At 43.1% G+C, this 72,089-nt stretch overlaps 2 protein-coding genes across 3 annotated transcripts; both read right to left on the bottom strand.

Moving 5' to 3' along the window:
• Nucleotides 1-36,872: 36,872 nt before the first annotated feature.
• On the bottom strand, nt 36,873-42,466 carry LOC124032456 (nicolin-1-like). Its single transcript, XM_046344859.1, has 6 exons — nt 42,461-42,466; nt 40,869-41,042; nt 39,914-40,027; nt 39,645-39,713; nt 37,389-37,493; nt 36,873-37,150 (listed from the first exon to the last, which is right to left on the bottom strand). The coding sequence occupies exons 1-6, from the start codon at nt 42,464-42,466 to the stop codon at nt 37,109-37,111; spliced, it is 510 nt and encodes a 169-aa protein (XP_046200815.1). The 3' UTR covers nt 36,873-37,108.
• Nucleotides 42,467-45,830: 3,364 nt separating this feature from the next.
• LOC124025526 (nicolin-1-like) lies at nt 45,831-64,467 on the bottom strand. 2 transcript variants are annotated; one of them, XM_046338915.1, is made up of 8 exons: nt 64,224-64,467; nt 63,962-64,047; nt 54,790-54,935; nt 52,970-53,143; nt 52,022-52,135; nt 51,753-51,821; nt 47,163-47,267; nt 45,831-46,924 (listed from the first exon to the last, which is right to left on the bottom strand). In XM_046338915.1, the coding sequence occupies exons 3-8, from the start codon at nt 54,919-54,921 to the stop codon at nt 46,883-46,885; spliced, it is 636 nt and encodes a 211-aa protein (XP_046194871.1). In that variant the 5' UTR covers nt 54,922-54,935; nt 63,962-64,047; nt 64,224-64,467; the 3' UTR covers nt 45,831-46,882. The 2 variants fall into 2 exon arrangements, with proteins under 2 accessions (XP_046194871.1, XP_046194875.1); XM_046338919.1 differs by lacking the exons at nt 63,962-64,047; nt 64,224-64,467 and having other exon boundaries at nt 54,790-55,329.
• Between the last annotated feature and the right edge of the window lie 7,622 nt (nt 64,468-72,089).

The raw sequence follows: 72,089 nt of genomic DNA, 5'->3' as shown, positions 1-72,089 counted from the left end.
ACACACAGAGATATACACACACACACAGAGATATACACACACACGCAGAGATATACACACACACAGAGATATACACACACACACAGAGATATACACACACACACAGAGATATACACCGGACTGGGCACCAGGAACTTTTATCTCCTAGTTTATCCCAAACCCAGTTGCAACTTTTCACCTTAATGGCCCAATCAGCTCCACCTGTCCCCATTCTGCAAATAAAGCACAAACACAGAGAAGGAGGCAAGGAGAGCGAGGGGGGCGTAACATTATTATCATTATCCTCCTCCTTCTGGAGAGAGCTGGAACTGAGTTCTGCTGCTGAGGAGAACTGTATGTGTTAAATAATGCATAAGCTCCTTCAAAGTCATTATCATAGAACATCTACTGCATTATAGACCAGTAGATAGCATCATTATTATAGACCAGTAGATAGCATCATTATCATAGAACATCTACTGCATTATAGACCAGTAGATATCATCATTATCATAGAACATCTACTGCATTATAGACCAGTAGATAGCATCATTATTATAGACCAGTAGATAGCATCATTATCATAGAACATCTACTGCATTATAGACCAGTAGATAGCATCATTATTATAGACCAGTAGATAGCATCATTATTATAGACCAGTAGATAGCATCATTATTATAGACCAGTAGATAGCATCATTATCATAGAACATCTACTGCATTATAGACCAGTAGATAGCATCATTATCATAGAACATCTACTGCATTATAGACCAGTAGATAGCATCATTATCATAGAACATCTACTGCATTATAGACCAGTAGATAGCATCATTATCATAGAACATCTACTGCATTATAGACCAGTAGATAGCATCATTATTATAGACCAGTAGATAGCATCATTATCATAGAACATCTACTGCATTATAGACCAGTAGATAGCATCATTATCATAGAACATCTACTGCATTATAGACCAGTAGATAGCATCATTATCATAGAACATCTACTGCATTATAGACCAGTAGATAGCATCATTATCATAGAACATCTACTGCATTATAGACCAGTAGATAGCATCATTATCATAGATTATCTACTGCATTATAGACAAGTAGATAGCATCATTATTATAGACCAGTAGATAGCATCATTATTATAGACCAGTAGATAGCATCATTATCATAGAACATCTACTGCATTATAGACCAGTAGATAGCATCATTATCATAGAACATCTACTGCATTATAGACCAGTAGATAGCATCATTATCATAGAACATCTACTGCATTATAGACCAGTAGATAGCATCAATATCATAGAACATCTACTGCATTATAGACCAGTAGATAGCATCATTATTATAGACCAGTAGATAGCATCATTATCATATAACATCTACTGCATTATAGACCAGTAGATAGCATCATTATCATAGACCAGTAGATAGCATCATTATCATAGAACATCTACTGCATTATAGACCAGTAGATAGCATCATTATCATAGAACATCTACTGCATTATAAACCAGTAGATATCATCATTATCATAGAACATCTACTGCATTATAGACCAGTTACCATAGAGTAGTAGATAGCATGGTAACCATAGAGCAGTATATACCAGTCACCATAGAGTAGTAGATAACAGTCACCATAGAGCAGTAGATAGCATGGTAACCATAGAGCAGTATATACCAGTCACCATAGAGTAGTAGATAACAGTCACCATAGAGTAGTAGATAGCATGGTAATCATAGAGCAGTAGATAACAGTCACCATAGAGTAGTAGATAGCATGGTAACCATAGAGCAGTATATACCAGTCACCATAGAGTAGTAGATAACAGTCACCATAGAGCAGTAGATAGCATGGTAATCATAGAGCAGTATATACCAGTCACCATAGAGTAGTAGATAACAGTCACCATAGAGCAGTAGATAGCATGGTAATCATAGAGCAGTATATACCAGTCACCATAGAGTAGTAGATAGCATGGTAACCATAGAGCAGTATATACCAGTCACCATAGAGTAGTAGATAGAGTAGTTTTTATTTATTTATTAATTTTTTTTAACCTTTATTTATACAGGTTTTTGCTCATTGAGATAATATCTCTTTTCCAAGAGAGACCTGGTCCAATAGCAGCAGGGGGAACAACGTTTCAGACAAAACAATTTAGATACACTAACACAACATTAAACAAAACTATATACACACATACAGTACAACAATTACATATTACATTATAAACACAAACATTTTGACTATTAACAGCTGGCCTAAAAACAATTACACTCTTCTATGATATATACATTGATCAAGTGTTTAATCTCCACCAACGAAACTAGATCATCACATTTTAAAATGTTCAGGAGAGAATTCCAGGACCACGGAGCTGAATAACTAACACCATTTCTACCATGACCTGTTCTAATTCTTGGTACTGTTAGAAGCATATCAGAATGGGACCGTAATTGATATTTATTTACTGACCTGACTAAAAAGAACAGAGATAAAATGGCATTTTATCCAATTTGGCCTCATAAATCAGTGTATACCAGTGTTTAAGCCTACGCGAGGTCAATGACGATCAGCCGTAGAGCTGTAGAGATCACAATGATGTGTTAGACGTTTCTGATTTGTAATGAACCTGAGGGCTACAAGATACACCGAATCAAGTGCTCTCAGGGTCGTGACTGAGGCCTGCATATATATAACATCACTAAAACTGCCAGTAATGTACATCGTACCAGCTCCTTCCTGGCCTCAAAAGAAAAACAAGCCTTATGCCGGTAATAAAATCCTATTTTCAGCTTGAGCTTCCTTATCAAGTTCTCTACATGCACAGTGAAGCTCAGCTTATCATCAACCCACACACCCAAATATTTGTACACTTTAACTTGCTCTATAGTATGTCCAGCCAATGTAGCAATGACATGATTTGTAACATGCCTGGCATTTGAAAATACCCGGCATTTTGTTTTACCCGAATTTAGAATCAGCTTTAAATCATACAGATTCTGTTGTATGATGTTAAATGCTCTTTGGGCATTTTCTAAAGCTAAAGATAAACAGATAAAAAAAACAGTATAATCTGCATAAAATGAACATCTGCTGTTTCAATAAGATCCCCAATGTTGTTGATATACAAAATGAACAACAGTGGACACAAAATAGAACCTTGTGGAACACCTGAGCACACCTCTATGACTCAGATTTACAACCATCTGCCATTAAACATTGTGTATGATTTGATAGGTCATTTATAAACCAATCTAGAGCATGACCAGTAATTCCACAACATTTTAACCTTTGCAATAGCACAGCATGGTCCATGGTGTCAAAAGCCTTTGACAAATCAATAAAAATAGACACACAATGTAACTTCTTATCAAGAGCACAGTGGACGTCATTTAAATCCTTCAATGTTACTGAAACAGTGCTGTGGCTAGACCGAAAACCTGATTGCATTCCATCTAAGATGTTGTTTTCTTGGAAGTAGGTCTTTAGCTGCCTACTAACTAAGGACTCCAGTACCTTTAACAGTACAGACAAATTTTGATATGGGTCGATAGTTGTCAAGTAGCAAGGAATCTCCACCTTTCAGGAGAGGCAGTACAAAAGTAGATTTCCATAACTTGGGGATTTCCTGGACATCAAGCGTAAGCTTAAAAATACATGTAATTAAGGGGGAGCAATGATGTCGGCAGCTAGGTGTAGGAGGCGGTGGTCTAGTTCATCAGGGCCAGGGGATGTTTTTTTAATCGATTTCTTTCAGGGCTTTACACACTTCTGTAACAGAGAAGGATGAGAAGGAGAACCTGGTGAAGGAGAGCACAGGGGTGTCAGGTACATTTACACACTTCTGAAACAGAGAAGGATGAGAAGGAGAACCTGGTGAAGGAGAGCACAGGGGTGTCAGGTACATTTACACACTTCTGAAACAGAGAAGGATTAAAGGAGAACCTGGTTAAGGAGAGCACAGAGGTGTCAGGTAAATTTATAGGGGGCTCAATTATACCTTTGACCTTTTCAAATAAACTGCCTGCATCTAAAACATGCTGGTTCAAGGCTTTCAGAATGGAGGTTCTCTCAGTTACAATCTGTGTGTCGACCAACAATTGTTTAAGAAAGCTGTGTATCTTTTCTGCACTCCAAACCTTTCACTATTTGGCAAAATTTGGATTGATTATTTAAATTTTGTGAAGTAGATTTCAGGTAGTGGTCTGCTTTCAATTTACAGATCATAGCCACACCTAACAGTCACCATAGAGTAGTAGATACCAGTCACCATAGAGCAGGAGATACCAGTCACCATAGAGCAGTAGATAACAGTCACCATAGAGCAGTATATACCAGTCACCATAGAGCAGTAGATACCAGTCACCATAGAGCAGTAGATACCAGTCACCATAGAGCAGTAGATAACAGTCACCATAGAGCAGTAGATACTAGTCACCATAGAGCAGTAGATACCAGTCACCATAGAGCAGTAGATAACAGTCACCATAGAGCAGTAGATACCAGTCACCATAGAGCAGTATATACCAGTCACCATAGAGCAGTAGATACCAGTCACCATAGAGCAGTAGATACCAGTCACCATAGAACAATAGATAACAGTCACCATAGAGCAGTAGATACCAGTCACCATAGAGCAGTATATACCAGTCACCATAGAGCAGTAGATACCAGTCACCATAGAGCAGTAGATACCAGTCACCATAGAGCAATAGACACCAGTCACCATAGAGTAGTAGATACCAGTCACCATAGAGCAGTAGATACCAGTCACCATAGAACAATAGATACCAGTCACCATAGAGCAGTATATACCAGTCACCATAGAACAATAGATACCAGTCACCATAGAGTCGTAGATAGCAGTCACCATAGAGTCGTAGATACCAGTCACCATAGAGCAGTAGATAGCATGGTAATCATAGAGCAGTAGACACCAGTCACCATAGAGCAGTAGATACCAGTCATCATAGAGCAGTTGATACCAGTCACCATAGAGCAGGAGATAGCAGTCACCATAGAGCAGTATATACCAGTCACCATAGAGCAGTAGATAGCATGGTAATCATAGAGCAGTAGATACCAGTCACCATAGAGTCGTAGATACCAGTCACCATAGAGCAGTAGATACCAGTCACCATAGAGCAGTAGATACCAGTCACCATAGAGCAGTATATACCAGTCACCATAGAGCAGTATATACCAGTCACCATAGAGCAGTAGATACCAGTCACCATAGAGCAGTAGATACCAGTCACCATAGAGCAGTATATACCAGTCACCATAGAGCAGTATATACCAGTCACCATAGAGCAGTATATACCAGTCACCATAGAGCAGTAGATACCAGTCACCATAGAGCAGTATATACCAGTCACCATAGAGCAGTAGATACCAGTCACCATAGAGCAGTTGATACCAGTCACCATAGAGCAGTAGATACCAGTCACCATAGAGCAGTAGATACCAGTCACCATAGAGCAATAGACACCAGTCACCATAGAGTAGTAGATACCAGTCACCATAGAGCAGTAGATACCAGTCACCATAGAACAATAGATACCAGTCACCATAGAGCAGTATATACCAGTCACCATAGAACAATAGATACCAGTCACCATAGAGTCGTAGATAGCAGTCACCATAGAGTCGTAGATACCAGTCACCATAGAGCAGTAGATAGCATGGTAATCATAGAGCAGTATATACCAGTCACCATAGAGTCGTAGATACCAGTCACCATAGAGCAGTAGATACCAGTCACCATAGAGCAGTAGATAGCATGGTAATCATAGAGCAGTAGACACCAGTCACCATAGAGCAGTAGATACCAGTCATCATAGAGCAGTTGATACCAGTCACCATAGAGCAGGAGATAGCAGTCACCATAGAGCAGTATATACCAGTCACCATAGAGCAGTAGATAGCATGGTAATCATAGAGCAGTAGATACCAGTCACCATAGAGTCGTAGATACCAGTCACCATAGAGCAGTAGATACCAGTCACCATAGAGCAGTATATACCAGTCACCATAGAGCAGTAGATACCAGTCACCATAGAGCAGTAGATACCAGTCACCATAGAGCAGTATATACCAGTCACCATAGAGCAGTATATACCAGTCACCATAGAGCAGTATATACCAGTCTCCATAGAGCAGTAGATACCAGTCACCATAGAGCAGTATATACCAGTCACCATAGAGCAGTAGATACCAGTCACCATAGAGCAGTTGATACCAGTCACCATAGAGCAGTAGATACCAGTCACCATAGAGCAGTAGATACCAGTCACCATAGAGCAGTAGATAGCATTCACCATAGAACAAATCGCAAATAAAGTTATTCAGGTTGGGGTGAGTTCCTACTAGAATGTGATTACAAGGACAATGAATTTTGTTCATACTTTGTTCACAACTTGCTCCCAAGCTGCTGTGTGTATCAGAGTTCCAGAGGTGGACATGATGTTGAATTGAAGACACGTGTAACCACGTTAATTCTTAGCCTTTTGTTGATAGTCATTTAGTAGTCTACACTCAACAGGTAAAAAAAAAAAAAAGCTTTGCTAGAAGGGACTTTCTAAAGAAGATGCCAACAAAAACGGAGAATCATTAATATGATTTAAATTGGCAGAGCTGAACCAAAGCAGCTGATAAGAAGACTAATGTGCTTTCCAAAATGGCACCCTATTCCCTATTAAGGGCCCTGGTCAAAAATAGTGCACTAAATAATGAATAGGGTACCATTTGGGACCTGGTCTAGAACAGGAATATGACCTGAAGCAGAGGATCCTTAGAAGATCTTTATCTCATTAACTCTAATGTGGACTTTTTAATTGGAATTGATTGCTCCGGGGATTGTATCAGGTCATAATATATGCGATTATCTGATGGATACATTTGAGTAAAATAAATTTAAAAAATCCACCACTAATGGTAATAAAATAGAATTTGTAGCCGTTGATGTGAGGTTGAACAACTAACTGAATCAACTGGAGTACTCAGTACTGTTCATAAGTAAAGTAACAATCCTGAAGGTCAGTTTGATCCATTGTAATGCCTTATGAAGCAGTTGGAACCAGATTTGTCAGAGTATGGAGGGAGAGGTGGACGGGGAGATGGGTTCTACATGTATCAAACAAACAGCTGGCACTCAGAAACTCCATACCCCCTTTGTTGGACCACAAACTACAGTATTTCCCGAAAATTACCCATTTTCTCTTCATAAAGCGTTCACATTTTGTTGTGTTACAGCTTGCATTCTAAATGGATTAAATATATGTTGTTGTTGTTGTTGTTGTTTTTTGCCTCACCCATCTACACACAATACCTCATAATGACAAAGTGAAAACATGTTTTCAAAAATGTTACAGAAATACAGAAATATCAGTAATATTAGTATTCACACCCCGAGTCAATACGTGATAGAAGTAGTGTCTGGGTGTATCGATACACCGTCCAAAGTCTAATCGATGACTTCACCATGCTCAAAGGGTTATTCAATGTCTGATATTCAAATGTATATATTTTTGTATTAATTTCTAAGCTTTTACGAGGCATTTAAAAGCCTCCCGGGTCTTTGTGGTAGAATCTGTGTTTAAAATTCACTGCTTGACTGAGGGACCTGAGGGACATATAATTGTATATGAAGGAGTACATCTTAAACACTATTATTGCACACAGAGTGAGTCCACGCAACTTATTATGTGATTTGTGAAGCACATTTTTAACCCTGAACTTACGTAGTTAAAAACTTATTGACTCAATACATTTCAGATTTTAATTTTGTATTAATTTGTTTAAAAAAATCCCAAAACATAATTACACTTTGATATTATGGGGTAATTTGTGTAGACAAAATCTAAATGTAATCCATTTTAAAATCAGGCTGTAACACAACAATAGGTGTAAAAAGTCAAGGGGTTTGAATACTTTCTGAAGGCACTGTACCTTGAGACTTGAAATAGGGCTCACTTCTCTCCAATCTTTGGCTAACATGGTGTTGCTGAACGATACTGTTTCAACCTATTATTGGATTTCCACTCCAGTCTCAAACGCTTGCTGGGGATTGTCTGTGAGACGATTTCAGAGCTCAGCTGCCTGTAGGTCAATTAGGTTTTGGTGGGATTGATACAACAAATCAATTTAGCACCATGATGGGTGATGGCAATGAAAGTGACGGATTATTTAGACACACACACACACACACACACACACACACACACACACACACACACACACACACACACACACACACACACACACACACACACACACACACACACACACACACACACACACACACACACACACACACACACACACACGGGTCTGCAATGACAGACACAGTTCGCAACGGTTCTTGACTTTATTCTGAGATTTGTGTTGACAATCTGCCAACATATTCTTTCCTAACATATTGAGGCGTTCCACCCTCTCTTCTTGTCTGAATCTGACTTCCTTAATGTCAGATACATAATCATTAATCCTCAATATACATTATCTCTCTATTGAGCTGACCATAAGGAACATTACAGTTAATCACCAAAGAAGCCTGTTGGAAGAATTCAATAAAATCAGTCTGCAGAGGAATCAACGTACCTTGCACTGTTCCAGTGCATTATTCCAGTGCATTATTCCAGTGCATTATTCCAGTGCATTATTCCAGTGCATTATTCCAGTGCATTATTCCTGTTCATTATTCCAGTGCATTATTCCAGTGCATTATTCCAGTGCATTATTCCAGTGCATTATTCCAGTGCATTATTCCAGTGCATTATTCCAGTGCACTATTCCAGTGCATTATTCCAGTGCATTATTCCAGTGCATTATTCCAGTGCATTATTCCAGTGCATTATTCCAGTGCATTATTCCTGTTCATTATCCCTGTTAAATACAGATATGTGTTTGACTTTGTGTATTACTTTGACAGGCATCATATTCAAGGCAGTAATTCATAATTATTTTCAAGAAGAAAAAAAAACATCTAAATTTGGGTTGTTTTCTTGTTTTCTGTTGCTTAATTTACTGTTACTTGACTCAGTTGAATGCGTATTGGTAAATAAACAGTGAAGTATCAGCTTTGGAAACCGGAGGGGTTGACTCAAGTCAGTGGAATTGGTAAACAACTCCAGGGTTGAAATGATTCTGAAACCTGCCATGTGTATCATTTGAAATTAAAAGCAATTAATTTCTGTGTTTACTTTAGGGAGATTAATGTGTGCATGCAGAAACATAACCCGATGATTAATATCCTTAAGAGTCTATTGACGCACGCGTGTCAATCTAAGTAGCACTCACGTCGTTAGCCATGAAGTGCTTTGAAAGGCTGGTCAAGGCTCATAATCAACAGCATCCTCCCAGATAGCGCAGACCCACTCCAATTCACATACCGCCCCAGCAGATCCACAGATGACGCAATCACACACCACACTGCCCTTTCCCACCTGGACAAAAGAAACACCTACGTGAGAATGCTGTTCATTGACTACAGCTCAGCGTTCAACACCGTAGTGCCCACAAAGCTCATCACTAAACGCCTCCCTCTGCAACTCTGGTATCGGCTTGAGGGGGGATATACACGGCCGTGACTCTAACAGAAGAAAATTGTTTTGGGAGATAATACAGCCGGCATTTGATTGTGAGGTACTCTAGGTCGGGCGAACAAAAGAATTTGAGTTCCTGTATGTTATCACAGTTACACAATGAGTCGTTAGTCATTAAACATACACCCCTTCTTCTTCTTCCTGGAGAGATATTTATTCCTGTCCGCGAACTTAACTGAGAACCCAACTGGTTGGATCGACTCAGACAGTATATCCCGAGAGAGCCATGTTTTCGTGACACAGAGTATGTTACAATCCCTGATGTCTCCCTGGACAGAAACTCTCGCCCAGAGCTCGTCAACTTTATTATCCAGAGACTGAACATTAGCGAGTAATATACTCAGAAGCGGTGGGTTGTGGGCCCGCCTCCTAAGTTGGACTAGAAGTACCGAGTACCTCTCCTCCGCCAGTGTTGTTTTGGGTCGGCCTCTGGAATCAGTTCCATTGCCCTGTGGGGTGCGAACAAAGGGTGCACTTCGGGAAAGTCATATTCCTGGTTGTAATGCTGGTAGTGCTGGTGAATTACCACCACTCTGATATCCAATAGTTCTTCCCAGCTGTATGTAATAACACCTCAAAACATCTGGGCAAATAATGTAAGAAATAAGAGCTAGAAGCCGCCCTTTCTGTCGACGCCATTTTTGTCTCGTAACTAACCATTTGAAACTGACCATACATAATTAAGCAGGCGTAACTAACCATACATACTGTAACTACTAGATGTTGAATGATGCTGTACCTCTCTTGTGGAACAGTTTAGCTTATGTCCCTCTCCTAGCCCCTACCTGGGCTCAAACCAGGGACCCTCTGCACACATAGACAACAGCCACCCTCGAAGCATCATTACCCATCGCTCCACAAAAGCCGCGGCCCTTGCAGAGCAAGGGGAACAACTACTCAGAGCGAGTGACTTCACCAATTGAAACGCTATGAACGCTAACTAGCTAGCCATTTCACATCGGTTACATTAGCATGATATAAAAATAATTATCTGGGAGCAGGAATATAAATTATGTTCGATTGAAAGAGGATCCTTACGGAATATGTTAAAAACAGGAAGCAAATCAAATGAGTGATCATCTACAAACCGTTACTAGAACTTCACAACATTACAATTCCCGAAAGACAACACTAGAGCCAGATGAATGATGAGGGATGGTTCAACACTCATCAGCTAATAATAACATCTGATTAAACAAGGCTGCGATCATTTTCAAACCCACAATAGCAATGTTTACGCGGTGCTTTAATTTACAATATTCATCCCAGGCCCACACACTTATAATTTTGAAAAGTTAAAGCATACCTGTGAGGGGGGTGGCCCTGATAGTACTGTGACCAGTCTGTTCAATATTGCAATGTGAGTTTGTTTGAAATGACTGTGTTGTAGACTGTTTCTATGTCTAACAGCATGGGACTGTGCCCCCACAATGCCCCACAAGTGTGTATTTTTGGGGAAAATAAAAACACATGACTCTGTCAGTTAGTCGGTTTAGTTGAATGCATTGTCTATCTTGGAGGTTAATTAGTTCCCTTGTATCAGGCAAAAACAAATCACAACCTATAATTATATGTCAAGAACAAACACACACACTTCCTGTATGTATGTCTGAGCTGCTTCAGGACTTCAACTGAATCAAATGGCTAGTTAACAGGTAAATGATCACGGTATAAAGTCAAGGTAGCATTTGAAGGACACGCTCTTTCCACTGTGAATACTGAGGAGACACTGTACATATGACATTTGATATGTCTCTATTGCTTTGAAAGTTTTCTGAGCGTAATGTTTACTGTGCATTTTTGGTAGATTATTTAAATATTATATTATCTATTATCTATGTATTATTGAAATATTATCTATTTCATTTGCTTTGTCAATGTAAACATGTGTTTCCCATGCCAATGAAGCCCTTTGAATTGAATTTAGAGAGTGATAGTGAGAGAGAGCAAGAGAAAGAGAGAGAGAGTAGTGAGAGAGAGCAAGAGAAAGAGAGAGAGGATAGAGAGAGCAAGAGAAAGAGGGAGAGGATAGTGAGAGAGAGCAAGAGAAATAGAGAGAGGATAGTGAGAGAGAGCAACAGAAAGAGGGAGATGATAGAGAGAGAGAGCAAGAGAAAGAGGGAGAGGATAGTGAGAGAGAGCAAGAGAAATAGAGAGAGGATAGAGAGAGAGAGCAAGAGAAAGAGAGAGGATAGTGAGAGAGAGCAAGAGAAAGAGGGAGAGGATAGTGAGAGAGAGCAAGAGAAAGAGGGAGAGGATAGTGAGAGAGAGCAAGAGAAAGAGGATAGAGAGAGAGAGAGAAGAGAAAGAGGAAAGAGAGATAGTGAGAGAGAGCAAGAGAAATAGAGAGAGGATAGAGAGAGAGCAAGAGAAAGAGAGAGGATAGTGAGAGAGAGCAAGAGAAAGAGAGAGAGGATAGTGAGAGAGAGCAAGAGAAAGAGGGAGAGGATAGTGAGAGAGAGCAAGAGAAAGAGGGAGAGGATAGTGAGAGAGAGCAAGAGAAAGAGGGAGAGGATAGTGAGAGAGAGCAAGAGAAATAGAGAGAGGATAGTGAGAGAGAGCAAGAGAAATAGAGAGAGGATGGAGAGAGAGCAAGAGAAAGAGAGAGAGATAGTGAGAGAGAGCAAGAGAGAGCAGAAAGAGGGAGAGGATAGTGAGAGAGAGCAAGAGAAAGAGGGAGAGGATAGTGAGAGAGAGCAAGAGAAAGAGGGAGAGGATAGAGAGAGAGAGCAAGAGAAAGAGGATAGAGAGAGAGAGCAAGAGAAAGAGAGAGATAGAGAGAGAGAGAAGAGAAAGAGAGGAGCAAGAGAAATAGAGAGAGGATAGAGAGAGAGCAAGAGAAAGAGAGAGGATAGAGAGAGAGAGAGAGAGAGAAAGAGAGAGAGGATAGTGAGAGAGAGCAAGAGAAAGAGAGAGAGGATAGTGAGAGAGAGCAAGAGAAAGAGAGAGAGGATAGTGAGAGAGAGCAAGAGAAAGAGAGAGAGGATAGTGAGAGAGAGCAAGAGAAAGAGAGAGAGAGGATAGTGAGAGAGAGCAAGAGAAAGAGAGAGAGAGGATAGTGAGAGAGAGCAAGAGAAAGAGAGAGAGGATAGTGAGAGAGAGCAAGAGAAAGAGAGAGAGAGGATAGTGAGAGAGAGCAAGAGAAAGAGGGAGAGGATAGAGAGAGAGCAAGAGAAAGAGAGAGAGGATAGTGAGAGAGAGGATAGTGAGAAAGAGCAAGAGAAAGAGAGAGAGGATAGTGAGAGAGAGGATAGTGAGAGAGAGGATAGTGAGAGAGAGGATAGTGAGAGAGAGCAAGAGAAAGAGAGAGAAGTGGAACGTATGCTCCACCTGCTGGTGTTAAATGGTACATCTGTAATTTACAGTATATGTCCATATTGCTTTACATTTTACATTTTCAGCTTTATTTAACCAGGTAGGCCAGTTGAGAACAAGTTCTAATTTACATAATATACTGTTTATAGTATGAGAATCAAGGAAATCAATAATACATTTAATTAGTATTACTGCTTTTTTGTTTTGGAATCAATTCCTACAAGCATATGAATGTTGTTTTGGAAGTGAGGAATATAGATATTAAACGTGAATCAACAGAAATATGCTCATTTTGCAAATCCAGCAGAGCCTTCGTACCACCTGACTAGGCTCTAGAGAGAACCTCTTCTAGAGTTGTCCAAAACCAGGTTTTCTTTCAAACTGTGTTCCCTGTGTTTTCTGTCAGTAATGTTAATACCAACACCAAAAAGAAAACTATTGGATATATTATATATAATCATGTAACATATAATTGGTTGAAATAAATAGAATTATATATTATTTCCCAAATGAAAAGTTGGGTTTACAGGAATGCAGTAGGCTATATCACACTGGCTTCATTTTCTGCAACCACACCACATTCTAATAAATACATTCTGCAGTGTGTGTGTGTGTGTGTGTGTGTGTGTGTGTGTGTGTGTGTGTGTGTGTGTGTGTGTGTGTGTGTGTGTGTGTGTGTGTGTGTGTGTGTGTGTGTGTGTGTGTGTGTGTGTGTGTGTGTGTGTGTGTGTGTGTGTGTGTGTGTGAACATGCATATGAACATGCACATCAAATGTATGATGCCCTGCTTTGTGTAACTGTCTCCCCACCAGTAGAATGTTGTGTTACTGTCACCCAACCAGTAGAATGTTGTGTTACTGTCACCCCACCAGTAGAATGTTGTGTTAGTGTGACCCCACCAGTAGAATGTTGTGTTACTGTCACCCCACCAGTAGAATGTTGTGTTACTGTCACCCCACCAGTAGAATGTTGTGTTAGTGTGACCCCACCAGTAGAATGTTGTGTTACTGTCACCCCACCAGTAGAATGTTGTGTTACTGTCACCCCACCAGTAGAATGTTGTGTTACTGTCACCCCCACCAGTAGAATGTTGTGTTAGTGTGACCCCACCAGTAGAATGTTGTGTTACTGTCACCCCACCAGTAGAATGTTGTGTTAGTGTGACCCCACCAGTAGAATGTTGTGTTACTGTCACCCCACCAGTAGAATGTTGTGTTACTGTCACCCCCACCAGTAGAATGTTGTGTTAGTGTGACCCCACCAGTAGAATGTTGTGTTACTGTCACCCCACCAGTAGAATGTTGTGTTACTGTCACCCCCACCAGTAGAATGTTGTGCTACTGTGACCCCACCAGTAGAATGCCGTGTGTTATTTTCACCCAACCAGTAGAGAATCTATCAAGTGTTTTCCTGTAGTGTGTTTACTAAGAGGCTCCTCTCCTGACTCCAGCCCAGGGAACCTGTGTTTAATGCACACACACACACACACACACACACGCACGCACGCACGCACGCACGCACGCACGCACGCACACACACACACACACACACACACACACACACACACACACACACACACACACACACACACACACACACACACACACACACACACACACACACACACGACCCAAAGATTACACACTGTGTAGGGGTGTCTAAACGGTTGTGGGAATTGAAACATGGACACCAGCCAACTCCTGCTAGCAGTACTGCACAATATCAGCCCTTTCTCCTTCCTCTCATCTCTTCAGCTTCGACAACTGTCCATTTCCTCAAAACTTTCCCACTTTTTCCGTCTCATTTGAGATGTGTCTACTATCTGGTGTTGAGACTGTTAGTCTGCTCATCATCAGACCTGTCCACTCTCAAACACACACACACACACACACACACACACACACACACACACACACACACACACACACACACACACACACACACACACACACACACACACACACACACACACACACACACACACACACACACACACACACACACACACACACACACAGTAAAGTAAAGTAAAATGTCTGACTTGAGTCATTCCCTACAAGTGGTTGATATGCAAATCATCCCCATCAATTTCATCTTGGATAGAAAACTGGATTTTGTATTAGTATTTTTTATTGTTACCTTTATTTTATCAGGGAGTCAAACTGAGACCAGATCATCCCTGAATGACAGAAATGACAGAACATACACACATCAATATTAATACAAAACGCAAACAGAAAGAACAACATGGTCAAAAAAAATCACATTCATCAGTAATAAGGTCCTCAATCAGCTGTCTGAATTACCCCTAGAGGCACCAGAACATCACATTCATCAGTAATAAGGTCCTCAATCAGCTGTCTGAATTACCCCTAGAGGCACCAGAACATCACATTCATCAGTAATAAGGTCCTCAATCAGCTGTCTGAATTACCCCTAGAGGCACCAGAACATCACATTCATCAGTAATAAGGTCCTCAATCAGCTGTCTGAATTACCCAAGAGGCACCAGAACATCACATTCATCAGTAATAAGGTCCTCAATCAGCTGTCTGAATTACCCCTAGAGGCACCAGAACATCACATTCATCAGTAATAAGGTCCTCAATCAGCTGTCTGAATTACCCCTAGAGGTACCAGAACATCACATTCATCAGTAATAAGGTCCTCAATCAGCTGTCTGAATTACCCCTAGAGGCACCAGAACATCACATTCATCATTAATAAGGTTCTCAACCAGCTGTCTGAATTACCCCTAGAGGCACCAGAACATCACATTCATCAGTAATAAGGTTCTCAACCAGCTGTCTGAATTACCCCTAGAGACACCAGAACATCACATTCATCAGTAATAAGGTTCTCAACCAGCTGTCTGAATTACCCCTAGAGGCACCAGAACATCACATTCATCAGTAATAAGGTCCTCAACCAGCTGTCTGAATGACCCCTAGAGACACCAGAACATCACATTCATCAGTAATAAGGTTCTCAACCAGCTGTCTGAATTACCCCTAGAGGCATCAGAACATCACATTCATCAGTAATAAGGTTCTCAACCAGCTGTCTGAATTACCCCTAGAGGCACCAGAACATCACATTCATCATTAATACTACGGTCCTCAATCAGCTGTCTGAATTACCCAAGAGGCACCAGAACATCACATTCATCATTAATAAGGTTCTCAACCAGCTGTCTGAATGACCCAAGAGGCACATGTATCATATGTAAGAACATTTTTGAAGATTGCTCCCCAAATAAAGTGCAGGAAAATTTAAAACAGGATATACCTAACTCAGTAGAGACCAAAGGAGTTTCCAGAGTTAACCATCCCTGAGACAATTATGTTGGGGATATTATATACACACCAAATGCTAAGTGATTCTCCAAGACATGGATAAAGAATAAATTATCATTGATGTGTTTCAATGTCATCAAAATGCATGTGGACCATTATAATTCACTATCAGCAGATGGTACAAGACAAAACAGAAATCATTTATTTCTGCAGCTGATATCTGACTGAATGCTGTTTATGTTGTTCGACCAATCAGTGAGTCAGAAGAAGCTACTCAAGGTGTCATTCTGTCCTGGATATTTCATATTTAGTAGTTTATGGATAGCCCCAGAGAATCTACTCAAGGTGTCATTCTGTCCTGGATATTTCATATTTAGTAGTTTATGGATAGCCCCAGAGAATCTACTCAAAGTGTCATTCTGTCCTGGATATTTCATATTTAGTAGTTTATGGATAGCCCCAGAGAATCTACTCAAGGTGTCATTCTGTCCTGGATATTTCATATTTAGTAGTTTATGGATAGCCCCAGAGAATCTACTCAAGGTGTCATGCAGGTGAAAGAGGACCCAAAAGCGACTTGGCGAAAACAGAGTCTTTAATCCAGTAAAGTAAATACAATCAAAAAACACAACTTTCACTCGAAATGACGAGGACAAACTGGAGACTCGATCTTGAACAGCAGGTGAACAGCAGGTTGCCTCGGGAAGGCACTTGAACCAAACTGACTCAGACACCTGCTCACCACGCAGCATCTGAGGAAAACACGACACGACAGGGCGATACACAAACACAGCACGGTGAATTCTAGACAAGGAACCGACAGGGCAGAAACGAATAACAAGGAGAGAAATAGGGACTCTAATCAGGGAAAAGGATCGGGAACAGGTGTGGGAAGACTAAATGATGATTAGGGGAATAGGAACAGCTGGGAGCAGGAACGGAACGATAGAGAGAAGAGAGAGCGAGAGAGTGAGAGAGGGAGGGGGAGAGAGAGGGATAGAAAGAGGGAAAGAACCTAATAAGACCAGCAGAGGGAAACGAATAGAATGGGAAGCACAGGGACAAGACAAGATAATAAATGACAAAACATGACAGTACCCCCCACTCACCGAGCGCCTCCTGGCGCACTCGAGGAGGAATCCTGGCGGCAACGGAGGAAATCATCAATGAGTGAACGGTCCAGCACGTCCCGAGACGGAACCCAACTCCTCTCCTCAGGACCGTAACCCTCCCAATCCACTAAGTATTGGTGACCCCGTCCCCGAGAACGCATGTCCATGATTTTATGTACCTTGTAAATAGGTGCGCTCTCGACAAGGACGGGAGGGGGGGAGGGAAGACGAATGGGAGTGCGAAGAAAGGGCTTGACACAGGAGACATGGAAGACAGGATGGACGCGACGAAGATGTCGCGGAAGAAGCAATCGCACAGCGACAGGATTGACGACCTGGGAGACACGGAACGGACCAATGAACCGCGGAGTCAACTTACGAGAAGCTGTCGTAAGAGGAAGGTTGCGAGTGGAAAGCCACACTCTCTGGCCGCAACAATACCTTGGACTCTTAATCCTGCGTTTATTGGCGGCTCTCACAGTCTGTGCCCTGTAACGGCAAAGTGCAGACCTCACCCTCCTCCAGGTGCGCTCACAACGTTGGACAAACGCTTGAGCGGAGGGAACGCTGGACTCGGCAAGCTGGGATGAGAACAGAGGAGGCTGGTAACCCAGACTACTCTGAAACGGAGATAACCCGGTAGCAGACGAAGGAAGCGAATTGTGAGCGTATTCTGCCCAGGGGAGCTGTTCTGCCCAAGACGCAGGGTTTCTGAAAGAAAGGCTGCGTAGTATGCGACCAATCGTCTGATTGGCCCTCTCTGCTTGACCGTTAGACTGGGGATGAAACCCGGAAGAGAGACTGACGGACGCACCAATCAAACGACAGAACTCCCTCCAAAACTGTGACGTGAATTGCGGGCCTCTGTCTGAAACGGCGTCTAACGGGAGGCCATGAATTCTGAATACATTCTCGATAATGATTTGTGCCGTCTCCTTAGCGGAAGGAAGTTTAGCGAGGGGAATGAAATGTGCCGCCTTAGAGAACCTATCGACAACCGTAAGAATCACAGTCTTCCCCGCAGACAAAGGCAGACCGGTAATGAAGTCTAGGGCGATGTGAGACCATGGTCGAGAAGGAATGGGGAGCGGTCTGAGACGACCGGCAGGAGGAGAGTTACCCGACTTAGTCTGCGCGCAGTCCGAACAAGCAGCCACGAAACGGCGCGTGTCACGCTCCTGAGTCGGCCACCAAAAGCGCTGGCGAATAGACGCAAGAGTGCCTCGAACACCGGGATGACCAGCTAACTTGGCAGAGTGAGCCCACTGAAGAACAGCCAGACGAGTGGAAACAGGAACGAAAAGGAGGTTACTAGGACAAGCGCGCGGCGACGCAGTGTGCGTGAGTGCTTGCTTAACCTGTCTTTCAATTCCCCAGACTGTTAACCCGACAACACGCCCATAAGGAAGAATCCCTCGGGATCAGTAGAAGCCACAGAAGAACTAAACAGACGGGATAAGGCATCAGGCTTGGTGTTCTTGCTACCCGGACGGTAAGAAATCACAAACTCGAAACGAGCGAAAAACAACGCCCAACGAGCTTCACGGGCATTAAGTCGTTTGGCAGAACGGATGTACTCAAGGTTCTTATGGTCTGTCCAAACGACAAAAGGAACGGTCGCCCCCTCCAACCACTGTCGCCATTCGCCTAGGACTAAGCGGATGGCGAGCAGTTCACGGTTACCCACATCATAGTTGCGCTCAGATGGCGACAGGCGATGAGAAAAATAAGCGCAAGGATGAACCTTATCGTCAGACTGGAAGCGCTGGGATAGAATGGCTCCCACGCCTACCTCTGAAGCGTCAACCTCGACAATGAATTGTCTAGTGACGTCAGGAGTAACGAGGATAGGAGCGGACGTAAAACGTTCTTTTAGAAGATCAAAAGCTCCTGGGCGGAACCGGACCACTTAAAACACGTCTTGACAGAAGTAAGAGCTGTGAGAGGGGCAGCAACTTGACCGAAATTACGAATGAAACGCCGATAGAAATTAGCGAAACCTAAAAGCGCTGCAACTCGACACGTGACCTTGGAACGGGCCAATCACTGACAGCTTGGACCTTAGCGGAATCCATCTGAATGCCTTCAGCGGAAATAACGGAACCGAGAAAAGTAACGGAGGAGACATGAAAAGAGCACTTCTCAGCCTTTACGTAGAGACAATTCTCTAAAAGGCGCTGTAGAACACGTCGAACGTGCTGAACATGAATCTCGAGTGACGGAGAAAAAATCAGGATATCGTCAAGATAGACAAAAACAAAGATGTTCAGCATGTCTCTCAGAACATCATTAACTAATGCCTGAAAAACAGCTGGCGCATTGGCGAGACCAAACGGCAGAACCCGGTACTCAAAATGCCCTAACGGAGTGTTAAACGCCGTTTTCCACTCGTCCCCCTCTCTGATGCGCACGAGATGGTAAGCGTTACGAAGGTCCAACTTAGTAAAGCACCTGGCTCCCTGCAGAATCTCGAAGGCTGATGACATAAGGGGAAGCGGATAACGATTCTTAACCGTTATGTCATTCAGCCCTCGATAATCCACGCAGGGGCGCAGAGTACCGTCCTTCTTCTTAACAAAAAGAACCCCGCCCCGGCCGGAGAGGAAGAAGGCACTATGGTACCGGCGTCAAGAGACACAGACAAATAATCCTCGAGAGCCTTACGTTCGGGAGCCGACAGAGAGTATAGTCTACCCCGAGGAGGAGTGGTCCCCGGAAGGAGATCAATACTACAATCATACGACCGGTGAGGAGGAAGGGAGTTGGCTCGGGACCGACTGAAGACCGTGCGCAGATCATGATATTCCTCCGGCACTCCTGTCAAATCGCCAGGTTCCTCCTGAGAAGTAGGGACAGAAGAAACGGGAGGGATGGCAGACATTAAACACTTCACATGACAAGAAACGTTCCAGGATAGGATAGAATTACTAGACCAATTAATAGAAGGATTATGACATACTAGCCAGGGATGACCCAAAACAACAGGTGTAAACGGTGAACGAAAAATCAAAAAAGAAATAGTCTCACTGTGGTTACCAGATACTGTGAGGGTTAAAGGTAGTGTCTCAAATCTGATACTGGGAAGATGACTACCATCTAAGGCGAACATGGGCGTAGGCTTCTCTAACTCTCTGAAAGGAATGTCATGTTTCCGAACCCATGCTTCGTCCATGAAACAACCCTCAGCCCCAGAGTCTATCAAGGCACTACATGTAGCACCCGAACCGGTCCAGCGTAGATGGACCGACAAAGTAGTACAGGATTTTGATGGAGAGACTTGAGTAGTTGCGCTCACCTGTAGCCCTCCGCTTACAGATGAGCTCTGGCTTTTACTGGACATGAATTAACAAAATGTCCAGCAACTCCGCAATAGAGGCACAGGCGGTTGGTGATCCTCCGTTCCCTCTCCTTAGTCGAGATGCGAATCCCTCCCAGCTGCATGGGCTCAGTCTCTGAGCCAGAGGAGGGAGATGGTTGCGATGCGGAGCAGGGAAACACCGTTGATGCGAGCTCTCTTCCACGAGCCCGGTGACGAAGATCTACCCGTCGTTCTATGCGGATGGCGAGAGCAATCAAAGAGTCCACATCTGAAGGAACCTCCCGGGAGAGAATCTCATCCTTAACCACTGCGTGGAGTCCCTCCAGAAAACGAGCGAGCAGCGCCGGCTCGTTCCACTCACTAGAGGCAGCAAGAGTGCGAAACTCAATAGAATAATCCGTTATGGACCGTTCACCTTGGCATAGGGAAGCCAGGGCCCTAGAAGCCTCCCTACCAAAAACTGAACGGTCAAAAACCCGAATCATCTCCTCTTTAAAGTTCTGGTACTTGTTAGAGCAATCAGCCCTTGCCTCCCAGATAGCTGTGCCCCATTCTCGAGCCCGGCCAGTAAGGAGTGAAATGACGTAAGCAACCCGAGCTCTCTCTCTAGAGTATGTGTTGGGTTGGAGAGAGAACACAATCTCACACTGCGTGAGAAAGGAGCGGCACTCAGTGGGCTGCCCGGAGTAACAAGGTGGGTTATTAACCCTAGGTTCTGGAGGCTCGGCAGGCCAGGAAGTAACAGGTGGCACGAGACGAAGACTCTGGAACTGTCCAGAGAGGTCGGAAACCTGAGCGGCCAGGTTCTCCACGGCATGGCGAGCAGCAGACAATTCCTGCTCGTGTCTGCCGAGCATGGCTCCTTGGATCTCGACGGCAGTGTAACGAGCGTCTGAAGTCGCTGGGTCCATTCCTTGGTCGGTTCCTTCTGTCATGCAGGTGAAAGAGGACCCAAAAGCGACTTGGCGAAAACAGAGTCTTTAATCCAGTAAAGTAAATACAATCAAAAAACACAACTTTCACTCGAAATGACGAGGACAAACTGGAGACTCGATCTTGAACAGCAGGTGAACAGCAGGTTGCCTCGGGAAGGCACTTGAACCAAACTGACTCAGACACCTGCTCACCACGCAGCATCTGAGAAAAACACGACACGACAGGGCGATACACAAACACAGCACGGTGAATTCTAGACAAGGAACCGACAGGGCAGAAACGAATAACAAGGAGAGAAATAGGGACTCTAATCAGGGAAAAGGATCGGGAACAGGTGTGGGAAGACTAAATGATGATTAGGGGAATAGGAACAGCTGGGAGCAGGAACGGAACGATAGAGAGAAGAGAGAGCGAGAGAGTGAGAGAGGGAGGGGGAGAGAGAGGGATAGAAAGAGGGAAAGAACCTAATAAGACCAGCAGAGGGAAACGAATAGAATGGGAAGCACAGGGACAAGACAAGATAATAAATGACAAAACATGACACAAGGTGTCATTCTGTCCTGGATATTTCATATTTAGTAGTTTATGGATAGCCCCAGAGAATCTACTCAAGGTGTCATTCTGTCCTGGATATTTCATATTTAGTAGTTTATGGATAGCCCCAGAGAATCTACTCAAGGTGTCATTCTGTCCTGGATATTTCATATTTAGTAGTTTATGGATAGCCCCAGAGAATCTACTCAAGGTGTCATTCTGTCCTGGATATTTCATATTTAGTAGTTTATGGATAGCCCCAGAGAATCTACTCAAGGTGTCATTCTGTCCTGGATATTTCATATTTAGTAGTTTATGGATAGCCCCAGAGAATCTACTCAAGGTGTCATTCTGTCCTGGATATTTCATATTTAGTAGTTTATGGATAGCCCCAGAGAATCTACTCAAGGTGTCATTCTGTCCTGGATATTTCATATTTAGTAGTTTATGGATAGCCCCAGAGAATCTACTCAAGGTGTCATTCTGTCCTGGATATTTCATATTTAGTAGTTTATGGATAGCCCCAGAGAATCTACTCAAGGTGTCATTCTGTCCTGGATATTTCATATTTAGTAGTTTATGGATAGCCCCAGAGAATCTACTCAAGGTGTCATTCTGTCCTGGATATTTCATATTTAGTAGTTTATGGATAGCCCCAGAGAATCTATAATAGTCAACACTCTTATGAATATAACGTTTCAGGGTTTCCTGAAAGGAGAAATTATTTCATTGTTCATATTTTTCATTCGCATTTGTTACTTTAAGCAATAAAGGCACAAGGAGGTGTGGTATACAGCCAATATACCACAGCTAAGGGCTGTTCTTAAGCACGACACAACGTGGAGTGACTGGATACAGCCTTTAGCTGTGGTAGGCTGTCATTGTAAATAAGAATGTGTTGTTAAATGACTTGCCTAGTTAAATGAAAGGTTACAAAAATAAATACACACACATATATATATATATATACACACACAGTGCTGTGAAAAAGTTTTTCCTCCCTTTATGATTTATTTATTTGCACATTTGTCATATCGAACTGTTTCAGATCAAACCAATGTAAATATTACACAAAGACAACTGTATTTTGTGTTTACTTGGGTTAAGTGATGATTTGATTTATTTAGGGAAAAAAGCTAGCAGAACCTTCATGGCCCTATGTGAAAAAGTAATTTCCCCCTAAACCTAATAACTGGTTGTGCCACTCTCAGCAGCAACAACTGCAATCAAGCGTTTGCGATAACTGGCAATGAGTCTTTCACATCGATCGCTGCGGAGGAATTTTGGCCCACTCTTTTGTGCAGAATTGTTTTAATTCTGCCACATTGGAGGGTTTTCGAGCATGAACCGCCTTTTTTAAGGTCCTGCCACAGCATCTCAATCGGATTCAAGTCCGGACTTTGACTAGGCCTCTCCAAAACCTTCATTTGTTTTGTTAAGCCATTCAGAGGTAAACTTGCTGGTGTGTTTAGGATCATTGTCCTGCTGTAGATCCCAAGTGCACTTCAGCTTGAGGTCACAAACTGATGGCTGGACCTTCTCCTTCAGGGGTTTTTGGTAGAGAGCAGAATTCATGGTTCCATCAATCACAGCCAGTCGTTCAGGTCCTGAAGCAGCAAAGCAGCCCCAGACCATCACACTACCACCACCATGCTGACCCCAGACCATCACACCACCACCACCATGCTGACCCCAGACCATCACACCACCACCATGCTGACCCCAGACCATCACACCACCATCACCATGCTGACCCCAGACCATCACACTACCACCACCACCATGCTGACCCCAGACCATCACACTACCACCACCATGCTGACCCCAGACCATCACACTACCACCACCATGCTGACCCCAGACCATCACACCACCACCACCATGCTGACCCCAGACCATCACACTACCACCACCATGCTGACCCCAGACCATCACACTACCACCACCATGCTGACCCCAGACCATCACTACCACCACCATGCTGACCCCAGACCATCACACCACCACCATGCTGACCCCAGACCATCACACCACCACCACCATGCTGACCCCAGACCATCACACTACCACCACCATGCTGACCCCAGACCATCACACTACCACCACCATGCTGACCCCAGACCATCACACTACCACCATGCTGACCCCAGACCATCACACTACCACCACCATGCTGACCCCAGACCATCACACTACCACCACCATGCTGACCCCAGACCATCACACTACCACCACCATGCTGACCCCAGACCATCACACCACCACCACCATGCTGACCCCAGACCATCACACTACCACCACCATGCTGACCCCAGACCATCACACTACCACCACCATGCTGACCCCAGACCATCACACCACCACCACCATGCTGACCCCAGACCATCACACCACCATCACCATGCTGACCCCAGACCATCACACCACCATCACCATGCTGACCCCAGACCATCACACTACCACCACCATGCTGACCCCAGACCATCACACCACCACCACCATGCTGACCCCAGACCATCACACTACCACCACCATGCTGACCCCAGACCATCACACTACCACCACCATGCTGACCCCAGACCATCACACCACCACCACCATGCTGACCCCAGACCATCACACCACCATCACCATGCTGACCCCAGACCATCACACTACCACCACCATGCTGACCCCAGACCATCACACCACCACCACCATGCTGACCCCAGACCATCACACTACCACCACCATGCTGACCCCAGACCATCACACCACCATCACCATGCTGACCCCAGACCATCACACCACCACCACCACCATGCTGACCCCAGACCATCACACCACCATCACCATGCTGACCCCAGACCATCACACCACCATCACCATGCTGACCCCAGACCATCACACTACCACCACCATGCTGACCCCAGACCATCACACCACCACCATGCTGACCCCAGACCATCACACTACCACCACCATGCTGACCCCAGACCATCACACTACCACCACCATATTTGACTGTTGGTATGATGTTCTTTTTTCTGAAATGCTGTGTTACTTTTAAACCAGATGTAATGGGATGCACACCTTACAAAAAGTCCAACTTTTGCCTCGTCAGAATATTTTCCCAGAAGTCTCGGGAAACATCAAGATTTTTTTTGTTGCCAAAAGTGAGACGAGCCTTTATGTTATTTTTGGTCAGCAGTGGTTTTCACCTTGGAACTCTGCCATGGATGCCATTTTTGCCCAGTCTCTTTCTTATGGTTGAGTTATGAACACTGACCTTAACTGAGGCCAGTGAGGCCTGCAGTTCTTTAGATGTTATTGTAGGATATTTTGTGACTTCTTTGATGAGTCGTCGCTGTGCTCTTGGGGTAATGTTGGGAGGCCGGCCACTCCTGGGAAGGTTCACCACTGATCTAAATGTTCTCCATTTGTGGATAATGTCTCTCACCGTTCGCTGGAGTCCCAAAGCTCTAGAAACGGCTTTGTAACCCTTTCCAGACTGATAGATGTCAATGACTTTGTTTCTCATCTGTTCCTGAATGTCTTTGGATCGCGGCATGATGTCTTGCTTTTTGAGATATTTTGGCCTACTTCACTTCGTCAGACAGGTTCTATTGAAGTGATTTCATGATTCAACAGGTCTGGCAGTAATCAGGCCTGGGTGTGGCTAGTGAAATTGAACTCCGCTTTCCAAAAAATGTGAGTAAAAACAAGGGGGGGGCAATTACTTTGTCACGTAGGGCCATGAAGGTCCGGATAGCTTTTTTCCCTTAATTAATAAAATGATCACTTAACTGTATTTTGTGTTTACTTGAGTTATCTTTGTGTAATATTACAATTTGTTTGATCTGAAACATTTAAGTGTGGCAAATGTGCAAAAAAATAAGAAATCAAGAAATCAAGAAGGGGGCAAATACTTTTTCACAGCACTGTATGTATATATATATATATATATTATACATACATACATACATACATACATACACACATACACTACAAACCCCCTGAGGTGCCTTATTGTTATTATAAACCGGTTACCAATGTAATTAGAGCAGTAAAAATAAGTGTTTTGTCATACCCGTGGTATACAGTCTGATATACCACGACCGTCAGCATTCAGGGCTCAAACCACCCAGTTTATAATATCAAGCCAACTAAGTCCTGCCCTATGAGCAAAATATGTTGAAAATACCTATTTTCAACATCCTGTGCTCAACGGGTGTGTAGTTTGTCACAGAGAGAATCAAATGCAAAGTTGCTCTGTGATCTACAAACGAACTTTATTATACGATGAACAATTTGTAATTTTCAACATTAACAAAGGAGTGACCTCACCTTTCATGAATCAACTCCTGTTCTGTTAAACCTTAAACTTCTCTGGTTCTTTAAAGCCTTAGTTTATTTTGCTTAGATGCCTCTCCCCTGTAATAGTAGCCTCTCCCCTGTAATAGTAGCCTCTCTCTGTGTAATACCGTAGCCTCTCTCTGTGGAATACCGTAGCCTCTCCCCTGTAATAGTAGCCTCTCTCTGTGTAATACCGTAGCCTCTCTCTGTGTAATACTGTAGCCTCTCTCTGTGTAATACCGTAGCCTCTCTCTGTGTAATACCGTAGCCTCTCTCTGTGTAATACCGTAGCCTCTCTCTGTGTAATACCGTAGCCTCTCTCTGTGTAATACCGTAACCTCTCTCTGTGTAATACCGTAGCCTCTCTCTGTGGAATACCGTAGCCTCTCCCCTGTAATAGTAGCCTCTCTCTGTGTAATACCGTAGCCTCTCTCTGTGTAATACTGTAGCCTCTCTCTGTGTAATACCGTAGCCTCTCTCTGTGTAATACCGTAGCCTCTCTCTGTGTAATACCGTAGCCTCTCTCTGTGTACTACCGTAGCCTCTCTCTGTGTAATACTGTAGCCTCTCTCTGTGTAATACCGTAGCCTCTCTCTGTGTAATACCGTAGCCTCTCTCTGTGTACTACCGTAGCCTCTCTCTGTGTAATACTGTAGCCTCTCTCTGTGTAATACCGTAGCCTCTCTCTGTGTAATACCGTAGCCTCTCTCTGTGTAATACCGTAGCCTCTCTCTGTGTACTACCGTAGCCTCTCTCTGTGTAATACTGTAGCCTCTCTCTGTGTAATACCGTAGCCTCTCTCTGTGTAATACCGTAGCCTCTCTCTGTGGAATACCGTAGCCTCTCCCCTGTAATAGTAGCCTCTCCCCTGTAATAGTAGCCTCTCTCTGTGTAATACCGTAGCCTCTCTCTGTGGAATACCGTAGCCTCTCCCCTGTAATAGTAGCCTCTCTCTGTGTAATACCGTAGCCTCTCTCTGTGTAATACTGTAGCCTCTCTCTGTGTAATACCGTAGCCTCTCTCTGTGTAATACCGTAGCCTCTCTCTGTGTAATACCGTAGCCTCTCTCTGTGTAATACCGTAGCCTCTCTCTGTGTAATACCGTAACCTCTCTCTGTGTAATACCGTAGCCTCTCTCTGTGGAATACCGTAGCCTCTCCCCTGTAATAGTAGCCTCTCTCTGTGTAATACCGTAGCCTCTCTCTGTGTAATACTGTAGCCTCTCTCTGTGTAATACCGTAGCCTCTCTCTGTGTAATACCGTAGCCTCTCTCTGTGTAATACCGTAGCCTCTCTCTGTGTAATACCGTAGCCTCTCTCTGTGTAATACCGTAGCCTCTCTCTGTGTAATACCGTAGCCTCTCCCCTGTGATAGTAGCGTCTCTCTGTGTAATACCGTAGCCTCTATCTGTGTAATACCGTAGCCTCTCCCCTGTAATAGTAGCCTCTCTCTGTGTAATACCGTAGCCTCTCTCTGTGTAATACCGTAGCCTCTCCCCTGTAATAGTAGCCTCTCTCTGTGTAATACCGTAGCCTCTCTCTGTGTAATACTGTAGCCTCTCTCTGTGTAGTACAGTAGCCTCTCTCTGTGTAATACCGTAGCCTCTCTCTGTGTAATACCGTAGCCTCTCTCTGTGTAATACCGTAGCCTCTCCCCTGTGATAGTAGCCTCTCTCTGTGTAATACCGTAGCCTCTCTCTGTGTAATACCGTAGCCTCTCCCCTGTAATAGTAGCCTCTCTCTGTGTAATACCGTAGCCTCTCTCTGTGTAATACCGTAGCCTCTCCCCTGTAATAGTAGCCTCTCTCTGTGTAATACCGTAGCCTCTCTCTGTGTAGTACCGTAGCCTCTCTCTGTGTAATACCGTAGCCTCTCTCTGTGGAATACCGTAGCCTCTCTCTGTGTAATACTGTAGCCTCTCTCTGTGTAATACCGTAGCCTCTCTCTGTGTAATACCGTAACCTCTCTCTGTGTAATACCGTAACCTCTCTCTGTGTAATACCGTAGCCTCTCTCTGTGTAATACTGTAGCCTCTCTCTGTGTAATACCGTAGCCTCTCTCTGTGTAATACCGTAGCCTCTCTCTGTGTAATACTGTAGCCTCTCCCCTGTAATAGTAGCCTCTCTCTGTGTAATATCGTAGCCTCTCTCTGTGTAGTACCGTAGCCTCTCTCTGTGTAATACCATAGCCTCTCTCTGTGTAATACCGTAACCTCTCTCTGTGTAATACCGTAACCTCTCTCTGTGTAATACCGTAGCCTCTCTCTGTGTAATACCGTAGCCTCTCCCCTGTAATAGTAGCCTCTCTCTGTGTAATGCCGTAGCCTCTCTCTGTGTACTACCGTAGCCTCTCTCTGTGTAATACTGTAGCCTCTCTCTGTGTAATACCGTAGCCTCTCTCTGTGTAATACCGTAGCCTCTCTCTGTGGAATACCGTAGCCTCTCCCCTGTAATAGTAGCCTCTCCCCTGTAATAGTAGCCTCTCTCTGTGTAATACCGTAGCCTCTCTCTGTGGAATACCGTAGCCTCTCCCCTGTAATAGTAGCCTCTCTCTGTGTAATACCGTAGCCTCTCTCTGTGTAATACTGTAGCCTCTCTCTGTGTAATACCGTAGCCTCTCTCTGTGTAATACCGTAGCCTCTCTCTGTGTAATACCGTAGCCTCTCTCTGTGTAATACCGTAGCCTCTCTCTGTGTAATACCGTAGCCTCTCTCTGTGTAATACCGTAACCTCTCTCTGTGTAATACCGTAGCCTCTCTCTGTGGAATACCGTAGCCTCTCCCCTGTAATAGTAGCCTCTCTCTGTGTAATACCGTAGCCTCTCTCTGTGTAATACTGTAGCCTCTCTCTGTGTAATACCGTAGCCTCTCTCTGTGTAATACCGTAGCCTCTCTCTGTGTAATACCGTAGCCTCTCTCTGTGTAATACCGTAGCCTCTCTCTGTGTAATACCGTAGCCTCTCTCTGTGTAATACCGTAGCCTCTCCCCTGTGATAGTAGCCTCTCTCTGTGTAATACCGTAGCCTCTCTCTGTGTAATACCGTAGCCTCTCCCCTGTAATAGTAGCCTCTCTCTGTGTAATACCGTAGCCTCTCTCTGTGTAATACCGTAGCCTCTCCCCTGTAATAGTAGCCTCTCTCTGTGTAATACCGTAGCCTCTCTCTGTGTAATACTGTAGCCTCTCTCTGTGTAGTACAGTAGCCTCTCTCTGTGTAATACCGTAGCCTCTCTCTGTGTAATACCGTAGCCTCTCTCTGTGTAATACCGTAGCCTCTCCCCTGTGATAGTAGCCTCTCTGTGTAATACCGTAGCCTCTCTCTGTGTAATACCGTAGCCTCTCCCCTGTAATAGTAGCCTCTCTCTGTGTAATACCGTAGCCTCTCTCTGTGTAATACCGTAGCCTCTCCCCTGTAATAGTAGCCTCTCTCTGTGTAATACCGTAGCCTCTCTCTGTGTAGTACCGTAGCCTCTCTCTGTGTAATACCGTAGCCTCTCTCTGTGGAATACCGTAGCCTCTCTCTGTGTAATACTGTAGCCTCTCTCTGTGTAATACCGTAGCCTCTCTCTGTGTAATACCGTAACCTCTCTCTGTGTAATACCGTAACCTCTCTCTGTGTAATACCGTAGCCTCTCTCTGTGTAATACTGTAGCCTCTCTCTGTGTAATACCGTAGCCTCTCTCTGTGTAATACCGTAGCCTCTCTCTGTGTAATACTGTAGCCTCTCCCCTGTAATAGTAGCCTCTCTCTGTGTAATATCGTAGCCTCTCTCTGTGTAGTACCGTAGCCTCTCTGTGTAATACCATAGCCTCTCTCTGTGTAATACCGTAACCTCTCTCTGTGTAATACCGTAACCTCTCTCTGTGTAATACCGTAGCCTCTCTCTGTGTAATACCGTAGCCTCTCCCCTGTAATTAGTAGCCTCTCTGTGTAATGCCGTAGCCTCTCTCTGTGTAATACCGTAGCCTCTCTCTGTGTAATACCGTAGCCTCTCTCTGTGTAATACCGTAGCCTCTCTCTGTGTAATACTGTAGCCTCTCCCCTGTAATAGTAGCCTCTCTCTGTGTAATGCCGTAGCCTCTCTCTGTGTAATACCGTAGCCTCTCTCTGTGTAATACCGTAGCCTCTCTCTGTGTAATACCGTAGCCTCTCTCTGTGGAATACCGTAGCCTCTCTCTGTGTAATACCGTAGCCTCTCTCTGTGTAATACCGTAGCCTCTCTCTGTGTAATACCGTAGCCTCTCTCTGTGTAATACCGTAGCCTCTCTCTGTGTAATACCGTAGCCTCTCTCTGTGTAATACCGTAGCCTCTCTCTGTGTAATACCGTAGACTCTCTCTGTGTAATACCGTAGCCTCTCTCTGTGTAATACCGTAGCCTCTCTCTGTGTAATACCGTAGCCTCTCTCTGTGTAATACTGTAGCCTCTCTCTGTGTAGTACCGTAGCCTCTCTCTGTGTAATACCGTAGCCTCTCTCTGTGTAATACCGTAACCTCTCTCTGTGTACTACCGTAGCCTCTCTCTGTGTAATACTGTAGCCTCTCTCTGTGTAGTACCGTAGCCTCTCTCTGTGTAGTACCGTAGCCTCTCTCTGTGTAATACCGTAGCCTCTCTCTGTGTAATACCGTAGCCTCTCTCTGTGTAATACCGTAGCCTCTCCCCTGTGATAGTAGCCTCTCTCTGTGTAATACCGTAGCCTCTCTCTGTGTAATACCGTAGCCTCTCCCCTGTAATAGTAGCCTCTCTCTGTGTAATACCGTAGCCTCTCTCTGTGTAATACCGTAGCCTCTCCCCTGTAATAGTAGCCTCTCTCTGTGTAATACCGTAGCCTCTCTCTGTGTAATACTGTAGCCTCTCTCTGTGTAGTACCGTAGCCTCTCTCTGTGTAATACCGTAGCCTCTCTCTGTGGAATACCGTAGCCTCTCTCTGTGTAATACTGTAGCCTCTCTCTGTGTAATACCGTAGCCTCTCTCTGTGTAATACCGTAACCTCTCTCTGTGTAATACCGTAACCTCTCTCTGTGTAATACCGTAGCCTCTCTCTGTGTAATACTGTAGCCTCTCTCTGTGTAATACCGTAGCCTCTCTCTGTGTAATACCGTAGCCTCTCTCTGTGTAATACTGTAGCCTCTCCCCTGTAATAGTAGCCTCTCTCTGTGTAATATCGTAGCCTCTCTCTGTGTAGTACCGTAGCCTCTCTCTGTGTAATACCGTAGCCTCTCTCTGTGTAATACCGTAACCTCTCTCTGTGTAATACCGTAACCTCTCTCTGTGTAATACCGTAGCCTCTCTCTGTGTAATACCGTAGCCTCTCCCCTGTAATAGTAGCCTCTCTCTGTGTAATGCCGTAGCCTCTCTCTGTGTAATACCGTAGCCTCTCTCTGTGTAATACCGTAGCCTCTCTCTGTGTAATACCGTAGCCTCTCTCTGTGTAATACTGTAGCCTCTCCCCTGTAATAGTAGCCTCTCTCTGTGTAATGCCGTAGCCTCTCTCTGTGTAATACCGTAGCCTCTCTCTGTGTAATACCGTAGCCTCTCTCTGTGTAATACCGTAGCCTCTCTCTGTGGAATACCGTAGCCTCTCTCTGTGTAATACCGTAGCCTCTCTCTGTGTAATACCGTAGCCTCTCTCTGTGTAATACCGTAGCCTCTCTCTGTGTAATACCGTAGCCTCTCTCTGTGTAATACCGTAGCCTCTCTCTGTGTAATACCGTAGCCTCTCTCTGTGTAATACCGTAGACTCTCTCTGTGTAATACCGTAGCCTCTCTCTGTGTAATACCGTAGCCTCTCTCTGTGTAATACCGTAGCCTCTCTCTGTGTAATACTGTAGCCTCTCTCTGTGTAGTACCGTAGCCTCTCTCTGTGTAATACCGTAGCCTCTCTCTGTGTAATACCGTAACCTCTCTCTGTGTACTACCGTAGCCTCTCTCTGTGTAATACTGTAGCCTCTCTCTGTGTAGTACCGTAGCCTCTCTCTGTGTAGTACCGTAGCCTCTCTCTGTGTAATACCGTAGCCTCTCTCTGTGTAATACCGTAGCCTCTCTCTGTGTAATACTGTAGCCTCTCTCTGTGTAATACCGTAGCTTCTCTGTGTGTAATACTGTAGCCTCTCTCTGTGTAATACCGTAGCTTCTCTGTGTGTAATATAGATCCATTCAAACCTTTCTTGTTTCACCTACTGGAAAAAAAAAGGTAGAAAGAATTGCATGAAATATTACTTGGCCTGTAACCTGCATTGCACCTATAAAACATGGTCAAAAGCAGTGCAAAGGGAAACACGGTGAGATTTGGTTTGATTCATTACTCTATGTGACAGCGTGAGGAGAGGAGGAGCCTGTCTGTGTCAGGCACTTAATCCACAGGGAGAAAGGCTCATCACATTTTAATGCTATCCAAAAAGCACATTTATTATTTAAGTAGGCGAGTCAGACAAGAACTAATTATTATTTACAATGACGGCCTAACGGGAAACAGTGGGTTTAACTGCTTTGTTCAGGGCAGAACGACAGGTTATTATATACAGTGGGGCAAAAAAGTATTTAGTCAGTCACCAATTGTGCAAGTTCTCCCACTTAAAAAGATGAGAGAGGCCTGTAAATTTTCATCATAGTTACACTTCAACTATGACAGACAAAATGAGGGTAAAAAAAATCCAGAAAATCACATTGTAGGATTTTTTATGAATTTATTTGCAGATTCTGGTGGAAAATAAGTATTTGATCATCTTCAAACAAGCAAGATTTCTGGCTCTCAGACCTGTAACTTCTTCTTTAAGAGGCTCCTCTGTCCTCCACTCGTTACCTGTATTAATGGCACCTGTTTGAACTTGTTATCAGTATAAAAGACACCTGTCCACAACCTCAAACAGTCACACTCCAAACTCCACTATGGTCAAGACCAAAGAGCTGTCAAAGGACACCAGAAACAAAATTGTAGACCTGCACCAGGCTGGGAAGACTGAATCTGCAATAGGTAAGCAGCAATAGGTAATCAACTGGGAGCAATTATTAGGAAATGGAAGACATACAAGACCACTGATAATCTCCCTCGATCTGGGGCTCCACGCAAGATCTCACCCCGTGGGGTCAAAATGATCACAAGAATGGTGAGCAAAAATCCCAGAACCACACGGGGGGCCCTAGTGAATGACCTGCAGAGAGCTGGGACCAAAGTAACAAAGCCTATCATCAGCAAGGGCATTGAAGATGAAACGTGGCTGGGTCTTTCAGCATAATGATCCCAAAGACACCGCCCGGGCAACGAAGGAGTGGCCTTTCAAGAAGCATTTCAAGGTCCTGGAGTGGCCTAGCCAGTCTCCAGATCTCAACCCCATAGAAAATCTTTGGAGGGAGTTGAAAGTCCGTGTTGCCCAGCAACAGCCCCAAAACATCACTGCTCTAGAGGAGATCTGCATGGAGGAATGGGCCAAAATACCAGCAACAGTGTGTGAAAATCTTGTGAAGACATACAGAAAACGTTTAACCCACAAAGGGTATATAACAAAGTATTGAGATAAACTTTTGTTATTGACCAAATACCTATTTTCCACCATAATTTGCAAATAAATTCATTAAAAATCCTACAATGTGATTTTCTGGATTTTTTTTCTAATTTTGTCTGTCATAGTTAAAGTGTACCTATGATGAAAATTACAATACTTTTTTCCCCCAATGTATATATATTTTTTAAACCTTGTCAGCTTCGGGGATTTGATCCAGCAGCCTTTCGGTTACTGGCACAACGCTCTACCCACTAATCTACATGTAGTACATCAAGGCCATTCTAATAACTTATCAGGTGTGCTTCACAAATGGTGCCCTATTTTCTATATAGTACATTACTTTTGATCAGAGCCCTATGGGACCTTGGTAAAAAAAATAAAAAAAATAAGTGTGATCCTGGTCGTGGGAGTTGTTGACTTGAATCAGGTGTGTAGTGCTAGAACAAAAACTAAAATGGGCACCTCTTTGGGTCCCCGGGACCAGGATTGAGAACCACTGATATAGGGGAATAAGGGTGACATTTGGGAGAGAGGTCTTTCCAGGTCTAGTCATCTGAATTAAGGATCGCAGTGCAGATTTATGACCCGGAAATGATCTGTCCATAAATAACTGCTCTCTCTCTCTGTCTCTCTGTCTCTCTGTCTCTCTGTCTCTCTCTCTCTCTCCATTAGACACGTTTGGTGGAGGAGGAATAATGATCTGGGGATGTTTTTCATGATTCAGTCCATATAGACATTTTTTGTCGAGTTCGTGTGGAAGAACTTGACTGGCATGCGCAGAGTTCTGACCTCAACCCCATAAAACAACTTTGGGATAAATTGGAACACCGACTGCGAGCCAGGCCTAATCGCCCGACACTAATACTCGTGGCTGAATGGAAGCAAGTCCCCGCTGCAATGATCCAACATCTAGTGGAAAGCCTTCCCAGAAGAGTGGAGGGTGTTATAGCAGCAATGTTCCAGCACCTAGTGGAAAGCCTTCCCAGAAGAGTGGAGGCTGTTATAGCAGCAATGTTCCAACATCTAGTGGAAAGCCTTCCCAGAAGAGTGGGGGCTGTTATAGCAGCAATGTTCCAACATCTAGTGGAAAGCCTTCCCAGGAAAGTGGAGGCTGTTGTAGCAGCAAAGGATGTACCAACTCCATATTAATGCCCATGATTTTGGAATGAGATGTTCGACGAGCATGTGTCCACATATTTTTGGTAAGGTAGCGTATCTTCGAAAGGAATCTGTACATCCAGAACAGAGAGACTGCAGAACAGGGATCTCCAATATTTTACATCCAGAACAGAGAGACTGCAGAACACAGACCTCCAATATTTTATATCCAGGACAGAGAGACTGCGGAACAGGGATCTCCAATATTTTATATCCAGAACAGAGAGACTGCAGAACAGGGACCTCCAATATTTTATATCCAGGACAGAGAGACTGCAGAACACAGACCTCCAATATTTTATATCCAGGACAGAGAGACTGCAGAACAGACCTCCAATATTTTATATCCAGAACAGAAAGACTGCAGAACAGACCTCCAATATTTTATATCCAGAACAGAAAGACTGCAGAACAGGGATCTCCAATATTTTATGTCCAGGACAGACAGACTGCAGAACAGGGACCTCCAATATTTTATGTCCAGGACAGACAGACTGCAGAACAGGGGCCTCCAAAATGTCATAGATACTGCCACTGAAACACCCTGGATAGATAAAGGCCCTGGTTGAAAGAGGTGCACTGTATGGGGTGTCTTCAAGAGATTTCTACTTTCTCTAAAGGTCATCAGTCGAAAAAACACAAAAACAGAGGAGAGAGTTTTCTACTTGATATATTACCAGCAGTTGGGAGAGAGATTGCCGTCTATTAGAGAGAAAAGTCAAGCCCTACATCAGTCTACGCATGTGTCCCAAATGGTACTATATTTCCCTACATAGTGCACTTCTTTGGACCAGAACCCATAAGGCTCTGGTCAAAAGTAGTGTACTATGTCGAGGATAGGTGGCCATTTTTGGTGTAAATCCCCTCTGAGTCAATCTCTCCCTCTTACCCCCTGGGTGGCGATTCCGATTGGAGGAAAAAAGAGAATCTTTTGAACTTTGCTTTTTGAATTGCCATTTATTTAATTAATAATATGAATATTTTATTTCCGTCAAAGACCGCCCTAACGCTCTAACAGTTGGTTGCTTGCAGGATACAGGAATATCACTGGGATATAATAACAGAGCCTATGTGTTGAATGAATGACTTGCTATAAGAGCATGTATGATGTCATCTCATAAAGCCACTAATACATAGCATAACGATTCCTGCCACTAATACATAGCATAACGATTCCTCCACTTCTTTCATCAGTACAACGTTGATGTAAATTGTTTCCATTGAAGGGAAATGAGACATGCATAATTATTCATGAATAACTTACAATAAGAGAATTGTAGACAGAACCCCAGCCAGCATGCTATATCCTATCCTCCAGAGTGGCGCAGCGGTCTAAGGGACTGGAACTCAGTGCTAGAGGCGTCACTACAGACCCTGGTTAGATTCCTGGCTGTATCACAACCGGCCGTGATCGGGAGTCCCAGTGTCATCCCGGTTTGGGTTTGGCCGGGGTTGGCCGTCATTGTAAATAAGAATAACTGACTTGCCGAGTTAAATAAAAAGGTCACTTTTTAAAATGTATTTTTTTATCGAAAAAAAAAAAAAGAGAATTGGAGGCTGCAAACCACCTAGAACCCCAGCCAGTATGATACATCCACATCTCAGATAGTTAGTTAACAGTGGCTCCTTGGTCTCATTCAAGAAGCACTACTGTCCTCATCTGGCTGAAGGCCACCATGCATCTCACTTCTATTGGACTTGTATAATAAACAAAGATACAATCATTAGTGGCAAAGGTGGCCTAGGTGTTAAAAAAACACACAAAAATAAGTCGCTCTGGATAAGAGCGTCTGCTAAATGACTTAAATGTAAATGTAAATGTAAAAACATTTAAAAAGTTGACAGTGTTTCACAAATAAATATACATACTTTTCAGAAAACTTAAATATAACATCGTCAGGCAATTAATCAAATACACTTTGGGAGAGATAACAATGGTGATCTTCACATTTTACCAACACCATGTAAAATTAACCTCCAGTCAATTCCTTGTTAAGTGAAGGACAACAAGTTGATATCGTAGCAGCCATCAACCTGCCCAGAAACACAGAAGAAGAATGAAAATTAAACGAGTCGACCGTAAACGAGCTGAAAACAAAATGGAATGGGTCCAGGATACTAACGCAGAGATGTTTGGATTGAAACATTGTTTAACCAATACAAACAAAGTGGTGAAGCATTACAGGTCCTTCTTTACTTTCTAGATCTTTCTCTCCCACAACCTCAGGGAAAAGTGATGTGTACGTTTGACTCCAATACGAACACGTCTTACATCGAAGCGGCCTATGGAAGCAGTGGTCTGATTGGTCTGCATGACCTCTGTTAACGCCCACATCTGCTGAATACTGCAAGATACCGTCTGAGGATCTGGAAGACCCTAGAGACACAACAAAACAAAAATATTGTAACTTTTATGTAGCCATGTTGTATAAAGGGGTTAGTGTTTTTCTAAAGGTAATTGACCAGGAAGATGGCTATCCGTGTTCGTCTGAGGATCTGGAAGACCCTAGAGATACAATAAAACAAAAATATTGTAACGGATATTATTTTCTCTTTTATGTAGCCATGTTGTATAAAGGGGTTAGTGTTTTTCTAAAGGTAATTGACCAGGGAGATGGCTATCCGTGTTCGTCTGAGGATCTGGATGACCCTAGAAACACAACAACATAATAAATACTGTGTTTCCATATTCTCTTTTATGATGTGTTTTTACTAAAAGGTCTTTGACCAGAGACAGAGAACGTAAAAGGTCTTTGACCAGTAAGACAGAGAACGTCTCCCAGAAGAAGACCGTTTTTGTGTGTGGAGGACAATGCCTAATAGAGCCCCTGCACTCCCTTATGGGCAGGATTTGGAATGATGAAGTCATGAAGATCTCCCCAGTGAACTGAAAGATGCCGTCATCGTCACCATCTTCACGAAAGGGGACAGGTTGGACAGTGGTAACTACAGCGCTTTTCCACACCTGTGTGGAAGCACCTGCTTTCCCTCATGATTGGGAGTCCCATAGGACGGCGCACAATTGGCCCAGCGTCGTTCGGGGCAGGCCGTCATTGTAAATAGGAATTTGTTGGTAACTGACTTGCCTGGTTAAATTAAGGTTCCATTGGTGTAAGCCCCCCCAGTATTAGATGGAGTAACACTGTGGTTCGATTACGATGGTAGACACACGGTTCACTTGGTATCTGATTGGTGTAAACATGTCACACATTGTGTGTGACATGAATTGGCCTAATCCCCTGTTGACCAGTTGAGTTATGTGGCAATCACTAACTCAGAGACTATGGCAATCACTAACTCAGAAGAGGCTGCTGCCTACACTGAGACGCAATTTATTGATTTCACCTTTCTTTAACCAGGTAGGCCAGTTGAGAACAAGTTCTCATTTACAACTGCGACCTGGCCAAGATAAAGCAAAGCAGTGCAACAAAAACAACAACACAGTGTTACACATAAACACATGTACAGTCATTAACACAATAGAAAAGTATATGTACAGTATGCGCAAATGTAGTAAGATTAGGGAGGTAAGGCAATAAATAGGCCATAGTGGCAAAATAATTACAAATGAGCAATTAAACACTGGAGTGATAGATGTGCAGAAGATGAATGTGCAAGTAGAGATACTGGGGTGCAAAGGAGCAAAAGAAATAGCACTATGGGGATGAGGTAGTTGGATGGGCTATTTACAGATGGGCTATGTACAGGTGCAGTGATCTATGAGATGCTCTGAAAGCTAATGCTTAAAGTTAGTGAGGGAGATATACGTCTCCGGCTTCATTGATTTTTGCAATTCACTGCAGTCATTGGCAGCAGAGAACTGGAAGGAAAGGTGGCCAAAGTAGGAATTGACTTTGGGGGTGACCAGTGAAATATACCTGCTGGAGCGCGTGCTACAGGTGGGTGCTGCTATGGTGACCAGTGAGCTGAGATAAGGCAGGGCTTTACCTAGCAAAGACTTATAGATGACCTGGAGGGATCCCTAAGAGGAAAATGATACTGGACTACGAGGGATCCCTAAGGGGGAAATGATACTGGACTACGAGGGATCCCTAAGAGGGAAATGATACTGGACTACGAGGGATCCCTAAGAGAGAAATGATACTGGACTACGAGGGATCCCTAAGAGAGAAATGATACTGGACTACGAGGGATCCCTAAGGGGGAAATGATACTGGACTACGAGGGATCCCTAAGAGGGAAATGATACTGGACTACCAGGGATCCCTAAGGGGGAAATGATACTGGACTACCAGGGATCCCTAAGGGGGAAATGATACTGGACTACGAGGGATCCCTAAGAGGGAAATGATACTGGACTACCAGGGATCCCTAAGGGGGAAATGATACTGGACTACGAGGGATCCCTAAGGGGGAAATGATACTGGACTACGAGGGATCCCTAAGAGAGAAATGATACTGGACTACGAGGGATCCCTAAGGGGGAAATGATACTGAACACTGGAATACAGTCTATAAGGGCTGATGGTTCTCTTCAGTAGAACCAACTGGCTGATAAGAGCCTTACCTGTAAATCACACAGTTGGTCCACCTGTGTGAGGTCTGACAACCAATCAGGAATGTCCCACTCTGAATCCTGGAAGAAGAGTGAATGAATGCACTTTAAAATCGTGGAAATATCTTAATTGGCAGTGTTTCTCAACTCCACTACTCAGGTAAACACCCCCAACCTTATCCAGTTATGCTGCAGGCCTGGTGATCAGAGGCACAATGATTGTGGTTTCTTTCTATTTGATCATACAGTACAACCCCTCTATACATTTTTAAGTGACTTACCTCGTTTAAACAGGGGTGTATTTTGATGTCCTCCACGCTGAAATTCAGCCAGGCTGATGACGGCTGTCGTAGGATCAGTCTCACTGAAGTCACATTGTCTGGTTCAATCAGCATCTAACAACCATAACACACATACTGAACAAATCAGGAAATACGACTTCCACAAATTATCTAAATGAGCTTCATTGCTACTTGAATTAAGCCAAACTATAAATTTGGTTTACCTCCAAGATCAGCTTACCAAAAACTAAGCAAACCTGAGCTGTGATGCTTTAAAAAAAAAAAAAAAAAAAAAAAAAAAGATACATTTACAGAATGTGAATGCATTGGCTTTGTGTTACTCACATCACAGCAAGGTTTCTTAAGATTCCATATGAAATGGCTCAGGAGCATTTGGTGATGAATATTTTAGCCTGATGTACAGTACAAGTAAAGCCTTCATCAGAATCAGAACCTCCTAATGTCTTGACCTGTCCTGCTATAGTTCTTCACCCTTCCTCTTTCCATACTATATGACCTTTAACACCTTTTATAATTAAACTACCCCCCCCCACACCCTATCACCCTCTCTCTCCCTCCTCACCCCCTCTCTCTCCCTCACCCTCTCTCTCTCCCTCACCCTCTCTCCCTTACCCTCTCTCTCTCTCCCTTCAGCCTCTCTCCCTCACCCTCTCTCTCCCCTCACCCCCTCTCTCTCTCTCCCCTCACCCCCTCTCTCTCTCCCTCACCCCCGCTCTCTCTCCCTCCCTCACCCCTTCTCTCTCTCCCTCACCCTCTCTCCCTCACCCTCTATCTCTCTCTCCCTCATCCCCTCTCTCTCTCACCCCCCCTCTCTCTCCCTCCCTCACCCTCTCTCCCTCACCCTCTATCTCTCCCTCCCTCACCCCTTCTCTCTCTCCCTCATCCCCTCTCTCTCTCACCCCCCCTCTCTCTCACCCCCCCTCTCTCTCCTAACCTGTTGTCGGTAGACAGAGCAGTAGTCTTGTGAACCCTCTTCAGTATGTGGGCTGGGCATCAGACAGTGGTTCCTCAGACATGTGGCCCATTTAGCAGCCCCCTCCCCATCTCTCCTCAGTAGACGCACAGACACGTATGCTGTGTAGTAGTTCTTAAAGGAGATCTCCTGGATCTAGAAGTGAATAAGACACAGATTATATATACAGTACCAGAAAAAAAAACTTTAACACACCTACTCATTCCAAGGTTTTTCTTAATGTTTTAATATTTTCTACATTGTAGAATAATATTGAAGACATCACAACTATGAAATAACACATATGGAATCAGTCACCCTTTTCCTTGATGACAGCGTTGCACACTCTTGGTATTCTCTCAACCAGGTTCACCTGGAATGCTTTTCCAACAGTCTTGGAGGAGTTCCCACATATGCGGAGCACTTGTTGGCTGCTTTTCCTTCACTCTGTAGTCCAACTCATCCCAACCATCTCAACTCGATTGAGGTCAGGTGACTGTGGAGGCCAGGTCATCTGATGCAGCACTCCATCACTCTCCTTCTTGGTCAAATAGCCCTTACACAGCCTGGAGGTGTGTTGGGTCATTGTCCTGTTGAAAAACAAATGATAGTCCCACTAAGCACAAACCAGATGGGATGGCGTATCACTGCAGAATGCTGTGGTAGAAATGCTGGTTAAGTGTGCCTTGAATTTTCAATACATGTCAAATTTGGACTCCTCTCTCTGTGTAATACCGTAGCCTCTCTCTGTGTAATACCGTAGCCTCTCTCTGTGTAATACTGTAGCCTCTCCCCTGTAATAGTAGCCTCTCTCTGTGTAATGCCGTACTCTCTCTCTGTGTAATACCGTAGCCTCTCTCTGTGTAATACCGTAGCCTCTCTCTGTGTAATACCGTAGCCTCTCTCTGTGGAATACCGTAGCCTCTCTCTGTGTAATACCGTAGCCTCTCTCTGTGTAATACCGTAGCCTCTCTCTGTGTAATACCGTAGCCTCTCTCTGTGTAATACCGTAGCCTCTCTCTGTGTAATACCGTAGCCTCTCTCTGTGTAATACCGTAGCCTCTCTCTGTGTAATACCGTAGACTCTCTCTGTGTAATACCGTAGCCTCTCTCTGTGTAATACCGTAGCCTCTCTCTGTGTAATACCGTAGCCTCTCTCTGTGTAATACTGTAGCCTCTCTCTGTGTAGTACCGTAGCCTCTCTCTGTGTAATACCGTAGTCTCTCTCTGTGTAATACCGTAACCTCTCTCTGTGTACTACCGTAGCCTCTCTCTGTGTAATACTGTAGCCTCTCTCTGTGTAGTACCGTAGCCTCTCTCTGTGTAGTACCGTAGCCTCTCTCTGTGTAATACCGTAGCCTCTCTCTGTGTAATACCGTAGCCTCTCTCTGTGTAATACTGTAGCCTCTCTCTGTGTAATACCGTAGCTTCTCTGTGTGTAATACTGTAGCCTCTCTCTGTGTAATACCGTAGCTTCTCTGTGTGTAATATAGATCCATTCAAACCTTTCTTGTTTCACCTACTGGAAAAAAAAAGGTAGAAAGAATTGCATGAAATATTACTTGGCCTGTAACCTGCATTGCACCTATAAAACATGGTCAAAAGCAGTGCAAAGGGAAACACGGTGAGATTTGGTTTGATTCATTACTCTATGTGACAGCGTGAGGAGAGGAGGAGCCTGTCTGTGTCAGGCACTTAATCCACAGGGAGAAAGGCTCATCACATTTTAATGCTATCCAAAAAGCACATTTATTATTTAAGTAGGCGAGTCAGACAAGAACTAATTATTATTTACAATGACGGCCTAACGGGAAACAGTGGGTTTAACTGCTTTGTTCAGGGCAGAACGACAGGTTATTATATACAGTGGGGCAAAAAAGTATTTAGTCAGCCACCAATTGTGCAAGTTCTCCCACTTAAAAAGATGAGAGAGGCCTGTAAATTTTCATCATAGTTACACTTCAACTATGACAGACAAAATGAGGGTAAAAAAAATCCAGAAAATCACATTGTAGGATTTTTTATGAATTTATTTGCAGATTCTGGTGGAAAATAAGTATTTGATCATCTTCAAACAAGCAAGATTTCTGGCTCTCAGACCTGTAACTTCTTCTTTAAGAGGCTCCTCTGTCCTCCACTCGTTACCTGTATTAATGGCACCTGTTTGAACTTGTTATCAGTATAAAAGACACCTGTCCACAACCTCAAACAGTCACACTCCAAACTCCACTATGGTCAAGACCAAAGAGCTGTCAAAGGACACCAGAAACAAAATTGTAGACCTGCACCAGGCTGGGAAGACTGAATCTGCAATAGGTAAGCAGCAATAGGTAATCAACTGGGAGCAATTATTAGGAAATGGAAGACATACAAGACCACTGATAATCTCCCTCGATCTGGGGCTCCACGCAAGATCTCACCCCGTGGGGTCAAAATGATCACAAGAATGGTGAGCAAAAATCCCAGAACCACACGGGGGGCCCTAGTGAATGACCTGCAGAGAGCTGGGACCAAAGTAACAAAGCCTATCATCAGCAAGGGCATTGAAGATGAAACGTGGCTGGGTCTTTCAGCATAATGATCCCAAAGACACCGCCCGGGCAACGAAGGAGTGGCCTTTCAAGAAGCATTTCAAGGTCCTGGAGTGGCCTAGCCAGTCTCCAGATCTCAACCCCATAGAAAATCTTTGGAGGGAGTTGAAAGTCCGTGTTGCCCAGCAACAGCCCCAAAACATCACTGCTCTAGAGGAGATCTGCATGGAGGAATGGGCCAAAATACCAGCAACAGTGTGTGAAAATCTTGTGAAGACATACAGAAAACGTTTAACCCACAAAGGGTATATAACAAAGTATTGAGATAAACTTTTGTTATTGACCAAATACCTATTTTCCACCATAATTTGCAAATAAATTCATTAAAAATCCTACAATGTGATTTTCTGGATTTTTTTTCTAATTTTGTCTGTCATAGTTAAAGTGTACCTATGATGAAAATTACAATACTTTTTTCCCCCAATGTATATATATTTTTTAAACCTTGTCAGCTTCGGGATTTGATCCAGCAGCCTTTCGGTTACTGGCACAACGCTCTACCCACTAATCTACATGTAGTACATCAAGGCCATTCTAATAACTTATCAGGTGTGCTTCACAAATGGTGCCCTATTTTCTATATAGTACATTACTTTTGATCAGAGCCCTATGGGACCTTGGTAAAAAAAATAAAAAAAATAAGTGTGATCCTGGTCGTGGGAGTTGTTGACTTGAATCAGGTGTGTAGTGCTAGAACAAAAACTAAAATGGGCACCTCTTTGGGTCCCCGGGACCAGGATTGAGAACCACTGATATAGGGGAATAAGGGTGACATTTGGGAGAGAGGTCTTTCCAGGTCTAGTCATCTGAATTAAGGATCGCAGTGCAGATTTATGACCCGGAAATGATCTGTCCATAAATAACTGCTCTCTCTCTCTGTCTCTCTGTCTCTCTGTCTCTCTGTCTCTCTCTCTCTCTCCATTAGACACGTTTGGTGGAGGAGGAATAATGATCTGGGGATGTTTTTCATGATTCAGTCCATATAGACATTTTTGTCGAGTTCGTGTGGAAGAACTTGACTGGCATGCGCAGAGTTCTGACCTCAACCCCATAAAACAACTTTGGGATAAATTGGAACACCGACTGCGAGCCAGGCCTAATCGCCCGACACTAATACTCGTGGCTGAATGGAAGCAAGTCCCCGCTGCAATGATCCAACATCTAGTGGAAAGCCTTCCCAGAAGAGTGGAGGGTGTTATAGCAGCAATGTTCCAGCACCTAGTGGAAAGCCTTCCCAGAAGAGTGGAGGCTGTTATAGCAGCAATGTTCCAACATCTAGTGGAAAGCCTTCCCAGAAGAGTGGAGGCTGTTATAGCAGCAATGTTCCAACATCTAGTGGAAAGCCTTCCCAGGAAAGTGGAGGCTGTTGTAGCAGCAAAGGATGTACCAACTCCATATTAATGCCCATGATTTTGGAATGAGATGTTCAACGAGCATGTGTCCACATATTTTTGGTAAGGTAGCGTATCTTCGAAAGGAATCTGTACATCCAGAACAGAGAGACTGCAGAACAGGGATCTCCAATATTTTACATCCAGAACAGAGAGACTGCAGAACACAGACCTCCAATATTTTATATCCAGGACAGAGAGACTGCGGAACAGGGATCTCCAATATTTTATATCCAGAACAGAGAGACTGCAGAACAGGGACCTCCAATATTTTATATCCAGGACAGAGAGACTGCAGAACACAGACCTCCAATATTTTATATCCAGGACAGAGAGACTGCAGAACAGACCTCCAATATTTTATATCCAGAACAGAAAGACTGCAGAACAGACCTCCAATATTTTATATCCAGAACAGAAAGACTGCAGAACAGGGATCTCCAATATTTTATGTCCAGGACAGACAGACTGCAGAACAGGGACCTCCAATATTTTATGTCCAGGACAGACAGACTGCAGAACAGGGGCCTCCAAAATGTCATAGATACTGCCACTGAAACACCCTGGATAGATAAAGGCCCTGGTTGAAAGAGGTGCACTGTATGGGGTGTCTTCAAGAGATTTCTACTTTCTCTAAAGGTCATCAGTCGAAAAAACACAAAAACAGAGGAGAGAGTTTTCTACTTGATATATTACCAGCAGTTGGGAGAGAGATTGCCGTCTATTAGAGAGAAAAGTCAAGCCCTACATCAGTCTACGCATGTGTCCCAAATGGTACTATATTTCCCTACATAGTGCACTTCTTTGGACCAGAACCCATAAGGCTCTGGTCAAAAGTAGTGTACTATGTCGAGGATAGGTGGCCATTTTTGGTGTAAATCCCCTCTGAGTCAATCTCTCCCTCTTACCCCCTGGGTGGCGATTCCGATTGGAGGAAAAAAAGAGAATCTTTTGAACTTTGCTTTTTGGAATTGCCATTTATTTAATTAATAATATGAATATTTTATTTCCGTCAAAGACCGCCCTAACGCTCTAACAGTTGGTTGCTTGCAGGATACAGGAATATCACTGGGATATAATAACAGAGCCTATGTGTTGAATGAATGACTTGCTATAAGAGCATGTATGATGTCATCTCATAAAGCCACTAATACATAGCATAACGATTCCTGCCACTAATACATAGCATAACGATTCCTCCACTTCTTTCATCAGTACAACGTTGATGTAAATTGTTTCCATTGAAGGGAAATGAGACATGCATAATTATTCATGAATAACTTACAATAAGAGAATTGTAGACAGAACCCCAGCCAGCATGCTATATCCTATCCTCCAGAGTGGCGCAGCGGTCTAAGGGACTGGAACTCAGTGCTAGAGGCGTCACTACAGACCCTGGTTAGATTCCTGGCTGTATCACAACCGGCCGTGATCGGGAGTCCCAGTGTCATCCCGGTTTGGGTTTGGCCGGGGTTGGCCGTCATTGTAAATAAGAATAACTGACTTGCCGAGTTAAATAAAAAGGTCACTTTTTAAAATGTATTTTTTTTATCGAAAAAAAAAAAGAGAATTGGAGGCTGCAAACCACCTAGAACCCCAGCCAGTATGATACATCCACATCTCAGATAGTTAGTTAACAGTGGCTCCTTGGTCTCATTCAAGAAGCACTACTGTCCTCATCTGGCTGAAGGCCACCATGCATCTCACTTCTATTGGACTTGTATAATAAACAAAGATACAATCATTAGTGGCAAAGGTGGCCTAGGTGTTAAAAAAAAACACACAAAAATAAGTCGCTCTGGATAAGAGCGTCTGCTAAATGACTTAAATGTAAATGTAAATGTAAAAACATTTAAAAAGTTGACAGTGTTTCACAAATAAATATACATACTTTTCAGAAAACTTAAATATAACATCGTCAGGCAATTAATCAAATACACTTTGGGAGAGATAACAATGGTGATCTTCACATTTTACCAACACCATGTAAAATTAACCTCCAGTCAATTCCTTGTTAAGTGAAGGACAACAAGTTGATATCGTAGCAGCCATCAACCTGCCCAGAAACACAGAAGAAGAATGAAAATTAAACGAGTCGACCGTAAACGAGCTGAAAACAAAATGGAATGGGTCCAGGATACTAACGCAGAGATGTTTGGATTGAAACATTGTTTAACCAATACAAACAAAGTGGTGAAGCATTACAGGTCCTTCTTTACTTTCTAGATCTTTCTCTCCCACAACCTCAGGGAAAAGTGATGTGTACGTTTGACTCCAATACGAACACGTCTTACATCGAAGCGGCCTATGGAAGCAGTGGTCTGATTGGTCTGCATGACCTCTGTTAACGCCCACATCTGCTGAATACTGCAAGATACCGTCTGAGGATCTGGAAGACCCTAGAGACACAACAAAACAAAAATATTGTAACTTTTATGTAGCCATGTTGTATAAAGGGGTTAGTGTTTTTCTAAAGGTAATTGACCAGGAAGATGGCTATCCGTGTTCGTCTGAGGATCTGGAAGACCCTAGAGATACAATAAAACAAAAATATTGTAACGGATATTATTTTCTCTTTTATGTAGCCATGTTGTATAAAGGGGTTAGTGTTTTTCTAAAGGTAATTGACCAGGGAGATGGCTATCCGTGTTCGTCTGAGGATCTGGATGACCCTAGAAACACAACAACATAATAAATACTGTGTTTCCATATTCTCTTTTATGATGTGTTTTTATAAAAGGTCTTTGACCAGTAAGACAGAGAACGTCTCCCAGAAGAAGACCGTTTTTGTGTGTGGAGGACAATGCCTAATAGAGCCCCTGCACTCCCTTATGGGCAGGATTTGGAATGATGAAGTCATGAAGATCTCCCCAGTGAACTGAAAGATGCCGTCATCGTCACCATCTTCACGAAAGGGGACAGGTTGGACAGTGGTAACTACAGCGCGTTCCCCTTCTTGCCACCGCAGGATAAACAGACTCCTATCCCAAAGAACAGTGGATTTCAACCCGGCAGAGGAACTTCAGACTTGATATTCTCAGCCCGTTGACTCCAAGAGAAGCTCCAGGAGCAGAGACTATGGCAATCACTAACTCAGAGACTATGGCAATCACTAACTCAGAGACTATGGCAATCACTAACTCAGAGACTATGGCAATCACTAACTCAGAGACTATGGCAATCACTAACTCAGAGACTATGGCAATCACTAACTCAGAGACTATGGCAATCACTAACTCAGAGACTGTGGCAATCACTAACTCAGAGACTATGGCAATCACTAACTCAGAGACTATGGCAATCACTAACTCAGAGACTGTGGCAATCACTAACTCAGAGACTGTGGCAATCACTAACTCAGAGACTGTGGCAATCACTAACTCAGAGACTATGGCAATCACTAACTCAGAGACTATGGCAATCACTAACTCAGAGACTGTGGCAATCACTAACTCAGAGACTGTGGCAATCACTAACTCAGAGACTATGGCAATCACTAACTCAGAGACTATGGCAATCACTAACTCAGAGACTATGGCAATCACTAACTCAGAGACTATGGCAATCACTAACTCAGAGACTATGGCAATCACTAACTCAGAGACTATGGCAATCACTAACTCAGAGACTATGGCAATCAATCACTAACTAACTCAGAGACTATGGCAATCACTAACTCAGAGACTATGGCAATCACTAACTCAGAGACTATGGCAATCACTAACTCAGAGACTATGGCAATCACTAACTCAGAGACTGTGGCAATCACTAACTCAGAGACTCAATCACTAACTCAGAGACTGTGGCAATCACTAACTCAGAGACTATGGCAATCACTAACTCAGAGACTATGGCAATCACTAACTCAGAGACTATGGCAATCACTAACTCAGAGACTATGGCAATCACTAACTCAGAGACTATGGCAATCACTAACTCAGAGACTATGGCAATCACTAACTCAGAGACTATGGCAATCACTAACTCAGAGACTATGGCAATCACTAACTCAGAGACTATGGCAATCACTAACTCAGAGACTATGGCAATCACTAACTCAGAGACTGTGGCAATCACTAACTCAGAGACTCAATCACTAACTCAGAGACTATGGCAATCACTAACTCAGAGACTATGGCAATCACTAACTCAGAGACTATGGCAATCACTAACTCAGAGACTATGGCAATCACTAACTCAGAGACTATGGCAATCACTAACTCAGAGACTATGGCAATCACTAACTCAGAGACTGTGGCAATCACTAACTCAGAGACTGTGGCAATCACTAACTCAGAGACTATGGCAATCACTAACTCAGAGACTAACTCAGAGACTGTGGCAATCACTAACTCAGAGACTGCAATCACTAACTCAGAGACTATGGCAATCACTAACTCAGAGACTATGGCAATCACTAACTCAGAGACTAAATCACTAACTCAGAGACTATGGCAATCACTAACTCAGAGACTATGGCAATCACTAACTCAGAGACTATGGCAATCACTAACTCAGAGACTATGGCAATCACTAACTCAGAGACTATGGCAATCACTGTGGCACTCTCAGAGACTGTGGCAATCACTAACTCAGAGACTATGGCAATCACTAACTCAGAGACTATGGCAATCACTAACTCAGAGACTATGGCAATCACTAACTCAGAGACTATGGCAATCACTAACTCAGAGACTATGGCAATCACTAACTCAGAGACTATGGCAATCACTAACTCAGAGACTATGGCAATCACTAACTCAGAGACTATGGCAATCACTAACTCAGAGACTATGGCAATCACTAACTCAGAGACTATGGCAATCACTAACTCAGAGACTATGGCAATCACTAACTCAGAGACTATGGCAATCACTAACTCAGAGACTATGGCAATCACTAACTCAGAGACTATGGCAATCACTAACTCAGAGACTATGGCAATCACTAACTCAGAGACTGTGGCAATCACTAACTCAGAGACTATGGCAATCACTAACTCAGAGACTGTGGCAATCACTAACTCAGAGACTGTGGCAATCACTAACTCAGAGACTATGGCAATCACTAACTCAGAGACTATGGCAATCACTAACTCAGAGACTATGGCAATCACTAACTCAGAGACTGTGGCAATCACTAACTCAGAGACTGTGGCAATCACTAACTCAGAGACTATGGCAATCACTAACTCAGAGAATATGGCAATCACTAACTCAGAGACTATGGCAATCACTAACTCAGAGACTGTGGCAATCACTAACTCAGAGACTGTGGCAATCACTAACTCAGAGACTATGGCAATCACTAACTCAGAGACTATGGCAATCACTAACTCAGAGACTATGGCAATCACTAACTCAGAGACTGTGGCAATCACTAACTCAGAGACTGTGGCAATCACTAACTCAGAGACTATGGCAATCACTAACTCAGAGAATATGGCAATCACTAACTCAGAGACTATGGCAATCACTAACTCAGAGACTATGGCAATCACTAACTCAGAGACTATGGCAAACACTAACTCAGAGACTATGGCAATCACTAACTCAGAGACTATGGCAATCACTAACTCAGAAGAGGCTGCTGCCTACACTGAGACGCAATTTATTGATTTCACCTTTCTTTAACCAGGTAGGCCAGTTGAGAACAAGTTCTCATTTACAACTGCGACCTGGCCAAGATAAAGCAAAGCAGTGCAACAAAAACAACAACACAGTTTTACACATAAACACATGTACAGTCATTAACACAATAGAAAAGTGTATGTACAGTATGCGCAAATGTAGTAAGATTAGGGAGGTAAGGCAATAAATAGGCCATAGTGGCAAAATAATTACAAATGAGCAATTAAACACTGGAGTGATAGATGTGCAGAAGATGAATGTGCAAGTAGAGATACTGGGGTGCAAAGGAGCAAAAGAAATAGCACTATGGGGATGAGGTAGTTGGATGGGCTATTTACAGATGGGCTATGTACAGGTGCAGTGATCTATGAGATGCTCTGAAAGCTAATGCTTAAAGTTAGTGAGGGAGATATACGTCTCCGGCTTCATTGATTTTTGCAATTCACTGCAGTCATTGGCAGCAGAGAACTGGAAGGAAAGGTGGCCAAAGTAGGAATTGACTTTGGGGGTGACCAGTGAAATATACCTGCTGGAGCGCGTGCTACAGGTGGGTGCTGCTATGGTGACCAGTGAGCTGAGATAAGGCAGGGCTTTACCTAGCAAAGACTTATAGATGACCTGGAGGGATCCCTAAGAGGAAAATGATACTGGACTACGAGGGATCCCTAAGGGGAAATGATACTGGACTACGAGGGATCCCTAAGAGGGAAATGATACTGGACTACGAGGGATCCCTAAGGGGAAATGATACTGGACTACGAGGGATCCCTAAGGGAGAAATGATACTGGACTACGAGGGATCCCTAAGGGGGAAATGATACTGACTACGGGGATCCCTAAGGGGGAAATGATACTGGACTACTCCCTAAGGGGGAAATGATACTGAGGGATCCCTAAGAGGGAAATGATACTGGACTACGAGGGATCCCTAAGGGGGAAATGATACTGGACTACGAGGGATCCCTAAGGGGAAATGATACTGGACTACCCTAAGAAATGGGATCCCTAAGAGAGAAATGATACTGGACTACCAGGGATCCCTAAGGGGGAAATGATACTGGACTACGAGGGATCCCTAAGAGGGAAATGATACTGGACTACGAGGGATCCCTAAGAGAGAAATGAAGAGAGAAATGATACTGGACTACGAGGGATCCCTAAGGGGATCCTTAAAATGATACTGAACACTGGAATACAGTCTATAAGGGCTGATGGTTCTCTTCAGTAGAACCAACTGGCTGATAAGAGCCTTACCTGTAAATCACACAGTTGGTCCACCTGTGTGAGGTCTGACAACCAATCAGGAATGTCCCACTCTGAATCCTGGAAGAAGAGTGAATGAATGCACTTTAAAATCGTGGAAATATCTTAATTGGCAGTGTTTCTCAACTCCACTACTCAGGTAAACACCCCCAACCTTATCCAGTTATGCTGCAGGCCTGGTGATCAGAGGCACAATGATTGTGGTTTCTTTCTATTTGATCATACAGTACAACCCCTCTATACATTTTTAAGTGACTTACCTCGTTTAAACAGGGGTGTATTTTGATGTCCTCCACGCTGAAATTCAGCCAGGCTGATGACGGCTGTCGTAGGATCAGTCTCACTGAAGTCACATTGTCTGGTTCAATCAGCATCTAACAACCATAACACACATACTGAACAAATCAGGAAATACGACTTCCACAAATTATCTAAATGAGCTTCATTGCTACTTGAATTAAGCCAAACTATAAATTTGGTTTACCTCCAAGATCAGCTTACCAAAAACTAAGCAAACCTGAGCTGTGATGCTTTAAAAAAAAAAAAAAAAAAGATACATTTACAGAATGTGAATGCATTGGCTTTGTGTTACTCACATCACAGCAAGGTTTCTTAAGATTCCATATGAAATGGCTCAGGAGCATTTGGTGATGAATATTTTAGCCTGATGTACAGTACAAGTAAAGCCTTCATCAGAATCAGAACCTCCTAATGTCTTGACCTGTCCTGCTATAGTTCTTCACCCTTCCTCTTTCCATACTATATGACCTTTAACACCTTTTATAATTAAACTACCCCCCCCCCACACCCTATCACCTCTCTCTCCCTCACCCTCTCTCTCTCCCTCACCCTCTCTCCCTTACCCTCTCTCTCTCTCCCTTCAGCCTCTCTCCCTCACCCTCTCTCTCCCTCACCCCCCTCCCTCTCTCTCCCTCACCCCCTCTCTCTCTCCCTCACCCCCGCTCTCTCTCCCTCACCCCCGCTCTCTCTCCCTCCCTCACCCCTTCTCTCTCTCCCTCACCCTCTCTCCCTCACCCTCTATCTCTCTCTCCCTCATCCCCTCTCTCTCTCACCCCCCCCTCTCTCTCCTCCCTCACCCCTTCTCTCTCTCCCTCACCCTCTCTCCCTCACCCTCTATCTCTCCCTCCCTCACCCCTTCTCTCTCTCCCTCATCCCCTCTCTCTCTCACCCCCCCTCTCTCTCCTAACCTGTTGTCGGTAGACAGAGCAGTAGTCTTGTGAACCCTCTTCAGTATGTGGGCTGGGCATCAGACAGTGGTTCCTCAGACATGTGGCCCATTTAGCAGCCCCCTCCCCATCTCTCCTCAGTAGACGCACAGACACGTATGCTGTGTAGTAGTTCTTAAAGGAGATCTCCTGGATCTAGAAGTGAATAAGACACAGATTATATATACAGTACCAGAAAAAAAAACTTTAACACACCTACTCATTCCAAGGTTTTTCTTAATGTTTTAATATTTTCTACATTGTAGAATAATATTGAAGACATCACAACTATGAAATAACACATATGGAATCAGTCACCCTTTTCCTTGATGACAGCGTTGCACACTCTTGGTATTCTCTCAACCAGGTTCACCTGGAATGCTTTTCCAACAGTCTTGGAGGAGTTCCCACATATGCGGAGCACTTGTTGGCTGCTTTTCCTTCACTCTGTAGTTCAACTCATCCCAACCATCTCAACTCGATTGAGGTCAGGTGACTGTGGAGGCCAGGTCATCTGATGCAGCACTCCATCACTCTCCTTCTTGGTCAAATAGCCCTTACACAGCCTGGAGGTGTGTTGGGTCATTGTCCTGTTGAAAAACAAATGATAGTCCCACTAAGCACAAACCAGATGGGATGGCGTATCACTGCAGAATGCTGTGGTAGAAATGCTGGTTAAGTGTGCCTTGAATTTTCAATACATGTCAAATTTGGACTCATCAGACCAAAGAACAGATTTCCACCGGTCTAATGTCCATTGCTCGTGTTTCTTGGCCCAAGCAAGTCTCTTCTTCTTATTGGTGTCCTTTAGTAGTGGTTTCTTTGCAGCAATTCGACCATGAAGGCCTGATTCACACAGTCTCCTCTGATCAGTTGATGTTGAGATGTGTCTGTTACCCAAACTCTGTGAAGAAGCATTTATTTGGGCTAATTTTTCTGAGGCTGGTAACTCTAATGAACTTATCCTCTGCAGCAGAGGTAAATCTGGATCTTCCTTTCCTGTGGCGGTCCTCATAAGAGCCATCATAGCGCTTGATGGTTTTTGCGACTGCACTTGAAGAAACTTTCAAAGTTCTTGAAATTCTCTAGATTGACTGACCATCATGTATTAAAGTAATGATGGATTGTTGTTTCTCTTTGGAGCTGTTCTTGCCATAATATGGACTTGGTATTTTACCAAATAGGGGTGGTATACAGAAGATAGGGCTATCTTGACACAACACAACTGATTGGCTCAAACAGTTTATGGAAATAAATTCCACAAATGTACTTTTAACAAGGCACTCCTGTTAATTGAAATGCATTCCAGGTGACTACCTCATAAAGCTGGTTGAGAGAATGCAAAGAGTGTGCAAAGTTGTAATCAAGGCAAAGGGTGGCTACTTTGAAGAATCTCAAATATAAAATATATTTAGATTTGTTTCACACTTTTTGGCTACTACATGATTCCCTATGTGTTATTTCATAGTTTTCATGTCGTAGTTTTATGTAGGAAAAAAGTAAAAATATGGAAAAACCCTGGAATGAGTGTGTGTCCAAACTCTTTACTGGTGCTGTATGTTACAGCATGTGGACAATGGTTGAGTTGCAATGATGTCTAGCTTGAAAGTTGTAGAAAAGCCCGGCACCGAAGGAAGCCACTTTGAGCTCCAGAAAAGATTTGGAAGTGACTCAGTTTGAAAGGAAAATAGCCTACTTCACATAGCCTACCTGTCATTTGACCAAGTGTGTGGAGGAAAACACAGTGTATAAAAAAATATATAAAAAAATAGTCAAATGACCGTCAGGTTTTATTGACTCACGTTGACAGTCTGTCCTATAGGAAGTGTAACGTCTATGACATAGACACCGGGACGAGATGAATCCGTCTCAGCATCTCCAATCTGCAAGGTGACAGTAGGCTTCACAGTACAAGGGACAGTGTTTACGCTCATATTACTAGCTACTCCTGTTGAAAGATTAGGGATGTGATCAGTACAGGGAACAGCGTTGACACTCGTCTTAATACTCCTGTTGAAAGATTAGGGATGTGATCAGTACAGGGAACAGCGTTGACACTCGTCTTAATACTCCTGTTGAAAGATTAGGGATGTGATCAGTACAGGGAACAGCGTTGACACTCGTCTTAATACTCCTGTTGAAAGATTAGGGATGTGATCAGTACAGGGAACAGCGTTGACACTCGTCTTAATACTCCTGTTGAAAGATTAGGGATGTGATCAGTACAGGGAACAGCGTTGACACTCGTCTTAATACTCCTGTTGAAAGATTAGGGATGTGATCAGTACAGGGAACAGCGTTGACACTCGTCTTAATACTCCTGTTGAAAGATTAGGGATGTGATCAGTGGGAACAGCGTTGACACTCGTCTTAATACTCCTGTTGAAAGATTAGGGATGTGATCAGTACAGGGAACAGCGTTGACACTCGTCTTAATACTCCTGTTGAAAGATTAGGGATGTGATCAGTACAGGGAACAGCGTTGACACTCGTCTTAATACTCCTGTTGAAAGATTAGGGATGTGATCAGTACAGGGAACAGCGTTGACACTCGTCTTAATACTCCTGTTGAAAGATTAGGGATGTGATCAGTACAGGGAACAGCGTTGACACTCGTCTTAATACTCCTGTTGAAAGATTAGGGATGTGATCAGCACAGGGAACAGCGTTGAATAATACTCCTGTTGAAAGATTAGGGATGTGATCAGCACAGGGAACAGCGTTGACACTCGGTTGAAAGATTAGGGATGTGATCAGTACAGGGAACAGCGTTGACACTCGTCTTAATACTCCTGTTGAAAGATTAGGGATGTGATCAGTACAGGGAACAGCGTTGACACTCGTCTTAATACTCCTGTTGAAAGATTAGGGATGTGATCAGTACAGGGAACAGCGTTGACACTCGTCTTAATACTCCTGTTGAAAGATTAGGGATGTGATCAGTACAGGGAACAGCGTTGACACTCGTCTTAATACTCCTGTTGAAAGATTAGGGATGTGATCAGTACAGGGAACAGCGTTGACACTCGTCTTAATACTCCTGTTGAAAGATTAGGGATGTGATCAGTACAGGGAACAGCGTTGACACTCGTCTTAATACTCCTGTTGAAAGATTAGGGATGTGATCAGTACAGGGAACAGCGTTGACACTCGTCTTAATACTCCTGTTGAAAGATTAGGGATGTGATCAGTACAGGGAACAGCGTTGACACTCGTCTTAATACTCCTGTTGAAAGATTAGGGATGTGATCAGTACAGGGAACAGCGTTGACACTCGTCTTAATACTCCTGTTGAAAGATTAGGGATGTGATCAGCACAGGGAACAGCGTTGACACTCGTCTTAATACTCCTGTTGAAAGATTAGGGATGTGATCAGTACAGGGAACAGCGTTGACACTCGTCTTAATACTCCTGTTGAAAGATTAGGGATGTGATCAGTACAGGGAACAGCGTTGACACTCGTCTTAATACTCCTGTTGAAAGATTAGGGATGTGATCAGTACAGGGAACAGCGTTGACACTCGTCTTAATACTCCTGTTGAAAGATTAGGGATGTGATCAGTACAGGGAACAGCGTTGACACTCGTCTTAATACTCCTGTTGAAAGATTAGGGATGTGATCAGTACAGGGAACAGCGTTGACACTCGTCTTAATACTCCTGTTGAAAGATTAGGGATGTGATCAGTACAGGGAACAGCGTTGACACTCGTCTTAATACTCAGCAGCAGATTCAAGCAACATCCTACAGAGACCTTTATCCAACACCTAGCGACCTCATCAAGAGGTGTGGATCTCTTGGCGTTACGGCTAAAGGTGGTCGACTGTCACTGAACCTGGCCTCCCTGAATTAGCTACAATATAAATCTGGGATGTGATGAGGAGGACAAGCTATAAAAACAGGGAAATCATGGGTGTATTCATTAGTCGAACACTGTAATGAAAATGTTTTGCGACGAAAGTGAGAGTTTCTATTGGATAAATTCAAGGTACGTAGGTCCCTCCAAGTTTGGCTCCGTTTGGTTCCTAATGGTTCCTACACCCCAGGATTTTGTGTTTGGGACAGGGGAGGTTAGCATTTTTGGGGGGTATGATATTTGTGTGTCTGTAACTTTCTCACTCGTCATCGATGCACAATGTTTAGGGATGATCTGTAATCATGGTAGCATCCACATTAATGTAGAAGTTTTTAGAAACATATTATTTTCTTATTTACAGTAACAGTGACTCCAAAACGATACAATAAATACTTCACCATTCATTACTATTGGGCACAAAATCATCTGAAACACAACCACAACAAACAGCAAATGATTCCAACAAGTTTGCTCAAGCTTGATGTAACCATTGCAGGAATATGGGACCAAATACTTTTCACTACTTCAATCCGCATAAGTGAATTTGTCCCAATACTTTTTTGTCCTCTAAAACGGCCTTAAATGGGGGGGGGGACTATGTACAAAAAGTGTTGTAATTTCTAAACGTTTTGCCCGACATGGATGAAAATATCCTCAAATTAGAGCTGACAGTCTGCACGTTAACCTCATAGTATCATTTCAAATTCAAATTTACCACCCCTGTCAAATTACCTGTTCTGGAGGTGGTCTGAGGGTGGCGCTAGATTACCACCCCTGTCAAATTAACTGTTCTGGAGGTGGTCTGAGGGTGGCGCTGATTACCACCCCTGTCAAATTAACTGTTCTGGAGGTGGTCTGAGGGTGGCGCTAGATTACCACCCCTGTCAAATTAACTGTTCTGGAGGTGGTCTGAGGGTGGCGCTAGATTACCACCCGTCAAATTAACTGTTCTAGAGGTGGTCTAAGGGTGGCGCTAGATTACCACCCCTGTCAAATTAACTGTTCTGGAGGTGGTCTGAGGGTGGCCCCACCCCTGTCAAATTAACTGTTCTGGAGGTGGTCTGAGGGTGGCGCTAGATTATCACCCCTGTCAAATTAACTGTTCTGGAGGTGGTCTGAGGGTGGCGCTAGATTCTCACCCCTGTCAAATTAACTGTTCTGGAGGTGGTCTGAGGGTGGCGCTAGATTACCACCCCTGTCAAGTTAACTGTTCTGGAGGTGGTCAAGGGTGGCGCTAGATTACCACCCGTCAAATTAACTGTTCTAGAGGTGGTCTGGGTCAACCCCTGTCAAATTGTTCTGGAGGTGGTCTGAGGGTGGCACCCCTTAACTGTTCTAAGGTGGTCTATTACCACCCCTCAAATCAATTTACCACCCCTGTCAAGTTAACTGTTCTGGAGGTGGTCTGAGGGTGGCACTAGATTACCACCCCTGTCAAGTTAACTGTTCTGGAGGTGGTCTGAGGGTGGCGCTAGATTACCACCCCTGTCAAATTAACTGTTCTGGAGGTGGTCTGAGGGTGGCAGATTACCACCCCTGTCAAATTAACTGTTCTGGAGGTGGTCTGAGGGTGGCGCTAGATTACCACCCCTGTCAAATTAACTGTTCTGGAGGTGGTCTGAGGGTGGCGCTAGATTACCACCCCTGTCAAGTTAACTGTTCTGGAGGTGGTCTGAGGGTGGTGCTAGTTTACCACCCAAGTCAAGTTAACTGTTCTGGAGGTGGTCTGAGGATTACCACCGTTGTCAAGTGCAACGTTAATAATGATGGATTCAGGAAACAATTTATGAGATTTAATGATGCTCCTACGAAAGTTCTAAGGATGAACTTAGCCCTAAGATGATTTCTGGGAAACCAGATCTGTTTCTATTTGGATAAATGTCATTTAAAAAAATATATAATAATAATTGAATTCCGGATAAATCAGGACATATCATGTGATGATTGAGCAGGAGAATCATGCTTACATCTGCTATGACAGGCTCATTGCCCACCCTCCCAAAAAGCCTTGCGGTGATGAGAGGGCATAGCCTATGGGTTCGTAGCTTCAACCCCGCAGCGCGCACACACACACACACACACACACACACACACACACACACACACACACACACACACACACACACACACACACACACACACACACACACACACACACACACACACACACACACACACACACACACACACACACACACACTTCTTTGTTTGTACTTTTCCATATTATGTCTAACTTTGATATACTACCCAGGAAAGGGTTAAATAATGATAATAATATGTTTATAAAACACTAATAACACATTCCCAATATCACCTGGTCAGTCTGCGTCATGGAAAGAGCAGGTGTTCCTAATGTTTTGTCCACTCTGTGAATGTCGCTTTTGAAAAAGGCTTCATGAAATCTCAGATAATATATGAACCATTTCTGAGACTCACTTAGATAATACAGCAGTAGCAATAGAAGGATATAACTACAATAGAAGAGACAGAAATATTTATGGGGGAGGTGTTGCTGTGTATATATATTATATATATATATATATATACGTACATACATTCAGAGCCATTTCTCTGTTATGCAGAGAAGCTCTTATGTCGAGTGTTATTGAAGTGTTGTGGTTGCAGGTTCACAGGCCTCATCTAAAGCCTATTATTTGGGGGTGTTAACAGACAGTATCTAAATAATATGAGTGAAATGCATGATAGTGCATGTGATGTATTTGATGTAAACAGAGAGGTCTACTTTCTTGGGGGACCTGAATATTGACTGGTTTTCATCAAGCTGTCTGCTCAAGAGGAAGCTTCTCACTGTAACCAGCGCCTGTAATCTGGTTTAGGTTATTAATCAACCTACCAGGGTGTTTACAAACACTACAGGAACAAGATCATCTACATGTATTGATCACATTTTTACAGCCTTGTTCTTAAGCTGAACCCATTGGATGCAGTGATCACAATATAGTGGCTATATCCAGGAAAGCCAAAGTTTTCCGAAGCTGGGCCTAAAATAGAGTATAAGAGATCTTGAAGTGACTCTTATAAGGATGATGTTAAAAATGATTGTTGGTCTGATGTGATCAATGAGGAGCGTCCAGACGCTGCACATTATTCATTTATTGAAGTGCTACTTCCAATTATTGACAAACATACACCTGTTAAGAAACTGACTGTTAGAACTGTTGAGGCTCCATGGATTGATGAAGAACTGAAACACGGTGTGGTTGAAAGAGATGGGGGGGGCAACAGAAAGTAGCTAATAAGTCTGGCTGCACATCTGACTGGCTGACTAACTGCAAATTGAGAAATTATGAGACTAAACTGAACAAAAAGAACAAACAAACAGGTATTAAGAAGCCAAGATCAATGATATAAAGAATGATGGGAAAAACACTTGAGTACTTTGACTGAAATTATTGGGCAGAAAGACAAATTCCAACTCCATTTCCATCTTTCATCAAATCAGTTGGCTTATTCAACACAGAACCAGTTGATGTTGCCAATTATTTGAATGATTACTTCACTGGCAAAGTGGGCAAACGGAGGCAGGAAATGCCAACAACGAACAGTGAGCCGTCGTATTCATGCATAGCAAAATAATCATTCAAATTATATGTTTGAATTTTAAAGTTAGTAAAGTAATGTTTGAATTGTAAAGTTAGTGTGGGAGAGGTGGAAACATGGTTGTTATTGATCAATAAAGACAAAACCTCCTGGCATTGACAACTTAGATGGAAAGCTACTGAGAAGGGTAGCTGACTCTATAGCCACTCCTGTCTGTCATATCTTTCAATCTGAGCCTAGAGGAAAGTCTTTGTCCTCAGGCCTGGAGGAAGCCAAAGTCATTCTACTAAAAAGATAAATGTGGTAAAGTGGCCTTTACTGGTTCTAACAGCCGACCAATCAGCTTGCTGCCAGCTCCAAGCAAACTGTTGGGGGGAAAAAATGGTGTTTGACCAAATACAATGCTATTTCTCTGTAAACAAATTAACAACAGACTTTCAGCACAATTATAGAGAAGGGCACTCAACATGTACTGCACTGACACAAATGACTGATGATTGGTTGAAAGAAATTGATAATAACAAGATTGTGGGAGCTGTACTGTTAGATTTCAGTGCAGCCTTTGATATTATTGACCATAAATTGTTATTGAGAAAACTCATGTGTTATGGCTTTTCAACCTCTGCCATATCATGGATTCAGAGCTACAGTATCTATCTAATAGAACTGAGAGAGGGTTTTCTTTAATGGAAGCTTCTCTAATGTTAAACATGTAGAGTGGGGTGTATCGTAGCTCTCTAGGCCCTCTACTCCTTTCTATTTTTACCAATGACCTGCCACTGGCATTAAAATAAAGCAAGCCTGTCTATTTATGTAAATGATTCAACCCTATCACAGCTAGTGAAGTCACTGTAACCCTAAATAAAGAGTTGCAATCAGTTTTTAGAATGGATGGCCAGTAATAAACTGGTCCTGAACATCTCTAAAACTAAGAGCATTGTTTCTGGTACAAATCATTGCCTAATATCTAGACCTCAGTTGAATCTGGTAATGAATGATGTGGCTGTTGAACAATTTGAGGAGACTAAATTACTTGGTGTTACCTAAGATTGTAAACTGTCATGGTCAAAACATATAGATTCAATGGTTGTAGATAGGGACAGATATGCCACCAGGGGCCTTTTCCCAGTCCCCGGGACCAGAACATTGTCTAGTTCATGTACATGATTGCATGGTCAAAACATAGATTCAATGGTTGTAGATAGGGACAGATATGCCACCAGGGGCCTTTTCCCAGTCCCCGGGACCAGAACATTGTCTAGTTCATGTACATGATTGCATGGTCAAAACATAGATTCAATGGTTGTAGATAGGGACAGATATGCCACCAGGGGCCTTTTCCCAGTCCCGGGACCAGAACATTGTCTAGTTCATGTACATGATTGCATGGTCAAAACATAGATTCAATGGTTGTAGATAGGGACAGATATGCCACCAGGGGCCTTTTCCCAGTCCCCCGGACCAGAACATTGTCTAGTTCATGTACATGATTGCATGGTCAAAACATATAGATTCAATGGTTGTAGATAGGGACAGATATGCCACCAGGGGCCTTTTCCCAGTCCCCGGGACCAGAACATTGTCTAGTTCATGTACATGATTGCATGGTCAAAACATATAGATTCAATGGTTGTAGATAGGGACAGATATGCCACCAGGGGCCTTTTCCCAGTCCCCGGGACCAGAACATTGTCTAGTTCATGTACATGATTGCATGGTCAAAACATATAGATTCAATGGTTGTAGATAGGGACAGATATGCCACCAGGGGCCTTTTCCCAGTCCCCGGACCAGAACATTGTCTAGTTCATGTACATGATTGCATGGTCAAAACATAGATTCAATGGTTGTAGATAGGGACAGATATGCCACCAGGGGCCTTTTCCCAGTCCCGGGACCAGAACATTGTCTAGTTCATGTACATGATTGCATGGTCAAAACATAGATTCAATGGTTGTAGATAGGGACAGATATGCCACCAGGGGCCTTTTCCCAGTCCCCGGGACCAGAACATTGTCTAGTTCATGTACATGATTGCATGGTCAAAACATATAGATTCAATGGTTGTAGATAGGGACAGATATGCCACCAGGGGCCTTTTCCCAGTCCCCGGGACCAGAACATTGTCTAGTTCATGTACATGATTGCATGGTCAAAACATATAGATTCAATGGTTGTAGATAGGGACAGATATGCCACCAGGGGCCTTTTCCCAGTCCCTTGGGACCAGAACATTGTCTAGTTCATGTACATGATTGCATGGTCAAAACATAGATTCAATGGTTGTAGATAGGGACAGATATGCCACCAGGGGCCTTTTCCCAGTCCCAGACCAGAACATTGTCTAGTTCATGTACATGATTGCATGGTCAAAACATAGATTCAATGGTTGTAGATAGGGACAGATATGCCAACCAGGGGCCTTTTCCCAGTCCCTTGGGACCAGAACATTGTCTAGTTCATGTACATGAAACATGGTCAAAACATAGATTCAATGGTTGTAGATAGGGACAGATATGCCACCAGGGGCCTTTTCCCAGTCCCCGGGACCAGAACATTGTCTAGTTCATGTACATGATTGCATGGTCAAAACATATAGATTCAATGGTTGTAGATAGGGACAGATATGCCACCAGGGGCCTTTTCCCAGTCCCCTCGGGTCACCAGAACATTGTCTAGTTCATGTACATGATTGCATGGTCAAAACATATAGATTCAATGGTTGTAGATAGGGACAGATATGCCACCAGGGGCCTTTTCCCAGTCCCGGGACCAGAACATTGTCTAGTTCATGTACATGATTGCATGGTCAAAACATATAGATTCAATGGTTGTAGATAGGGACAAATGCCACCAGGGCCTTTTCCCAGTCCCCATGGACCAGAACATTGTCTAGTTCATGTACATGATTGCATTGGTCAAAACATATAGATTCAATGGTTGTAGATAGGGACAGATATGCCACCAGGGGCCTTTTCCCAGTCCCGCCAGAACATTTAGTCTAGTTCATGTACATGTGATTGCATGGTCAAAACATATAGATTCAATGGTTGTAGATAGTTTGACAGATGTGCCACCAGGGGCCTTTTCCCAGTCCCCTCTCTCCAGAACATTGTCTAGTTCATGTACATGATTGCATGGTCAAAACATATAGATTCAATGGTTGTAGATAGGGACAGATATGCCACCAGGTCCTTTTCCCAGTCCCTTGACCAGAACATTGTCTAGTTCAGTAAAAACTCCATTCTTCCCAGATGGTCAAAGTGATGTCCAGCAAACCCGGTTTCAAATATAACATAACATATCAGCAGCATGGACATTATGTGACCTATTGTTGTGTGTATGTACTGTCCTGTACGTGTAACTTAGTCTTCTAAATATATGTAAATTGTAGTCTTAGTGTATTTTGTGCTGTGTCAGACCCTAGTAAGACGAGCTGTGCCATTGGCGTCGGCTAATGTGGATCCTAGTAAAATATAACACCATTTTTTCAAACATCACCAAACTCAACTGATATTTATATTTTGATGGTTTTATGAAAAGCATACAACACTAACCTTGGTTTATGGCTGCAACGCAAATATGATCAACTTCAGCACCTTGGACAGCGAACTATCCCCGTCTGTGTGTGGCTGCAGCAAAGCTAAAAGACAGTTATGTAACACGCAGATTGCAATGATCACTGAATTGAGCTCAATCAAATAAATCATTATTGGGTGGGACAGGTTGGGAGGAAAAAATGGCGACTGTAAAGAAAGCTGACAAGCCAGCTAACGTTAGCTAAATACGCTAGCAAGCTAGCTAACGTTAGCTACTCACCGCTGATTGTAGAGTTAGCGGTAGCTAGCTAACCACCAAGCTAGCAACCAGTTGGACCGTTTTCCTTCCCCTCGGATGTCAATATAGAACAGCAAAGGTTGCTAGATATCGATGTCCTAGTTTACTGTGTTGTGTGTGCACTGTTTTCCCCTCGGTTACAGACGGCTAAATTACTGTAAAAACAGTTCTAGACGTCGCCGTAGGCCTAGCAGTGGGAGCGCTGCCAATGAATTTACCATTTCCTGAATGTGTAACTATGGCGACACCAGATATTTAAAGGAACAGCGTCACAGCAACAACAAAAAACGGAGATTATGGGATGACGTCACCACAATTGGCTAAATCAATCGCAAAGTTGAGACTGCAAAATGTATCCATGACGTGCCAATGATATCTGATCACCCATGGTTTCAATACAAATACAGATAAATGGCCCTGCAGAGCTCCATCTTGGGTTGGTAATAACTAGAGACTAGATGTAGGTGTAACAGGTGTGAAACTGAAGCAATCAGCAGTGGGCTTTCATCTTCCCTAGCATTTATCTATAGCACTTGCTTAGAAATTAGAGCCAGTTTAGGGGTTGATTAGGCTATACTGTGAGTGAAGGAAATATGAAATTGATGCACTGTGTATTTAGAAGAGCGCCCAGATAGCACAGGTAGGGGGCAGCATTGCTCCATGGTTTGAATTCAGTTTGTTTCGATGTGGTTCTCTCTCTCTCTCTCTCTCTCCTCTCTCTCTCTCTCTCTCTCTCTCTCTCTCTATCTCTCTCTCTCTCTCTCTCTCTCTCTCTCTCTCTCTCTCTGATGGTACACTATCATACATTCTGGTCATGCATGTCGTTTATTGTTCAGAGGGGAGCATTTCAAAAACAGGTCTTTCTTTAATACCTTGGAACCTTGGAACCTTGGAACCTTAACTACAGTAAAACAACAATACTTCCCAGATGGTGAAAGCTGAGGGATGTCTTCTGGGCCTAGCTACCCGTTTTATCTTAGAGCCACACATTTATGCCTCAGCAGCATGGACAGGACAACCTCTCCTCATTCCCCTCTCTCTCTCTCTCTTCTCTTCTCTAGACTCTCAGTCTCTCCTGGCTCTCCTCTCCTCTTTCTCTGTCATCAAAGTAGGCAGCAGATCACAGTGTGTTTTACAACAGGCAGAACAAAGCCAAGCAGAGCAGGGGATGTATGGTGATAGGAGAGGGCCTAGCAGAGCACCCCTAGAGAGAGAGAGGGAGAGAAAGAGAGAAAGAGAGAGGAAGGGAGGGAGAAAGAGAGAGGAAGGGAGGAGAGAGAGAGGTTCACTTCCCTGTGATGCTGAACACAACCCTGCTAGGAACACCCGCTGAGAGGGACACCTCAGAGGAATGACCAAACTGTGTGTTTGTTTGTCAAATCAAATTGTATTTGTCACATGTTTCGTAAACAACAGGTGTTGACTAACAGTGAAATGCTTACTTCTGGACCCTTCCCAACAATATAGAGAGAAAAGAAATAGCTAAACAATAGACAAGTATTACCATGTTAAAGTAAAGTAATCATGAATAGACAATGAGTAATGGTAACTTGGCTATATATGAGAGGTACCAGAGGTACCAGTACAGTGTAATGGTAACTTGGCTATTTATGAGAGGTACCAGAGGTACCGGTACAGTGTAATGGTAACTTGGCTATTTATGAGAGGTACCAGTACAGTGTAATGGTAACTTGGCTATATATTAGAGGTACTATTTATGAGACCAGTACCAGAATGGTAACTTGGCTATATATTAGAGGTACCAGTGTAATGGTAACTTGGCTATATATGAGAGGTACCAGTACAGTGTAATGGTAACTTGGCTATTTATTAGAGGTACCAGTACAGTGTAATGGTAACTTGGCTATATATCAGAGGTACCAGTACAGTGTAATGGTAACTTGGCTATATATTAGAGGTACCAGTACAGTGTAATGGTAATTTGGCTATATATCAGAGGTACCAGAGGTACCAGTACAGTGTAATGGTAACTTGGCTATATATTAGAGGTACCAGTACAGAGTAATGGTAACTTGGCTATTTATGAGAGGTACCAGAGGTACCAGTACAGTGTAATGGTAACTTGGCTGTATATCAGAAGCACCAGTACAGAGTAATGGTAACTTGGCTATTTATGAGAGGTACCAGAGGTACCAGTACAGTGTAATGGTAACTTGGCTGTATATCAGAAGCACCAGTACAGTGTAATGGTAACTTGGCTGTATATCAGAAGCACCAGTACAGTGTAATGGTAACTTGGCTGTATATCAGAAGCACCAGTACAGTGTGTGTACTGTATATGTGTATATCGGAGGGGTTGGAAGACAGAACACACATTTCCATCATATGTATATTTTTATTAAATATTTTATTAAATAGGAAAAGTAAGAAATTTGAATTTATAGTCTTCAAGAGATGTCTCGAAATGAGAAATTATTGTAAAATCTCCTGGTTTCTGGCTTCTGTACTCCTGACCTTGATTGGCCTATTTTGAATTACTTGATGAGCCCAAGTTTTAAATATCTGTATTTCCGCATTGCCTTAATTGCAATCGACAATAGTTACTGCCATTCTATAATCACTTCAACTAATTATATTGTAGCAAACCTCTCTATATGAGCCATGTTGCAAGTCCTTGCAGATCTTTGCAGTCTCCTGAAGGGGAAAAGGTGTTATCGTGCCCTCTTCACACCTGTCTTCACAACCCTCTTCACGACTGTCTTGGTGTGCATGGACCGTGATAGTTTGTTGGTGATGTGGACATCAAGGAACTTGAAACCATTGAAGCCATTGTGTTTACAGCAGGTGTATCATATGGATATGGAAAACATTCCTAAAACAGGACAAGACTTACTTTTGTTCTAGATATTGTGCACTTGTTACACACACACACACACACACACACACACACACACACACACACACACACACACACACACACACACACACACACACACACACACACACACACACACACACACACACACACACACACACACACACACACACACACACACACACACACACACACACATACAGTTTAAGATGAGGCACAGTCTATGAATAATAGATAGCTTTTTGTGTGGCAAAGAAAATTCAGCATATTTTATGTAGGTCATTTCAAAGTGTACTGAAGACTCATTTTGAGGTACCGTATAGCAGCACAAACTGAGCCTCTCGTCATCTGTGTTAAGACAGGATCACTTTGAACGGAACAAGGAGATATACGTTTGATTTGGTTACGGTCAGGGCTAGGATCGAAATCAATTTTAATCCCGTCAACAAACAAAACAAAAAACTCTCATAGAGAAGCATTGATCAAAATTGGAATTGAAGTGTGAATTTCACTTCCTGAATTGGCTGAATTATTAAAATGGAACCCCAGCCCTGGTTACGGTGCATTGTGCATTATCTGTTTTCCTCTGCTCTCTCAAGCTCGACCGTCATTGCCTTCAGTTGACCTTTACCAGTGTGTCTTGTGTGAGAGAGATGCACTCTTCCTAAATCAAACAGATGTTAGACATGGTTGGAGAATTGCAATAACCCCCTGGCAAAGCCTGACGAATGCTGATGATGTTGGTTTACAGATGCTTGGAGACTACATAGAGACAAGGTCGGTGTTTGGAGATTACATAGAGACAAGGTCGGTGTTTGGGGATTACATAGAGACAAGGTCGGTGTTTGGGGATTACATAGAGACAAGGTCGGTGTTTGGAGATTACATAGAGACAAGGTCGGTGTTTGGAGATTACATAGAGACAAGGTCGGTGTTTGGAGATTACATAGAGACAAGGTCGGTGTTTGGAGATTACATAGAGACAAGGTCGGTGTTTGGAGATTACATAGAGACAAGGTCGGTGTTTGGAGATTACATAGAGACAAGGTCGGTGTTTGGAGATTACATAGAGACAAGGTCGGTGTTTGGAGATTACATAGAGACAAGGTCGGTGTTTGGAGATTACATAGAGACAAGGTCGGTGTTTGGAGATTACATAGAGACAAGGTCGGTGTTTGGAGATTACATAGAGACAAGGTCGGTGTTTGGAGATTACATAGAGACAAGGTCGGTGTTTGGAGATTACATAGAGACAAGGTCGGTGTTTGGAGATTACATAGAGACAAGGTCGGTGTTTGGAGATTACATAGAGACAAGGTCGGTGTTTGGAGATTACATAGAGACAAGGTCGGTGTTTGGAGATTACATAGAGACAAGGTCAGTGTTTGGAGATTACATAGAGACAAGGTCGGTGTTTGGAGACTACTTGTAACAGTACAAATAAGGGCCAATATGTATTGAGACTACAGCACGGATACAGCAGTCAGCAGACTGGTCTATCTTTAGATACAGGCAGACTGAGACCATCACCAGCCCTCACACCAGATGTTCCACTGATACTTAAGGCTATGTCAACTGTTCATGTAATGCCTATAATCCCAGGTAAATCGGCCCAAAAACACCCGGAAATTGAAAATGATTCGATTTTTCTTGACGGTGTCAGATTTACTTTCTTGTTTGATTATATTTTTAATCAGACACACTTCTGAATTTGGATGTTGTTTGTATTACAGACCAAGGTGCTCGGAGACTCTAGCCCAGATTCAGGCCAACTGATGATCTGAAAGACTGTTGGTACAACTCAGAAAGTCTTAATAACTCATCTGGTACGACTGCTGTTCCCCGGCTACCGTAACTATGCTACTCCTTGTACAGCTGAGTCCACTGGCACTGGCACATTATTTACCATTGACATAGTATAGTATTGTATAGTACACTATAGTACACTATATTATAGTACACTATAGTACAGTATAGTATAGTACAGTGTGAGGTGCTGCTGCAGATGCATCACCTGCTCGCAGTTTAAAAACACAGTGTAGTGTAGTATAGTACAGTATGGTATAGTATAGTATAGTACATTATAATACAGTGCAGCATAGTACAGTATACTATAGTATAGTACAGTATAGTACAGTACTGTACAGTATAATACAGTATAGTATTGTATAGTATAGTATGGTATACTACAATATAGTAGAGTACGGTATAGTACAGTATAGTACAGTATAATACAGTACAGGATAGTATAATATAGTATAGTACGGTATAGTACAGTAGAGTACAGTATAATACAGTACAGCATAGTACAGTATATTATAGTATAGTACTGTACAGTATAGTACTATATAGTATAGTACAGTATAGTATAGTACAGTAGAGTACAATATAATACAGTACAGTACATTATAGTACAGTACAGTATAGTACAGTATGGTATTGTACAGTATATTACAGTACAGTACAGTATAATAGAGTACAGTACAGTGTAGTACAGTATAGTATAGTACACTATAGTATAGTATAGTACAGTATAGTCAAGTCCAGTCCAGTCCAGTCCAGTCCAGTCCAGTCCAGTACAGTACAGTATGGTATAGTACAATATAGTAGAGTATGGGATAGTACAGTATAGTACAGTATAATACAGTACAGGATAGTACAATATAGTATAGTATGGTATAGTACAGTAGAGTACAGTATAATACAGTACAGCATAGTACAGTATATTATAGTATAGTACTGTACAGTATAGTACAATATAGTATAGTACAGTATAGTATAGTACAGTAGAGTACTATATAATACAGTACAGTACATTATAGTACAGTACAGTATAGTACAGTATGGTATTGCACAATATAGTACATTATAATACAGTGCAGCATAGTACAGTATACTATAGTATAGTACAGTATAGTACAGTACTGTACAGTATAATACAGTATAGTATTGTATAGTATAGTATGGTATAGTACAATATAATACAGTACAGTACATTATAGTACAGTACAGTATAGTACAGTATGGTATTGTACAGTATATTACAGTACAGTACAGTATAATAGAGTACAGTACAGTGTAGTACAGCATAGTATAGTACACTATAGTATAGTATAGTATAGTATAGTACAGTATAGTCAAGTCCAGTCCAGTCCAGTACAGTACAGTACAGTACAGTACAGTACAGTACAGTATTGTATGGTATAGTACAATATAGTAGAGTATGGGATAGTACAGTATAGTACAGTATAATACAGTACAAGATAGTACAATATAGTATAGTATGGTATAGTACAGTAGAGTACAGTATAATACAGTACAGCATAGTACAGTATATTATAGTATAGTACTGTACAGTATAGTACAATATAGTATAGTACAGTATAGTATAGTATAGTACAGTAGAGTACTATATAATACAGTACAGTACATTATAGTACAGTACAGTATAGTACAGTATGGTATTGCACAGTATATTACAGTACAGTACAGTATAATAGAGTACAGTACAGTGTAGTACAGTATAGTACAGTATAGTATAGTATAGTATAGTACAGTATAGTCAAGTCCAGTATAGTACCGTATTGTATGGTATAGTACAGTATTGTATGGTATAGTACAGTATTGTATGGTATAGTACAGTATTGTATGGTATAGTACAGTATAGTCAAGTCCAGTACAGTACAGTATTGTATGGTATAGTACAATATAGTAGAGTATGGGATAGTACAGTATAGTACAGTATAATACAGTACAGGATAGTACAATATAGTATAGTATGGTATAGTACAGTAGAGTACAGTATAATACAGTACAGCATAGTACAGTATATTATAGTATAGTACTGTACAGTATAGTACAATATAGTATAGTACAGTATAGTATAGTATAGTACAGTAGAGTACTATATAATACAGTGCAGTACATTATAGTACAGTACAGTATAGTACAGTATGGTATTGCACAGTATATTACAGTACAGTACAGTATAATAGAGTACAGTACAGTGTAGTACAGTATAGTACAGTATAGTATAGTATAGCACAGTATAGTCAAGTCCAGTATAGTACAGTATTGTATGGTATAGTACCGTATTGTATGGTATAGTATAGTGCATCCAATGTCTCCTTAGAAGTGCTTGTTCACTAATGAGTTTGCGTAGTCGGCCCTCACTGCAGATGTTCCACTGACACGTCTCCTGTCTTTAACCATTACTTTACCAGGTAAGTTGTCTAAGAACACACTGCTATAAATGGTGATCACAATTTAAAATGATACGCCTATAGGCTCAGACTTTTTATGATGAATTATTCAGTTTATTAAAAACACTTTTGTTGTGTAGCAACTTAGCACACCCGTGATTCCCCATGATTCCCCGAGATTCCACACCTGGGATTCCCCGTGATTCCCCATGATTCCACACCTGAGATTCCACACCTGGGATTCCCCGTGATTCCACACCTGGGATTCCCCATGATTCCACACCTGTGATTCCCCATGATTCCCCATTATTCCACACCTGAGATTCCACACCTGGGATTCCCCATGATTCCCCATTATTCCACACCTGAGATTCCACACCTGGGATTCCCCATGATTCCACTCATGGGATTCCCCATGATTCCACACCTGGGATTCCCCATGATTCCACACCTGAGATTCCACACCTGGGATTCCCCATGATTCCCCATGATTCCACACGTGGGATTCCCCATGATTCCACACCTGAGATTCCACACCTGGGATTCCCCATGATTCCCCATGATTCTCCATGATTCCACACCTGGGACTCCACACGTGGGATTTCCCATGATTCCACACCTGAGATTCCACACCTGGGATTCCCCATGATTCCACATGTGGGATTCCCCATGATTCCACACCTGAGATTCCACACCTGGGATCCCCCATGATTCCCCATGATTCTCCATGATTCCACACCTGGGACTCCACACGTGGGATTCCCCATGATTCCACACCTGAGTTTCCACACCTGGGATTCCCCGTGATTC

The sequence above is a fragment of the Oncorhynchus gorbuscha genome, linkage group LG03 (assembly GCF_021184085.1).
Source record: "Oncorhynchus gorbuscha isolate QuinsamMale2020 ecotype Even-year linkage group LG03, OgorEven_v1.0, whole genome shotgun sequence".
Classification (NCBI taxonomy): domain Eukaryota; kingdom Metazoa; phylum Chordata; class Actinopteri; order Salmoniformes; family Salmonidae; genus Oncorhynchus; species Oncorhynchus gorbuscha.
The sequence above is the reverse complement of the archived record's forward strand: the minus strand, read 5'-3'. Positions and strand labels throughout refer to the sequence as shown.

What these genes read in the sequence shown, in the direction of transcription:
- LOC124025526 (XM_046338915.1), bottom strand. Translation starts at nt 54,921, where the DNA reads ATGAGCGTAAACACTGTCCCTTGTACTGTGAAGCCTACTGTCACCTTG. An exon ending in GCTCTGTCTACCGACAACAG is followed by an intron (nt 52,136 to 52,969) that starts GTTAGGAGAGAG and finishes TATGGTTGTTAG; the next exon opens with ATGCTGATTGAACCAGACAA. An exon ending in ACCAACTGTGTGATTTACAG is followed by an intron (nt 47,268 to 51,752) that starts GTAAGGCTCTTA and finishes TTGTGTCTCTAG; the next exon opens with GGTCTTCCAGATCCTCAGAC.
- LOC124032456 (XM_046344859.1), bottom strand. An exon ending in TACACCCCTGTTTAAACGAG is followed by an intron (nt 39,714 to 39,913) that starts GTAAGTCACTTA and finishes CTCTTCTTCCAG; the next exon opens with GATTCAGAGTGGGACATTCC. An exon ending in ACCAACTGTGTGATTTACAG is followed by an intron (nt 37,494 to 39,644) that starts GTAAGGCTCTTA and finishes TTGTGTCTCTAG; the next exon opens with GGTCTTCCAGATCCTCAGAC.